The following is a 72,089-nucleotide window of genomic DNA, read 5'->3' as shown; positions in this document are numbered from 1 at the left end:
TGTCAACGGCTAAAACCCCTGCCACCTGAGTTCATAAATCGACCCGAGTGACTGTAGATTGACCGAAACGATGGTAACCGGCCACACAAACTATGGCTTTAACATCTGAGAAGCTACAAAGAAATCTAGAGAGAGAGATGAATTGAACGGTGGAAGTGTATGGTGAATTTGCGTGATAAGCCACCCATCATCTAAGAAGCTACAAAGAAAGTCCAAAAAATTAACACGTATAGGGGATACCTGAAGAAACACCAGCTAACCCAATAGCATATTGTACAACTTCATATGCCACATGTACAAACTATGATTGCACCAACTATACATGCATCTATGGTTAATAAAAATGAGTTTATATCGTATTGAATAGTACGGAGTAATTAATAACCATTGTTTCTTCTACTTAACAAGTGGTTAAAGAAATAACATACATATAGGCCTTTTACGATTTTTATTAATTTTTTGTACTATGTTAGCTAGCCGTGTGTTAAAATAAATAAGTCTATTTAAATAATAACATAATATAAATTACAAAAAACATTCTCACCAAATATAAAGTTATATTATATGGTAGAATAAACTACACAATACATAATATGGAAATAAATAATTGTTACAAAATTCATAAATCTTAATATTTCTTTGTACATAATATTTGTAGTATTATTTGTAATTTTACTTTCTATATCAAAACTTAGTAGTTTCACATTATTTCTGATTTTAACTCTATAGATAATTCAGCATATAACTGACCATAAGCTAAAATAATTTTTTATAAAACAAACCAACTATCTATAATGATTAACTTTAGCTTTTGTTAATCTTCATTGCAAAACAAAAATAAAGTGAAAATTTCATTCTTTGAAATTAATTATTTTAACTAAAGGTGTAGGATTTTTTTCTTAAAAATGAAAGTATGAGTTCCAATAATATATAGTTCTATATATGATTTCGGTTATTATAGCACGATTATCATAATTTATTTCATGTGTAGATTAGTTTCATTGCATAGACAATTTTTTAGTTAATATTTTAATCAACATCACTTCAACAACGGCTTTTAGTTTCATTGCATAAACCTATATTTTTGAAATATTCAATAATAGAAGGATATACAAAGTCAATTTGTCATCTGATTGGCAGTGTGCTAATGTATAACAATTGTACTCTAAAGATAAGAAGTTGTTTTACCCACCTGAAAACCAAAACATGTAGTATAGTGTTTATAATTTTTTAAAAATTTTTAAGATGATAAACTTAACATAAATGATGAGTTGATTAAATAATCAATTAAAAAAAAGTTGTAAATGATTACTATTTAAACCAACCCGTGACCAAACTCATTCTAATCATAAACTATTTTGTCATGAACCATGTTTGATACTTTAACCAGTTAAAGAAACCCGCTCGTTTAATTAACATGAACTTTGAGAACATATCAAAAAGTGAATTTGTCTTTTAATGGTTTGAAAGAAAAAAACTTGTAATTTAATAAACAATCACACACACACACATATATATATATATTGGATCATTTTAGAAGTTTTTTTACAGTGAGAAGTGCGAGAAGTGAATGTGTAACTCCACTAATCTCTAATTTCACTCCCTTTCTTATATGCAGGTGCATATGTATGTGTGTAGGTACGTATGTTTGTATATGTGTAAGTATGTTTGTATGTGTGTAGGTACATAGGTTTGAATGTGGCTCGGTACATTTATATGTTTGTAGGTAGGTTTGAATGTGTAATTAAGACATAAATACAACCAACCTACATATATGTACGTAACATCATATGAAAGGGAGTGAAATTAGGGATTAATGGAGTTACACATTCACTTCTCGCACTTCTCGCTGTAATATCACTTCTCGCAAGATCCATTTAAATTTAAGTTAATCTTGTCTCTTAATCCAATAATAGCATTTCTTGTAAAACCTTAATATTAATTAACTAATATATAATAAATTTAAGACCTTAATTTTTGCAATAAGTATTCAAAATCAACGTGAAAATTGGTTACTTATAAGAACTTAATATTAATAACCAATACAATATATTTATATAAAACAAAATGACATATCTATGCTGGTAGTTAATTTTTAAAATCAAGAAAACAATTATTAAAAAAAGAAAATGAAAGATTAAAAATAAAAAATAAAATACAAACTATTAATAAGAAAGAGAAATGCATTTAATATGAGAGAGATGATGAAAAATTTTTCTAAAAAATATTTTGATGATAACATGTGACATTAGAAAGTTTTATTTATTATATAGTATAGATTTTGTAACGTAACTAACAATCAAAACGACTCACGCTTCTGGTGAATGTAAATTGCTTTTCATCATTACAATTGAAATTGAAAAAAGTGAAAGGAGTTAACTGTTTGAAAAATGAAGTCAATAAAGTGGAAAATTTTAGAACACTTTTAGAATTATAGGACTTTGTCGATCTTTGAGGTATTTTATCTTCATTTATTTATTCTCGAATCGCTATTAATACTCATACTTAGATACTTATGTGAAGTTAAACTCTATATCCTATTGCAAGTTCTAGATCATAAAGCTTAATCGGATACGCATAAACGCTTACGAAAGTTTTGACGAGTGTTCCTGACGCAACACGTATATTGATTGATGAATGACTATGGATTGTTGTTGATCTTCTCACCTTTGATCAGGTAGAGTCGATTGCTAAGCTAACAAGTCATGCCTATTGATATGAGGAATGAGATGATATATCGCCTTCTATTTTAGTGACGTGTGACTATGACAATGATTATGCTTTAATGGCTTAACCTAACTATTGACAAGATAACGCAATGCATATGGTTAGATACTTAGTTTTATGCACGTTTTAGTTTCATAAAAAGTAGGTTATTACTAACATCATATGAAACTATAAAGATACTTCAAACATATAACAATTAGCATACTCATGTAAATTTTTGCGATGGACATAAAAACATATAACGAACTAATTTTGAATTATGTTATAATATTATAGATTTTTTTTTACTTTTATTTTTATTTAGAAAACGGAGACTTGTTTTTTAGGATACCGCACACTATAATATGGAAAGCTCCGTTGCCCCACTCTTACCAGACTATGTTGTCTTAATCAGGCATACGCTGATTTCAGAATTTGGCTTGGATGTTCACCATACCGCCGGCTGCCAATTGATAGTTGTTGTGCCGTCACAATAGCATAATTCTCTTGCGTAACACATGGTGGTACAATAACCCGGTAGACTCAAGATCTGAACTAATAACCTCGCAAAACCTATCTCAATTAATTTGTTATCAATATCCACCTAAAATGATATATCTGTGGATCAAAAAGGGTCTTCACTAAATAACCCAGGTCTAGCTATGCCACATAATTAATTTTTATTGTTCGATACGATTATATCTATGTAAGTAACCGACATTAAAGGTTATAAAGGTTACATTAAACGTTTTCTTTTTACTTTTATATCTTTTTTACCTTTTATAAATAAATGATAAACCAATTACCTTTATATATGACCTTTTTACTTTTTTTATATAAATAAATGTTATATGTCGAAAAAGTTTTGTTAAATGTATTGTTAATACTTTGTTTGAACCGAAATATAAATGAATTCATAACTATAATACCAAAGTTTAAAGCCACAAACATCCAAAATCGACTTCTAATCTAATCCCCCACTTGTAGCCAGTGTTGTAAAAATCGTTAGTCGGTGGTCGGGTGGTGGGGTGGGGACTAGCGATTAATCGGGATTAGTCGAGATTAATCGGGACTAATCGGATCGGACTTTAATGTATGTTTTCAGTTTTATACATACACACACACATTTTTATATGTAATTTTCAGTTTTATACATACACGAACATATTTTGGCCGGAAATTGGCTGGAATCTCGCTGGAAACCACTAGTTTTTGCTGTAATCTCACCAAAAATAGTTGATATGGGTCGGAATCTCGCCGGAAACCACTGATTTTGGTCGGAATCTCGCCGAAAGTCGTCGATTTTGGCTGGATTTGACCGTTAACCGATTAATTGGCCGACTAGCCCAAAATTAATCAGTGAAGTGGGGACTAGCGATTAATCGGTGACTAGTCGGGATTTTTGCAACACTGCTTGTAGCCTAATGGTAGGAGTTTAGATTTTTTAATGAAGACCCAAGTTTGAATCCCACTTGTGTTACTTTTCGGTGGATATTGACAATGAAAAATATAAGCTAGGCCTTGTACAAAGGTTGTCAGTTCAAACCCAGAGCCCACCTGAGTTTTCGTCCCACCTTGTGTTACGCCAAACAGTTATGCTTTTGTGGTGGCACAACGGCTGTCAAGTGACAGTCGGCGGTATAAATTCCCGGGGGAACGCCCAAGCCAAACCTTGAAGCCAACATGGGCCCGGTTAAGACAACTTAGTCTGGCCAGAGTGGGGCATCAGGGTTTCTCAAACTTGAAAAATGTGATAGCATAAATACAAGAAAGTTACCGTTCTGAAAAAAATCTAATTAAACAAACAATTTTTTTTTTCTCTTCTTAACCGTCAATACTTTTAATCTTGTGAATACTACAAACAAAATTCTTTCATTTAAAACTTGAACTCATAATCTTCTCATAAAAAATCTTAATAACCACCTCATCAAAGTAGTGATCGCTGAAAACAATCTTTCCAACAACTTACTAAACCGAGTTGTTTATAATTAAAACTGATCGTTACGATAAACTAAAAGCTGAAACTCGATTAAAACTAACCCATGCTCACCTTTTGTTAATTAATATAATAAATAAAAAAATGAGTTACGTATGATTTTATCTCTTTCAAATTGAACCACGTGTGTATATGACGCTCCCGTCCAACGTTGCCAAAGCCACCGACTTTAATAACCACGTGGTGACTGTTAAGATGAGTCTTCAAGTCCAACATAAATACATTCTACAACTTACAACTCACCATCACCATCACCATTTTGCCTATAATAAAGAGTGTGTAAATAGTTTTTAAAATATGTTTCTATTTTGGTCACTTAATTGATTCCTTAATTTTCACAAAGTAATCTTTAACTATTGTTAATTTTTATTTTGTTAGTGCATATCTATTATGGGTAAAAATAAAACATTTGAATGATCTATTTTATTTTTTATCACTAACACGATACTTTTATAAACAAGATTATGTTAGTGTTAACCATCAATTGCTCTACGCTATACTTCTTTTTTTGTTAACCATTAATTGCTCTACGCTATACTTCTTTTTCCAGATAAATTTTAAATTTATCAACAATGTGATGTTTTCATAAACGAAATCACGTCATTGCTAAGTGCCGACCATCGATTGCTCTATAAATATGCTTTAGAAACCGATAGACCTTTTTCTCGTTCACCCAAAAATGTGTATTATTTATTTAGGACCGACCTGAGCCGCGAACCATTCTCTCTCTCGCTCTTACCTCTCTTGCTCAAACAGTTATACAAACGTCTTACTGATTCACATGTCAAAGCTAAATAATCGATCATAATTAATTTTAAAAAATTTAAATATTACATCTATATACATGGTTGATTGCCCTGCATTGTTTATGGCCTTATATTGTGATATAGAAATTCTTCTGGATCCATCTATTTTATTTTATTATGGTAAAATTAATAAACATATCATTAACTTTTATAAAAAGTGTACCTCCATAACCATTTACTACCCCTCAATGATAAGAATTGCATAGCCCTTTACACATTCCACTCTATCTCTCTCTCTCTCTCAAAAACACAAATGGTGGTCAAGAACCAAAGTATCAAACTCTTGATCTTAATAATACTTGCATCATGTCACTTCTCACTTGCAACTAACTCAAACTCATGGGTTGGTTCTAAGTACCAAATAGAATGCACAATGTGTGCTGCTTGTGACAACCCATGCAACCAACCCACCACCTACTCTCCACCACCACCACCATACATACCAAAACCCTCACCACCCAACAGCCCACCACCGCCCAGATCCAGCCCCACCGGCTACTACTACCCACCACCATCAACCCCACTAAACCCTTACTACACCTACCCACCACCAGCACCCTACAACAACAACTACCCCACCAACACCCCACAACCACCCAACCCCATTATGCCTTACTTCCCTTACTACTACTACAGTCCTCCGCCGCCGCAGCCGTCCGCCGCCGTCTCACTTCCCGGCTTTGCCGCTTTGTTATTATTATTACTAATTAACTTCATTTTCTTGTTTTGAGTTTACAGAAATCGAATAATAAATTACACAAGATTCAAATTGATGAATTCCCAGAAATACCCTTCAAGCGTTTTATTAATTTACAGAAAAATTCAGGAATCTTGATGATGTTAATGGTGAAGATGGAATCTTGATCTGTAAATTCTTGAGAGTTTTATGTCTGTTTTGGTAATTTTCTCATTTATGTGTATTTAGTTTCAATATAGTATTATTGATGGTCAAATAATAGGACTATAGGAGTATTTCTATTTGATTTAGTTTTCATATATTTTATATATAATAAGTTAATAAATTTCAAATTATTTTGCTGACTTCTAGAATAATCTGAGCATCTCCAATGCTGCATATATGTTTTTGTTTTAAACCGTCAATTCAGCATGACAAATCATATTTTAAACCAACCTATCAAAATCTTTATTTCTACTCCAATGATTATTACTGGTTTGTGTTTCAAACCGCCTCATCACCTACTTTTCCCTCCATAGTGAATTATTTCATCTTCAAAAACCGGTTTGTGTTTACAATACATTTCAATTCTTGCACCCACCTCCAATGGTATAATGCACTTGTGTTAGAATTTCAAAACACCTTCACATGGGTTTCAAAACACCCCATTGGATATGCCCTTATTATTAGCTTTGTAGATTAAAATATGCTAAAGTTGTTGCACCATGTGTGCAAGGAGTTGTACATATTGCTTTTGAGATATTGCATATATTGTCAACAAGTGTGCATAATGCATATTGATTTTTAGATATTGCATATGCTGTTTAACAAGTATCACATGGGCCTAAGTGAATCATACACATGAATAAATATTGTGACAGTGATTTAAAGAGGCATGCTTCTTTGAGCTTAATTTTTTTTTTCTTTCTCTCTTTAAATACATATATAAAGTTATTAAAAATTTAAAATGTATTGTAAGGCTGATTCACCTTTTTCTTTTGACTTAAGTTAATATGCATGTTGCTTTTTATAATGATGTCGTATGGGTGGGGTATCTAGGACTCGGCTTTCCAATTCCACATAAGGCTAAAGGGTATTCATCATATCATTCATTTCCATTCATTCGGTCTTTCTGCCTCCATATAAGGCTAAAGGATATGCATCATATCATTCATTTTCCTTCACACGTCTATATCACCTTAGTGTCAACTCAGCTTTACTTCCGTTATTCAACATCATCCCTCAACTTCTAGTATGGGTCAATCTTCATTATTAAGTATAAAAACTCTACTAATTAAAAGCAGAAGTTGGGTCAATCTTCATTATTAAGATTATTATAAAAACTCTACTAATTAAAAGCCTTTAAAAAAAAAAAAAAAAACCTTAACCCCATGCCTCAATAACTACAAAAGCAACCGACATTTCATCAAACATATGGTGTGCACCTAAAAAACACTACCCAAAATGTCTAATTTCAGCGTCTTAAATTTCACCGATATACATTCTAAAAGTCTAAAAGCCTAATTTCACCACCAACTTAAACTTAACTATATCGTTTGTATGTGTTTTTACCAAGAAATGAAAGTATTTCAAGAGTCACAAATGCATAACAACAAATAACATCACCTTGTACGTTATCTGTGTTTTGGATGTGAAGTAATTACAATGCATCATTAATCAAGCATGGCTTTTGAAACCCGATCCGCTTGAAACCGGTCTCTTTAAGAACTGAACTAAAAACTCGGTAGACGACCTTGGTGAAGACGATTGAAACCTGAAGTGAACTAAATTTCTTCTCTCCTCTGTTTATTGGCAGCAAAAAAATAATACTTCAAAAATTGTTCTATACATGTCTGTGTAATGTCAGTAGTAGGTGTACAAGACCGGGTTTTCTTTTAAACTGAACCGGTTTGGGTTTTGCATGTTCAAAACCGGTTTGACCCAAATCGGTTCAGTTTAGAAACCGGTTTAAGCTTAGAACTAGTCAAACTGATCCGGACCGGTTCGGTTTTAAACCAGTTTAAGACAAAAGAACGCTTTTATAACCGGTTTAACTGTGAAATACCCAAACCGCTATACGAACCAACGGTTTGGGAACCGCTTTGGCAGAAACCGGTTACATCGGCCACCAAAACATATCACTACAATAATTTGTTGTGGTTACATACTTACATGGGCCCAGTGTTCCACAAAAAATACCAACACCCCAATTTAATTTGGGTGACGGATGAGGTAATAAAAACATATAGATATTTTTCCCTTTACTTAATTACTTAAAACATAAAAGATAACAATAAAACCCATGTAAGTTAGATCGTGTTGGACTTTTTCATGGGTAGAAAAAAACCCAACACTAAGAACTCCTAACAACATTAATTTATCTGCTTAGGAAGCAAAGAATTACTTAGAAAGTTTTACATGATTTACATCAATCTAGGACAACTTGTACTTGATTACACTCTAAACATCTTTTTAACCATGAAGAAACGCACCTAATCCATTTTTCTACTTTCACCATTGTGAACTGAATGAATTATAAAACTGGGAAAAGGACATTCGAGGTTGTCAATGGATAAATGCTATCAAAATTATAAGTTGAATCGTTTAACAAGAAGATCGCTTCGATCTAAGAAGTTGTTAAAGTAACACATCTATGGTTTTGACTTACTACGATGATTAGCGAGCGTACATGTCAATGCCCATTTGTCAATTGGAACCTCTGCGTAGTCTTTTGTATGAAAGTATATATCAACGTACATTTTCATAAATTAGTGATTTATTAAAGTTTTATGTCTAAAAGAATATAATATAAGTGACACAATACTTTTATTATATAATAGCGAATAGTAATTTTAAAAAACAGTTGATTTATCAGATAAACAATTAATTTGTAAATATGGTGTGCTTCTAGTTATATTGTATTTGATTGTGAAATATGCTACATCAAAAAGAGGTTTGTAAAATAGTATTGTACACGTTCTTAAAATATTATGTTACTAAAAACACTTTTTAATATATCAAAAATATTCAGTCAGACTTATACTCAAGTATTGAATAGTTATATTTAAGGATGCTTAAAATAAATACAATTTTTTCAGTGCCAATATGAAAAGTTACATTCTGTGATAGATTTTGGTGGTCTTTTATTTCATTACATTCCATTGGTGCTGAATCTTCATCACACAACTTAAAGGTTGTTGCAGATTGCAGTTATAACCTATAAATAGAAACCAAAAGATTTGGCAACGTGTTGAATTGTGTGAAATTCGATTGGCAAAAGTCGAGTCGTAGGGAATCTAGTAAATCCGGTTCAATTGGCATTCATGAAAAATCGCCAAATTTTGGATGGCCCCTTAATACTTATAGAGAAGATCAATTGGTTTAATAAAAGTCACAAGAAGGTGTTGGTGTTCAAGGTAGATTTTGTGAAAGCCTAAAATTCTCTTGCTTGGAATTATCTTTTTTCGATCATGGGTCCGACATGGGTAGCGACGATGAAAGCTTGTTTAAGCTCGGCCACGGCTTTGGTGCTTGTCAATGGAAGTCCTACCCATGAATTCTCCATTTGGTGAGGTCGGGAGGATTCAAAGGAGCTATGGTGGGAAATGATAAAATTATATTGTCTCACCTTTTTAATGCGGATGATGTGATAATTCTTTCCCGAGTTCATTTAAGAGAAGAAATGCAAGGAAAAGAAAATTTTCTCTTCTTATCTTTTCTTTTAGTATCTCCTCTTTCTCTTCAACTTATTTTCCTTCCTAATCTTTCTAATTTGGAAATATACAAATTCTTTTATTTTACTCATCATTTTCTCTTCCCTCCCATTCTTTTATTTCTTTAAATGAAACTCGGGAACACCTTTTAAATTTTCCTTCCTTTTACTTTTTTAAATGAAACTCGGGAACACAACATATTTTTTCCATCCCTCCTTTTTTCTTCCCTTTCCTCAGTTAAATGAAACTCGGAACACAGAGGAAATATTGGCAATGTGGTGATGACTCCCCAATTGCTTTTTTTAACTTCAGGTTTAAAGCTAAACACAAAGAAATCTAATATGTTTGGAAATTGGAATTAATGCGGATTTAGTTGAAGTTATTCGTGCGACATCTAAGGTGGGGTGCAAACCGGTTGTGATAAATTCGTGTCTAAATTGGCATCTTGGGAAGAAAATAAACTGTATTGGAGGAAAGGTTACGCTCATCACCTCGGTTCTTGGCTCAATTGCAAAATGTTATTTTTCATTATTCTCGATGCCTAGCATAGTTAACAAACTTCTACAAAGTCTTCGGGCTAACTTCTTCTGGGGAGGGGATGGCTCTAAAAAGAAAATGCATTGGGTTAAATGGGATCTTGTTTTGGCAAGTAAACATAAAGGTGGGTTGGATCTTGAAAGTCTATCAACTATTAATTTGGCGCTAATGTTAAAATGGAAATGGAGATTCCACACTTGTAAGGATGCTCTTTGGGTTCGAATTCTTGAATCCATTTATAAAAGGACGTGTTCGATAAACATAAGGTGGCCAAAGGAAGGGGGTTTGGAATCGAATCGTTAAGAATATTCATGAGTTAAATGACAAACAAATTATACCTTTATCGGCCATGAAGAGACATGCGGGTATATAGGAGATTCTACTAAATTTTGAAAGGATGTTTTGTTGAAGAAGATTCAAGTTGAGAGAGATTTATTCTAGATTATTTGCACTTGAATTGGATAAAGAACGTCTTATAATTATAATTGAAGTAAAAAAGAAGTAATTATTTGCACCTGCTTGACTTAATATTCACTTGGACCAAACTCAGTAGTCAGCTTCAAAAGATGTGTGGAAGTGGGATTATGATGGTCAAAATGAGTTTTTTTTGTCAAATGGGTGAGGAGAACGATTGAAAAGATGAAAAGAAGATTCTTCAAGAGGTCTCACTCCGACGAGGAGGTATAAAAAATTCCTAAAAAGGTTAATATTTTCATGTGGAGACTTTTATACGACAGGTTGTCGAATCGGGTGAATCTTTGCAATAAAGGTTTCGATATTCCTTTTATAATGTGTCCATTATGTGCAAATGAGATGGAAACAATGGAACATGTGTTCGGATCTTGCCAGGTTGCTTCTTGAGCTTAGTGACTGATCAAGTCTTGGCTGAACATTGCGGCCCTATATCTTTGAAACCGAAAGACATGGTAACTTGGATTGATTCGCTAAAGATGACCAAATCTAAAAAACAAGTAGTGGAGGGTATTGTTTACACATACTGGTGAGTAATTTGCAAGACTCGCAATGAAGCGATTTTCAAGGCTAATGATTTATAGCCGGATCTTATCTTAGATTCGATTACTCATTTTTCCCTTTTGTGGTTAGTTAGTAGAGGCAGGAGATTAAAGGCGAATTCTTACGAAGATTATAGGTTGACTTTGAAAACCCATACATGTGTGTAATGCAAGGCAGGAAATATAGTTGGGTTCGACTTCAAGCAACAATGTCAAACGATGGCAATTATGAAATTTCAATGTAAATGCATTTCTAGATGGGAAAGATCATGATTCAAGAGTGTTTTTCAACCACTTTGACAATCCAAGCTTGGCGAAGCTTATCAATATTGTGCCAACCTCATCTCAACTGTTTCAGTACCTGTAAAATCGGATAGTTGATCGTGGCAAGGGTCGTATGGCGCGAGTTCAGATTTCTTTGTGAGCTTTCTAAGATGGGAACTTGATATCTTGGATCATCAAGTTACTTTTCCTTTTTTTCTCAAGTGGATTCCCATTAAAATTAATTGTTTTATTTGGAGATTGTTGTTAGACCTCATGGGGACTAAATGGGTGTTATCAACGAGAGACATAACATTGGGATTTTACAGTGTGTTTGTGGCAACAGTGCTGAAAGTTGACAACATCTATTTGTTCGTTGCAATGTAATTATAGGGATCTGGTCGATAATACACAAATGGGTTAAGTTACCTAGACATGCTAATTTTGATTCGGGAAAGGAGATTCTGACTACACAAGTAAAAATATAAAGTAAAAATCTGCGGATGCGTTAAGCAAGCTTGCATCACTAGCCTTCACCCACTTGGGAAAGGACATCCGCATTGAACTCCTCGAAGCACCATCAGTCCCGCACAAGGAAATTTGTGTCATCCAAACCGGTACAGAAACGTGGATGACACCAATAATAAATTACCTTGCAGCAGGAACACTACCAGAATCAAAAACACAGGCAAGAAAACTACGCTGTAAAGCACTAAATTATCAACTCATCAATGACAACATTTACAGACGTAACTTTCTTGGCCCACTTTTAAGATGCGTGGACAGCCAAGATGCTGACTACCTCTTAAGGGAAGTACACGAGGGCATCTGTGGAGTTCACGCAGGTCCCCGCGCTGTTGTGGCAAAGCTGAACAATGCGGGATACTTTTGGCCGGGGATGCATATGGATGCACTGGCATACACTAGAAAATGCAGGTCTTGCCAGCTTTACGCACCCAACACGCATCGCCCGAAGAACGAACTTGTTCCAGTCACTTCTTCGTGGCCATTTCAGAAGTGGGCCATCGATGTGACAGGCCCATTTCCCACAGCAGCAGGAAATGTTCAGTTCCTAGTGGAAGCCATCGATTACTTCACCAAGTGGATAGAATCAAAACCTTTAGCCCAAACAACCGCAAAACATATCAAAAAATTTATTTGGGAATTTATTATTTGTCGTTTTGGACTTCCACAGAATCTGGTGAGCGATAACGGCACCAACTTTGCTGACAAGAAGCTACAGCAGTGGCTGAAAGAACTTCAAATCACCCACACCTTTACCTCAGTGGCACACCCGCAAGGTAATGGTGAGGTGGAAAGAGCAAACAAGAGCATCGTCGATGGCATAAAGAAAAGACTCTTGAAACACAGATCCGGCTGGGTGGAAGAGCTCCCGCACGTCCTTTGGGCAAACAGAACGCTGAAAAAGGCCAGTACGGGGGAAACCCCGTTCAGTCTCACTTATGGCACTGAAGCCATGGTCCCAGTCGAAATTGGTTTACCCTCACCAAGGGTCTTGATCCAGCCAGAAGACAATGATGCGGAAAGACGGTTAGACCTTATGCTAACCGAGGAACGCAGAGACTTAGCCGCAGTGCATGAAGAAAATTACAAACGACAAATGCAAAAGTACTACAACACGCGGGTAAAACTCTGCAATTTCAATGAAGGAGACTACATACTGCGTAACAACGAGGCTTCAAACCAAGAGCGCCCAGGAAAGCTGGCCCCGGTCTGGGAGGGGCCATACATTATCAAAGAAGTCCTGGGAAAAGGCGCATACCGGCTTGAAAGGCTCGATGGCACTCCTATCCCAAGAACATGGAATGGAGCTCAATTACGCAAATGTTATATGTAGATCAATTCCAAACTTGTAAAGAAAAGGCCTAGAGCCACTTCTAATGGAAATGATTCTCCTTACACAATGTGTTGATAGCCTTACCTTTAACTTATGAACTTCCCATGTGCCGGTATTCACCGCACCAATGCGTGAAGAAGTAAGTAGTTGCGTGTGGAAGGCGGCAAAACCCGCATAAACACAACGCTAAAAATGTAAAAAAGTTCTAAGGAAAACCTGCACGCAGGTCAGTGGTAAGTAAATTTTAGCCATCCTTGTAAGTGCAAGTGACGGTCTTACCCGCACAATCACAAGCAAGGAAGCAAAACTTCAACCTATCATCTACCACGTTCAAAGGTTAACTTATTCTGAACACTTAGAAAATTTCAAGGAAAAGATGAGGAAAACTTCCACGCAGGATAAATGTAAGTTTAGCCATCCTACTAAGTGCAAGTGACGATCCTACCCGCACAATCATGAAAGAGGAAGCAAAAATAAACTTATAATTTACCACGTCAAAAAGTTAACTTATCTAAGTACTAAAGAAATTGCTAAGTGTAAACATGCGTAAAATAAACAAAGGACAAACACATTCTTTATTTCATCAACTTGAATATTACAAACATTGCTGGGTATATACCCGCATACAAAAGAAGTACAAGAGCAAATATCTACGCTAGTGGTGGAAAGGGATCTTTTGGATCATGCTTCAGGACCACTCCCACTTGGACCCGCACCATCGGCAGAGTGTGACGGTTTAAGGAAAGCTCTAAGGACAGCAATCCCATCATCAGCAGCAGCAATTTCATTCACCTTCTCCACCACCGGATGCGGGAAGGCAGCATACTGGTTCACTGCTTGGTCATAAATAGTTTCGGTATCCGCATTATACAAAGGGAAGTTGGAAGGCGGGACGCCTTTCTCAGCAAACCCTAGACCAAGCATGAAGCCGGTCCGTTCCCCATCCTCATGAGAAGCGTTGAGGGCTGCGCTCATAGCATCGTCGTAAGATGTCTCTGAAAAGACCCGATGCACAACCTACAAAAAATGTACAAGTATAATAACTTCTATCCTACAAAGGAAAGCGTGACGACATAAAGCTAAAATACCTGAGGCAACGCTTCTCGAAGAAGCCATTCCTTGGCAACCAGAGCTTGGGTGCAGGCGCGTTCAGCTTCGTTCTTATTAAGGTTGGCGAGAAGCACATCCCTTGCAGCGGCCTCTTCAACGCCCTTAAGCTTCCGCTCGTTGTGCGCAAGCACACCCCTCTGGTCCAGGATCTCTTGAAGTTTCTTCGCATCCTCCATAGCCAAGGCATCATGAGCCTGTTGAAGAGCCTCTAACTTAGCTTTAAGTTCTTCATTCTCCAGGCGGAGAGGCTCAGCAACAGCTTCAGCCTTGGTGGCCCTCTCGGTCGCGTTCCTCGCAGTCTCCTTAGCTTGCCGAAGCTGTTCGTTAACAGCTTGGGCAGCCTTGGAGCGGGCCTCGAGTCGCGCTTGAACCTCAACCTCGAGGGCCTTGAAGGCCTTCTCCTTCTCCGCAGATACTGCGGTCAGTTTTTGGTTCTCCTCCCGGAGAGCACGCGCCTGAGATACTTCTTTAACGCGAGCTGCTTTCAACTTGTCGTTTTCACGACAAAGCAGCTCGACGCGTGGCTGCATCCGGGCCAGGAGAACCCGAAGCTCGTTGGTTAGCCTACCCTCCTGGTAGCTAACCATGGCTTCCCCCAACGCACCATGGGGAGCAGCGTGGCGAGCCCAGTCCACGCACTCCACAGGTGTGCGAAGGGTTGTTTCTCGGCGAATGTTCCATCTTGGAACATACACTTCATTGGAATCCGACACTGCAAAAGAAACAAAGCAGTTAGGAAAAGTTGAAAAAAATTGCATAAAGGACAAAAGAACCCTACGCACCTGTAGGGTCGATCACAGGCCGATAGCCACCGAACCCATCACCTGAACCTAAGGGAAATCCATCCAAAAGGTCAGGCAGATGGGAAGGTAACAAAGATCGGCGAGAAGCCCCGCGCGTACCTGAAGGTCCAGCCGTCGAGGCCGATGGCGGAGGCGGCATGGTTTCCGCCGCAGTCGATGGCAGAGGCATGGTGTCCGCCGCGGACGCCGCCGAGGAATCAGCAGCAACAGTAACCGCCGGCTCGGTGAACGATGCTGTAAAAATTGCACTCACCGCCGGCGGTGACGTCATCTCGGCTGGAACAGTTGGCTCAAAGGATTGAGCAACTGGACCAGCGGAAGCAGGCGAAGGTGCCTGGGTCGACGCCTCAGGTAGGCTGACCGAGCCTACCGTCATTGGCGGAGAGGTACTCCCCTGCGCTCCACCCTGGAATGCGTCAACATCCACGCCTGCAGAAAGAAGACAAGTGTTAATAAATTTATGAAGTATGATTAAATCTACAAAAAGAAGAATGTTTATACTTACGGGTTTTCTTGAGCCTGAACGTTCGGACGGGCGGGGATGAACCCGATGGAGCCGGTCTCTTGATGCCGGTCACCGTCGTCGTCGGTTCTCCGGAGGTAACAGTCGTAGCCTCCGGAGCAGTGGTCTTCTCACCACCGGGGTTCCCCGCCACCTCTTCATTATCTGACTCGGTGTCAGATAGAAGCACCGGATCAGCTGTGGAGGCCACCTTCTCCTTCCCTTTCCCGCCGGCAGCCTTCTTCTTCCGCACTAGCGGAGGACCATCTGCGGATTCCTCAGAAGAAGACAGGATGTAAGGAATTCCAGCAGCGGGTACAGCATTGAGGGGTTGAGGATAGAATATCGCCTTACCTGGCCACCGGTGGCTCAGGATCTCTTGGCCCGGCGGATAGACCTCCACAAACCGATCCGCCATTTGTTCCAGGATGGGCAACTCGTTCTCGTCTAGAGCACGAGTACCCATCCGCGCGGGACCGTCAGCTTCCCGCGGGTACAGGAGCGACTCCAAGTTGTTCCCCTCTGAAAGAAAATAAACAGTTAGAAGATAAACTCGTATAAGCAAAGAGAAACGGAGCATACCGTAAGGGATAGAGTTCGAACCGTATTCGAGGACGATTGGAACCTTTTGCGCGTCAGCCTCTTTCCACACTCGGCTCATCCCCAACATCACCATCCCGGACTCCGGAAACCGGAAAACCGGAGATTGGACCCGGGATATCTTTGCAAACCATTCCGCCTCTTGGTAGTTTGTGGCGTGGTGGCTCGGAATGGCTTGGCCATTTTTAAACTTCATGGCAATGGGGACGGCGCGAGCAGAAATGTAGAAGAACTCCCGCTTCCACGATCGGAGACTGCGCTCTGTCGCGCAAATCTTCAATCCCTTGATTCGGGTTGTCAGGGTGTACCACCCCTGGATGCACCTCCAAGTATAGAAGGTCATCAGGCGGTCCACGTAGGGCTCAACACCCAATATCCGGCACACCCACTCGAAGTGGCGAATCTTCGCGATCGCCATTGGGTGCAGCTCGGTCAGATGAACACCGTGCCTTTCGAGGACACGGTAAACAAACTTTGTCAATGGGAACCTAAGGTTCCCATAAACAAAGAATACAGCATATACCCCGATCTTGCCACTGGGGGCATCGTACACGGTCTGATGGGGTTCAGGAAACTCAGGCTCGAAAGGATCGAGCATGAACTTCCTAACAACATACCGGTACTGATCGCCGGGCAGAGCACACTGGCACTCACCAGCAGTACTCTTGTCATCGGCCGAAGACTCAAGATCACGAGAAGACATTGTTCAGAAAAAAGAAAGCGATTTCGGGAAAATGCTAGCCTGAAAAGGGGAGTATTTGCCGGAAATCGCTAAAGAAGAAGAAGAGAAGGGTGAAAGTGTGGATTGCAAACAGCCCTCTCCCCCTTTATATACTAATCGCAATTAATGCGATGAATTTAATGCGGATGAGAGAGAAATCGAAGGTGCAATGAAACTATGACACGTGGCATAAAGCAGGCTGGCAACAGCTGTTGACAGGACGTGTGCCAGCAATTTCGCGGCCACGCGCCCGAAAAATCGCGCCCACGCGCCTGAAAAAGGGACTGGAATGACCATATAATGTCACGTCACCATAACTTCCTGCACGTCCTGACACAGTCAGAAGAAACCGTCGCACGACGTTTCAGACGTTTGGACTGTTCCTATCTTTCTACCAACTCTTCGAATTTTGAAATTCAAAATTCAAAAAAGATTTAAAAGTAAGCGGGAAAACACCCCTTACCTTGGCAAACAAGTAACAATAAGACGGATGCGGGTACAGTGTTAAGGCAAAACCCTTCACATACCTAGCACCCGCAGGGAATTGAAGCCAAGAATACTTTGGCAACCAAGTAACTATAAGACAGGTGCGGGTACAGTGTTAAGGCAAAACCCTTCACATACCTAGCACCCGCAGGGAATTGAAGCCAAGAATACCTTGGCAACCAAGTAACTATAAGACAGGTGCGGGTACAGTGTTAAGGCAAAACCCTTCACATACCTAGCACCCGCAGAGAATTGAAACCAAGAAGGATCTTCTAGGCAATGCTTGCGGATAGAGGAATAACATCCCCGCATAACGGGAACGTCGAGAATTATATTGTTTGAAACTCCGTAATGGAATTGGTGGTCTTAGCATAATTGATCACTATGTTGAAAACCACCAGAACCTCATGGAGACTATATATAAGTGAGACTCAACGCTCCTGCCTTGCGAGAAGGTTACATACCTACCCGCATCATACCCAAAGATCAAGCAAAAAAATCGGGAATTTTTGCAAGTGACACTAGGAAACCCGCGGGAAGAATCCCCACGTAGAACCTTAAAACTAAAAAGCCTTTTCAAAACCCCTTGCTCAATGTCCAAAAGTTCACCTCACTTTATTAAACATTCATGAGAAGAACATTGGACTGGGGGGACTTGAAGAGGTAGGTCCCAGCAGAGCCCAGTTGGTCCCGCAAGACTCACCTTGAACAGGGACGTCTGCGCAAAGGCCATCTGCTTCCGCAGGACCCACCATGCTCAGAGAACCTTACGCGCAGTACGCAAGCTGTACACGCATGGAAAGCCTCCCAATGGTGAAGTACCCCGCCTGTTCCCGCAGTTGCGGATACAAGCCATCAGGGAAGGCTACCCGCAGACAGCAGGGCTACACGCACAAGACAATAGATACTTCAGTAGTCACATGAAGGAATGAGCAAGACGGGAACAATCCCGCCAATATGAGCCAGTCCGTATGATTCTGAAAGATCTTCTGTACTATACCTACCAAGGTATGGATAGGACAGACAATCTGACCAGAACAGCCCATGAGCCAATCACAGGGTGACAGCTCACCGACAACAGTACGAGGAGGAGCACCCTCTAGTACTGTTTGTTTTACAGTTAAGTGATCCTCTCCTCTTCCGGCTTCTGATCCCACAAGCATTGCACAGAGACTGCATAATTATCCATCAAATACAAACGTTAAACCATAAATATAATAATTAAAATTAATTTCACACACATTTTACCAACAGTGTAAACAAATACAATCAAGTTAACTAAACTACTGAGTTTAAAAAATCATTTTTAATTTGCATAAAGATGTATAATTACATAACATTTATTAGATATATATTTATAATATAAATCACTTGAATACAATAAAATATAATAATTAAAATATGATGTTTATTCATATAATTCAGTACTTGTGTATATGCAAATAATGTGTACATTATTATACAAAAAATGATTGAAATGCAATATGTGTTGATCAGTCATATAATTCAAAAACTAAAAACAATATTTTAAATTTATAAAACCAATACAAACGCATATAATATATAAGTAATATTTCAAAAAAAATAATAAAAATAATATTCAGACATCTAGAATTTACCAAAAAAATAATATTAAAAAAAGAATACCTTAGGGCCAGCTGGACCACCTCTCCAGAGAGGTGTTTTGGAGGTCCCACAATCAGCACATGTCTTGATCAAATTACCACCGTCGGATGAAGATGATCTTTCTGGGCTACTTTTGCAGTTCATCACATTCATATCATCAGACTCAGAACCCTAAAACCCCAAAAATATTTAAAAAAATAAAAATCAACTAATAATGATAATAATAATAAGACTCACCTTATCACTTAAATCCCCCATTTCCCGATCAATCAATCAATCGATCAAATCAAACCCTAATTGTTATGACGATCAATTTGATCCAAAATCAGACGCAATAAGTGAAAAACTGAGTGAGATTCAACTGGATACTGTAATCAATATGATTTAATAACTGATCAAGTCAAAATGATAGTGAATATGATCAGCAATTGGTGAATAATAATAATAATTTTGAGAGAGAAGGAGCCGAAGAAGTTGTAGCGGCAAAATAAAAATGAAAACAATTTAAGGTCGGGAAAACCCTAGAAGGCGGTAATGAGGAAATGACGGATTTGCCCTTAGGACTGACTGACGTTATGGATTACCCCGCCAAAAATAAAATTAAATAGCGCCACTGGATTTATTGTTTTTTTATTAATATAATAAAAGCGGTACTTTTGAAATTTTTATTGAAATTTGGAGGTGGGATTGGATGTGTGCGGCTGCATGTATTGGAAACTAGGGTTTTGTTTTTTGTGCTTTTGGGTTGAGAGGATCTTACCGTTAAAAGATAATGCTTTTGATCTAACGGTTTTGATGATTATCAGTGAAGTTAATTTTTTATATTCCGTATTTGTTTAAAATGCTACGCTTCGGTTTTCTATGTGACCATCGATATTTTTCTTTGCTCAAAACCATTTTTAAATTTTTTTCACTTGTATATAAAATAACATTTTGTCAGTTCAAAAATTATGTGGCTAGATAAAAATATCAAAAGGACTAACTAATTATGGTATTATGATATTTGATTTACGTGCATATGTATAAAAAACAATCAAAAATAACGTATACTTTTATGAAAAACTCTTTCATACGTATTCAAGTACTTATCATATGTGTGATGAAATTTGTTTATGTTAATTGACACATTAAAGAGCTGCAATAATATTAAACTTTTTTCATCATGTCTCAAAATATTTAGAAATTTTTAGAGCTTCTTTACATATCGGCTAATTAGCCCTGCTTGCGGTGCGCACATATGATGTATATATGTGTGAACCCTCGGGTGGGCAAAAGTGAAATTGCACTAATTTTGACGTTATTTTACTAATCTACTGAAAATAACGTTAAAAGTGACGGACGGTTAATCAGGCATCATGTAGTGGCGTTGATAGCCGAAAGACAAGGGTACATGCACCGATCAGCCGGTGTCCCGATGATTGAGTGCTATGTGCCTTATGTCCAAGGCTTGATGCAAAACTACTATCGAGCCGGGGGTCTCACCGGAAGCAGCCTCTCTATCCTTATGGGGTAGAGGTAAGGCTGTCTACATCTTACCCTCCTCAGACCCTACCATAGCTTTGCTATTGGTGGGATATACTGAGTACGATGATGATGATGATTTACATATCGGCTAACTATCTGTAAGAGTAACTCTACTCGTATAGTTGCATCCGAAATCTTCTTTTGAACCCCTTATTGCCATTTATTTGATAATGAGCGAAGTAATATTGCAAGGGATGATTTTTTGTAGCTTCGTGATCTCTTTATTACTATATGAAGTTGATGTAATTTGAGGGAGAAACATGCTAGAGGATTGATTGAATTTTAAGGGACAATATTTTTTAGTAGTGTGAACAATGCTAAGATTTGATTTATTCGTAATGGATATTTTTAGCACATTATACAAATATTATAATTAGTCCAACGGTTATAATTTAATGCTAACGACAATATTGTCCTTACCCAGGATCCACCAACAAACTAGTTATTGTGTGGCACGTGGAGATTTTCATTACGCCTAAGTTTTAAACTCTTCATCTAATAAACACCACGTGTTACGAAATAAGACATGACTGTTAAACAAATGAAAACTTAAATACAAAGGGTGCTTGAAAAACGCTAAAAAAGTTCAATTTCCCTTGTCTTTTTCGTTAAAAAAAAAGAGACACAATTACAAAAAAAAAAAAACATAATAATTATTAGAAAACAAAATATATTGAAAAATATAATATAATACCGAGCAAAATGTAAAACAATGCTGAGTAATATAACACAATATCAAGAAAAAAAAAACTGAATATAAAAAAAATATACAATCAATAATGAAAATGAACAACAAAAAAAACAATGATTTTTTTCCTTAACATTGTGATTTTTTTAACAAGGAAAACGAGAAAATATTTTAGTTTTTTTTGTATTTATGTGTTTTGAGTTATTATTATTTTAAAGTCTAGACTCTTCGAACTTTGATGAGGTCTCTAAATTTTGGTAATGGTAAAAGTTAGGGGGCGTTTAGAATTGTTTAGTTTCACCAACTTATAACTTATTAACTTTTTAAAAATGAATAAAATGTTTGAGATTATTATTTTAAATATGTAAGAAAAAAAGTTAATAAGTTAATAATTTTTAAATTTCGTTAAAGAGTTCCCAAACACCCCTTCAACAGAAAAATTTTCACAAATGGTGTGTTATGTAAAAGTTGTTTCAAAAATGGTATGGTTTTGAGGGTTGTTATAAAATGGTGTAACCGTGGTTTGAAACCACGGTTTGACTATTTTCTCTATGTAAGTGTTAGATGTGTATTTTATAAAATAATACTTTTGATTAAAATAAGGCAAGTCGTGGTTTGAAATCACGGATTGCATCAAAAAGTTGAACCTTTTATCACTTCCAATTGTGTGGTGGTTTTACTGGTCAAGCCGTGGTTTGAAACCACGGTTTGACCATTTTCTTTTATTTTTTAAATGTCGATAAGTATATATATATATATATTTTATACATGTGAATATTTTTTTGTGTCTAATCAACATGTGGTTTTGATCCTTTTCTTTAATTTTTCATATGCCGATAAGTATATATGTTCACATTTGATTATTTTTTTGTTTTTAATCAACCATTGTTTACAAATTAAGGTTTTTTTTTTCTTTTTTCTCCAATTTAATTTAGCGTGTTCATATGTGATACTTTTTGTTTGCTTTTTTGTTCTTTGAGATTAAATTTCACTATTGCATATGGATACTTGTCGCATTAAAAAATAAAAGAAAAAGGCCAAACCGTGGTTTAAAACCACGGCTTGACTAGCAAAACCACCATACAATTAGAAGTGGTATTAAGTTTAACTTTTTCATGCAATCCATGGTTTCAAACCACGGGTTGACTTTTTGATGCAATCTATTCTATCACAAGCGATTTGTTTAACGTAGAATTGCTGGAAAACTTTATTTGGTTGTTCCACATCAATATTTTCAATGGCCAGTTTTTTTCAAACTATACTGCGGCACCATATATTTTTTTTAACTTACAAATTCAAGAAAAACAACAACTTTCAAACGGACATCTCATACTTGAACTCTTGTTTGACAACGAGTGCCATGCATGCATATGTCGGTACATAAGCCGTTTAATATCTTGATAAAACAAGTTTTAGTTAAGCATTTGATAATTGTTTCTTGGTGATTTTTCTAGATGCCTTGGTTTTGTTGGTGAAAATTTTGATTTCTCACTTAAATATGCATTAGGGATCATGGCTTTGTTGTGCATTGCCAGGCGATTCGGTTCTTAATTTCACGTTTGAGTTTTGTGTTGACTGGCACGGAAACAGTCTTCGGAAATTGCTAATACTGATTTAGTCAAGGACGATTTAGTAAAGCAGTACTGTGCCCTAACCTTTGGAAATTGTTGATGCTGTAGTAGATTAGATAACTGTTTCTGTGATGTCCTACATGAAAAATCACAAGCAATCTATTTGAACGTAGATTTGTTGGAAAACTATTTTCCACATCGATGTTTAATGGCCCAGTTTTGTGAAGTTAAAACTGGCTCAGAAGCGAATCTATTTTATCTTTCTTTGGAAAGGAGTGATTTGTAACATACGTGGTATTCGTAATTGATTCTTAGATAGTTTTACAATATTGTTTTAATTGTCTAAAATTGGATGTGTATTAATAAGTAATTTTTGTCATCACTTTACTGATTCAGGAAGTGATTTCTAGCGTGTGCCCTGTTCGCCAGACAATGGAGACCCTAGAAGAACAGTCCTTGGCCAAGAAGGCAAACATTCCATTCCCGAGTGAAATCATTGAAGAGATCGTCCTCAGACTCCCCGTCAAATCCATACTCCGTTTCAGATCGGTCTCCAAACCATGGCTCTCCCGCATCTCCAATCAATCATTCTCCAAGCTCCACTTCACCTCGTGCCACCGCTGCCCACCGCACCGCCTTATTCATTGCTGCTTACAGTGTTTCAGGACGGAAACTCCACCTTATTTTCTGCCGCTCATGACGGTGGACCCGTCACTCATCTCATGACAATCGACGACTCTTTTCCTAGTGGTACTATCACAGAAGCCCAACATTTGAACGGGTTAATATGCTTTGCTTTCTTGAAAGTGCGTGGTTGCCGTCTCATCACTGACGTTTTCATTGTTAACCCTACCACTCGTAACATGTATTAACTCCCTGATTCAGATTCTTACGCTGTTGAAAAGACACATGTTAGTATTCACTTATTTGGGTTTGACGAGTCTAAAAACGAACATAAGATTTTGATGATCAGGAAGCTTTTTGAACCAGATACAGTGGAGTTTATGATTTTCTGTTTGTCAAGTTATTCATGGAGAAAGATTGATGCAGAGCCTCCTACTGGTTTTAGTTGGGATGGTTTCTTCGGCCTCGCTCTCAACTACGGCGTCTGTCTCAATAGTGTAGTTCATCGAATGTTTACACGCTCGTTTGCCATTTTGGCGTTTGACTTGAGAACCGAAAAGTTTTCAATAATTAACACTCCCAAAGAAGTTGGGCCTGATAATACTGTAGATCCTTAGCTTATAAAAGTGAACGGGTGTGTAGGAGTTGTTTATCATGCTGGTGTGGTGGAAAGCAATGAAATGAATTTATGGATATTGAAAGACTATGAAAACCGTGTTTGGGTCAGAGAAGTCATTAAATTCCCCAAGTCTTTCATCAAATTAGACCACCCTTACCCTACAGATTCTGTTGATATGGACGAGATCATCTGTTCCTCGAGCAAGGTGCCCGGGAATGTGTTCAGTGTACTTGTCTATAACATGAAGAGTAAATGCTTTAAGTCATTAGAGTTCACTTCTGATCATCCAATCTCGCACATCTCTAACATCAAGTGCTATGTTGAAAGCATTGTGCCCGTGCGCAGGAACTAGCAAGACATGAGGTTTGTGGTTTGTTTGATGGTTGTTCATATAAAGTTTCTACTGTTAACTGGTGTTTTGAATCGTGTGTTCCTTGTAAAGTTTTAGATTGTGTTATGTTTTGGAAGTATAAAAAGAGTCTGAAATATGAGAATCGTGTTTTGCTTCTTAAGAGAACATATGATATGCTTGATTTAGGCAGGGATGATCTAGTAGTAATTGTTGATGTTGCAATTGCTTTAATATAACATGTAAGCGGACAGATTAACCAACCAAAAAAGTTGTTTCTTATTCATAAGGAAGCTCTTTTTTTACCTTGAATTGTTGGGAACCTTATTTAATGCATATACCTGTTTTCAACAGCCAGGAAGTCGGTTTTTGTCAAGTTGTTTTCACAGTTATCTGCTACTGATAATAAAACACAGGGGAAGAGGTGTATTAATTTTTATTTTTATGCATCTATAGAGTAAGTGGTTTGTAAAATGTCAAGTGGGTAGGTCTCTAAAAAGTGTCTTTTTCACTTAAAATGTTTTGTCATTGAAATAATTTTGGTGGTGTTTTGTCAAAATATTAAACTGTTGTAATCTTATTTGAATCAATCAACACATACTAACATTTGAAGGTTACACATATAAGAACAATTGTCATATGATTTCGTGATTTACACATGTACATTATAACGATTAATGAATACACAAACCTAACTATCAACTAGATGTAAATAAGTATATATAGAAATAATCAAACCAAAGCGTGTATCAACGTGTTCTTTAAGGTAATGTTGTCATCAACTAGGCTATTTTATGCTTATCGCCCCACCTTTGAAAGATACGTGAAATCATAGCAAAGAAATAAGCAAGTGAACACATGATTCGTGACAAAAAATCGGCAATCCAATCTTTATATTTCCTTTTTGGAGGATGAGTTCGATCTGACTGTAATAAAATCCGATATATGGCTTCGGTTAATGCAAAGGATGTGATTGGATCAGATTCCTCGGCTAATATACCTTGCTCTGTTAGACATACTATATCGTATGCACCTGTTGTTACTAGTATCCCCAGATAATTACATATTTTGATTCGGCAATTTAACCTTTCCATTGGTTGTAACATATCACCATGTGTTAGGATCAAAATCGGGTCAACATCTGAAATTACATGAAATTCAAAAAAGTAATTAGATATAAATCATATAATATACTTGCAGCTAAAATACTAAGTTACCTTATTCTTTTCTTGTTTTTTATATCTTTTGACGTTAGAACACACCCTAAAATCTACTTTTAAAATCCAGTATGGTTGATTCGAGAAATATAACATAAGTACAAAAAAAAAGTGTATGCATTTTATTAAAAATACAAAATTACATACTTCTATTTGGAGTTCAAATACTTAGGCTGGTTCGATTAGAAATTCATAATTTCGATATTAATTCATAACCGGTTCAGATATTGACATGATTCCAATTATTCGAAACATGAAATTTTATTTGAACCAAATTTTGAATTTTTTAAGCTTGATTCGAATAATAAAACACCCTTAAAACCGACTTAGAATATTTGAATACTAATTGCATAGTTCTGTTTTTATAATTACAAGCTTTTAATAACTTAAAAATCGTACTTATTTATATTTTCTTTAAGATTCTATAATATATTGTTACATTCAGTTTAATCATATAAACTGGCTTTGACTCTTTGTAGAGGTGCCAAAAAAAGCGGTTTCTGACCCAACTAGGTACAAACCAAGTTTTGGGTTTCTTTCTGGAATTATCCTAGAATCGACCCGACCCGACTCGACCCTACCCGAAACCTGATTAAAAAAACTAATAATAATTGATATTACTTGATGTTCTTATAGAAGCACAATGAAACAATGATTTAATGGCTTCTACTTTCTTAAAATCACCACCACCAAAAAATGCCTTGTACACATCGGTCAAATCAGCCACCACGACCACACAGTTAACCCTCCGCCTCACAAACCCATCGGGACTACAGTTTAACCTCATATTAACACCATCTTCACCACCAAACCGACACCGCTGATTATGACGGACACCGTCATTCATCCACCGTGCCACCTCCTTTAAACACTCCCCCATCCGGTTATCATCCAACCCCCTTGAATCATATACACAAAACCCGTTACGTGTTGATCGTAACACGTTATGTTCTTCAAGAATCATAGTTGAATAATTCGATGATTCATCTGCAATCAATATTTCAAACACGACCATCACTTCTCGAGCTTGAACTAGCTTGCTAGTCTGTTATTTATATAACTTTTTAACGCAATATATATATATATATATATATATATATATATATATATATATATATATATAGATCAGGATACCCTTTTTTAAATTGAATACTATGAGAACCATTTTGAACCACAAAAAATCCAAAAATAAAAAAAATCATAAAATTAAAAAAACACAAAAAGTAAAAAAACTAAAATTCTTATTTTATTATTCCGGTTTCATAAAAAAAACTCGGTTTAACTAAATTATATACACATATGTATAATATATACATATATGTACATTTACATGTTTTTTTGTACACATGTATATAATTTAAGATAAAAATGATACTGTACATATGTGTATATTACGTAACTAAATATTAAATAAAATTATACATATGTGTATAATACGACGTTTTTTTAATTTTTTTAATGAAACCGGAATGAAATATAAGAGTTTTGGTTTTTTTACCTTTTTAAAATTTTTATTATTTTTTGTTTTATGATTTTTTTAAAGGTGTTTTAGTGGTTTAAAATGGTTCTCAAAGTTCTCAATTTGTAAAGGGTTCTCTTAGAAGGCAAATTAAGACACTTTTTTAAGGGATTTACAATTTATAAGGCATAAAGTACAAGTGTAATAAAGGATAAAGTGGTCTTTTAAACACAATCAACACACGTTCATTTGATTTCAACAAATATATTACAAGTTTGGTACCTCAACTTTAGTCAAATTTTGTTAATTTAAGAAAATAATTACAACTTTCATCTCTCATGGTTAACCAATTTTACTCTAAATTTATTCTTTTTGGTTTTCTTGTTATATCTTTTACAAAAATATGATTAAAACTAAATCTTAACATACCCATTTAACGAGCTTATTTTTATTTACGTGTCAATATAATTTTTTTTAAAACATAAACGGTTTAAATTGTACAAGTCATTAATGCATGGATATATGCATGAATGTACAAGTTAGTTTTACAAGTAAAATTAATTACAAGTATAGTACCTCAACTTACTCAAAATTTATTATTTTAAGCAATACTTACAACTTTGCCCCCCTCGTGTTTATATAAATATTATTATCTTTTGATATGTTTTTCAAAAATATGATTATAAGTACTCAGATCATATAAATATCAAAATAATCAAGGCGAACTCGAGTTTAAGATTTTATCTTAAATTTCAAGCAGAGCTGAGTCGGCTCGGTATGATGTTCGAATCGAGCTAGGCTTGGCTTGCTAACAACCTTTTAAGTGTTGTTTCCTGCTACATCGTGCTGGCATCTAACTAGTATATATATATATATATATATATATATATATATATATATAATATTTATAACAATGTATAAAATGATGACAAAAATAACTAAATGGTATATATAAGAAGTAGATTTTTCATAAGAAATGTAGAAAGTGTGTTTTCATCATTAGATCTGATAAAACACACCGCACAGTAAACGCACCGCATAATAAACACACTTTCCATATCCACCATCAGATCAACATATATAACGCACCAGATTACTTCTTACACTTTTTAGACACAATTCACTTCTTATTTTAACCTCACCCTATATATATATATATATAGGATCAGGATCATGACAGAACTTTTTTGAAATTTAGAACTATGAGAACCATCTTGAAACACAAAAACCCAAAAAAAATCATAAAATAAAAAAAAAACAAGAAAATCAAAAAAGTAAAAAAACCGAAATTCTTATTTTATCATCCCGGTTTCATTAAAAAAAACTCGGTTTAGCTTAAATTATATACACATATGTATAATATATACATATATGTACATGTACATGTTTTTTTTGTACACATGAGTATAATTTAAAATAAATGATATTGTACATATGTGTATATTACGTAACTAAAGATTATATAAAATTATACATACGTGTATAATACGACGTTTTTTTAAAAAAAAATATTATTATTATTATTTTTAATGAAACCGGAATGAAATATAAGAATTTTGGTTTTTTAACCTTTTTAAAAGTTTTATTTTTGTTTTATGATTTTTTTAAATATTTTTTAGAGGTGTTTTAGTGGTCCAAAATATATATATATATATATATATGATCAGGATCATGAGAGAACTTTTTTGAAATTGAGAACTATGAGAATTATTTTAGACCAAAAAAAACCCAAAAATAAAAAAAAATCATAAAATAAAAAAAACACAAAAATCAAAAAAGTAAAAAAACCAAAATTCTTATTTTATCATCCCGGTTTCATATATAAAAAAAACTCGGTTTAGCTAAATTATATACACATATGTATAATATATACATATATGTACATTTACATGTTTTTTTGTACACATGTGTATAATTTAAGATAAATGATACCGTACATATGTGTATATTACGTAACTAATAAATAAAATAAAATTTCAAAAATAAAAAATAAATAAAATTAATAGTTGTTAACAAACAAAAGAAGAAAAAAACACATAAATAGATATTTAATTTCACAAATGGCAAGTTCATTTTAAGTTTGTGATTTAAAAACCAACCTACCTACACTGACATACACAAAGTGTTGGCACCAACACCTACATATTTACCTACACTCACCTACAAATGCTAAAGTTTTTCATAAAACTTACATCCTTATGCTACATTTACCAAACTTATTTTTCCCATGTAGATCTCCATATAGCAAAAAGTTGGTATCATACACCAATACCTACACATTTACCTTCACTTACCTACGATCACTAAAATTTTCCCAACATTTAGATATTCATACAACGAATATACTTCATTTAACTTATTATAGTTAGTTATTTACTAATAATATCCTACACATCATCTAAATAATAATTTTTTAAACAATGAATAGATATATCGATTATTACATCATTTAAATTATTATTTCCACATCCCATTTGTGGATATCATTCTTGATTTGTTTTCATTATTTGTTTTCGTTTCCCAGAGAAGTTATTTTTGGAAATTGAGAGGATAGAAAAAGGGGGTTAAGTTGACAAAAACTTAGTTTCTTTATTTAACATACTAAAAAAATTACCTCATTGTCCTTTCTAAATAATAGTCATTAATATCTGTTACAAATAATTACAAAACTGTCATAACAAATGTAGGCCATAGATCAACACAATCAACGGTTATAATTAATTTCCCACACTTCTCACACTAATATGATTTCTTCACTGAACCATCCCCTATATATATATATATATGTGGTTAAGGATTCTAAGAGAATCCTTTACAAATTGAGAACTTTGAGAATCATTTTAGACCACTAAAAACACCTTTAAAAATATATTTAAAAATAATAATAAAACAAAAATAATAAAAAAATTTAAAAAAGTAAAAAAACCAAAATTTTTATATTTCATTCCAGTTTCATTAAAAAAACATTGTATTATACACATATGTATAATTTTATTTAATCTTTAGTTATAACGTAATATACACATATGTACAGTATCATTTATCTTAAATTATACATATGTGTATAAAAAAATGTACATATATGTATATATTATACATATGTGTATATAATTTAGCTAAACCGAGTTTTTTTATTTTATTTTTATTTTTTTATGAAACCGGGATGATAAAATAAGAATTTTGATTTTTTTACTTTTTTCGTTTTTGTGCTTTGTTATTTTATATTTTTTGGTTTTTTGTGGTCTAAAATGGTTCTCATAGTTATCAATTTTAAAAAAATTCTTTTATGATCCTGATCCTATATATATATATATAGTTATGACTAAGAAATATAGAAAAATAATTATGTTATTATATAAATAATAAAAATTTTATCAATTGTAGCATACCAGCCGAGACCAAACTAAGTTCGAGCTTGAAAAAACGATGGGACTTGAGCTTGAGTTTTATTAAGAGCTCGAAACAAGCTAAGCTTGAGCTCTTATAAGTCAAAACAAGTGGAGCTCAACCTTAATCAAGTTCAGACTCGACTCGTTTGTACCCCTATTTGGCTATTCGTCATAATTAAACTAATATTTATTTTTGTCACAAAAACTCCTAACAATTTTTTAGACATAAAAATATCTCTACATGTAAAATTTAAACAAAACTGTAAAAAATAAAAATTTAAAACAACTTGAAACCGATACATCCAGTTATTTTTGATTACGTGTTTTTTTTTCTTAATTTTTTTCTCTCAATTTTGGATGTATTGAGTTCCAAGTTGTTTTTAACTATTAAACAAAATTTCGTAGTGTTACATATCTTTTTATCTTAAAGAATGTTTGTGAAAGAAAACAGAAATAAAAACATACTTGAGGTTTGAGAGAATGGAATGAGACCAGATCTGCCAAGAACACTATACATGAGATTAATAATGGAGCTTTTACCAGCACCAGACAACCCAACCAGTAAAACAGTAATTACCGGAGGTATATACATATCTTCCTTCTTTATCCCACCAACTGGAATCCAAAAGTCACCAGATTTATAGACCATGAGCTTGTGTTTAAGATCATCAACTCCATGTTCACTTATTAAACACAGGCGTTCCATTTCTCTAAGCACCTTAGTTATGCAAGATGATGATGATGATTTAATTTCAGGGAGTGATCTCCACCATTGAAAAGGTGATGGTGATGATGATGATGAGTCTTCATGTTCATGTGGTTCAGCCATTGATGCTGCTACAATAATTCTATTTTGGTTTCTTTTTGAAGTGATGGAGTTGAGTGGATAACACTTTTGGTCAATAATTCAATATGCAACATGTGGGACATGTTGCTATATCAAGCAAGTGGTGTAGTTAATGTTGGTGCTTATTGGTCAAAACATAGCTGCATTATTAGGTTTTCTACCATTTGCCTTTGATACATTTGGTTTTCTGGCTCTAGAGGCTGTGAAATTTTTGAGTAGGGTTCAGCGCGTCGTACACGGAACCTCTTCAGCTTCTAGGTCCCAAAGCTTCGTTTTTAGCAGGATTGGCTTTGCTGTTCAAAAGGGGGTTGCGGCGCAGCTTGTTGCCCGTTTGCCTGCCACTTTATTGTAATCGTTTTATAGTAAATTATATCTTTTTATTGATAAAAAAAAAAAAAATTATTAGGTTAGGGGTGTTATCATCTATGTGGTAGTTAGTTGTGAGTTTATGAACTTGTGTTGATTTAAGTTATTATTGAGTTCTCATACGAAACTAATACCTAATGCGTTTTTAACACGATAGTTTTGAGTTTTGTCTATAAAACTGTATGTTTGTATTAGGTTGATCTATTTAACTTGTATATTTTATAATTTTTTTTACTAAAGCTGTTTGTTTATATCTGAATGGAATCATTCAGATGTAAATATCTGATTCATTAAGACTTCAGACTGTTTGGTTCCAAACAGAAAAACATCTGAATGGTTAAAATTATGTCTGAATCATTCAGACTTATTGTTGCTGAATGGGACAGATGTTCATTCAGACTTGTTGTTGGGTCTTAACTAAAATTGATTAGGTATTTATGACAAATTTTAAAGATGTAATACAAACGAGTATCAAATTATATGATTTAAACACAATTATTTATATAAATCAGTTTTTTTTCTTGTAAGTTTATAAATTTAATTAAGAATTTAGAGCTTTAACAACATTTATAGGTTTGTGTATGTGTTAACCGGATAAAACTCGCATTGTGTCTGCGCTCATGTGTTTGACAAGATTTCTACATTCATGTCAACTTTTTTTTTGGGGTTGCATTGAAACTTTCGGTTAGGGTTCAGTCATGTTTAAGTGAATCATTACCTCACCCGTCACAAGTAATCCAGGTTGGTGGTTAGGGCACTCTTTATTAGGAAGTGTTATAGCATGCGAGTGTCCTATGAATATTTATTAACTTACAATTTTAAAAACTGTATTTATATGTTTCATACAATCATGCAGTATCATATGGGTGTGGTTTGTCAACTTGAAATATGTGATTGGCACTTTGTCTCTATTCTATTAAAGATATAGCGTGTGTCATCCATATGATTATGACTCATGTGGTTACAATTTGTTAATTTGGAATAGATGCTTGGTCCTTTTGGTTAACATTACATGTAGTCAAATAACAAAATATTTCACGTGAGTGTATAGTTACGATAGGAGAAAATATATTATATGGAAATACCACCATGGTTTAAATTTACTCCATTTCCGATTTAAAATTTTGTCTGCTTTAAGGTACAGTCATCAAAATTAGTTTTGATTGTTATATCATACAACAAATAATATAATCTTATTTCCAGTATTCAATTTATTAATTTTTTATATGAAAGAATTGGGATTTGGTTGAATAAAACAACTAGTGCATAAACTAACAAGAAGACTAAGAAGAATGTTTTTATTGAACCCGTTCCTGCTACAGAAGACCCAAATGTTGTTACGGTAGTCAACCATAACCGCAACCAAGACATATGGAAGAATTGGGATTTGGTTGTGAATGACGAAGGTTATCAAAAGGCTCGTTGCAAACTATGTGGAGCACAATTAAAGCACGATTCCAACTCCACTTTGAGAAAGCACATCGAGAAGCCATATTGCAAGGCGATGAAAGGGATTGGCGCGACCGATCAAATTGATTTGGGTAAAGATGGTACACTATTTCGTTACAACACGAGTCAAGTTCAAGATAGAATGGCAAAGTTCGTTATTCAACGAGGTTTGCCGTTTAACCACTTTGATGACCCGGATTTGACGTCGTTGATTCGAGAAACTCTCCAACCGCGATACACACATATAAGTCGTACTACCTTAAGACGGCATTGTATCAAGTTGTGGGAGTGTGCTAAAAAAGAGTTAATCGAGTTTTTTCATTCTTTACAAGTGATGGTTAGTTTAACTACCGATGTTTGGTCGGCACCACACGGGTTGCCCGAATCATACATATGTGTCACCGCTAATTGGGTTGATCCGGTGACATGACAATTGATGAAACGCACCATCGCTTTTGAAAACTTCCCGTTCCCACATACCGCCGAAAAAATGTTTGAACTACTTGATGAAGTTATAACGACTTTCAACTTGAGAAATAAAATATTTTCGATTTCGTTTGACAACGCTTCAAACAATACTAAGGCGGCCGAAAAATTTATCATTAAATATTCACCACCTTGTTTCGGGGATTTTTTTCATGTTCGTTGTGTTGCACATATCATCAACTTGGTTGTTCAAAAAGGTCTCGACAATGAAAACATTTGTGAGGATTTAAAATTATTTAGACTTATGTTACAAGATGTCTTCAAAAGTGGTAAAAGAAGACATCTTGAATATAAGAACTATTGCAAGTCGGTTGAAAGAAAGTATTTGGGGCCAAATTGGGACGTTCCAACCCGTTGGAACTCAACTTGTCATATGCTAAAGTGTGCTTTTGCCCAACGCCAAACTTTACAATCTTTTCATACCAATCTTGTTGATGAACGCGAGGCCGATATGCTTCCAGAAAGTGTTTGGGTGAATGTCGGTTTTTTGTTGGGGTATCTTGACGTGTTCAAAAACTCAACAACAAAGTTATCGGGAGTCTATTATCCTACTAGTTGTTGGGTTTTGCAAGAATTGTACTACATGTCTTGCATTTTTAAAAACTTTGCGGAGAAAAACAAAATCTTTAAGAATATTGTTGCGGTGATGAAAGAAAAGTTCTTAAAATATTTTGAAAACATACCGCCGGTCTTTACTTGTGCCGCCGCATTAAACCCCTATTGGAATGTTCATGGGGTTGAGACAACGATTGAAGAAATATTCGACAACTTGGGTATGCACGAGATCGACCCGAAGTTGTCGACGGAAGCGAAGGAAAAGTTCAACAAAAACCTTCAAGACCTTTATGACCATTATTTTCAAATGTATGGTCCAAGCACGAGATCGTATTTTGTGAAAAAACAACTAGTAGGCCGTGCAATGACCTACTTATAAACTTGATGAATGCAGTTTGTGAATCGGCATCTAAGAGGCAAAGAGGAAACACACCAACTAGCGAACTTGGTCGATATAGTGGAGCAAACTATGTTGAGGGCGCAACGGTCGACGAAATTCGCTCTATTGATTTGTTGGCTTGGTGGAAAGGAAAACAAAACGAATTTCCCATTCTATCCGCCATGGCTCGTGATTTGCTTGCCGTACAAGCCTCAACGGTTGCTTCCGAATCGGTTTTTTCTCTTAGTGGGAGGGTGTTATCTATGCGAAGAACAAAATTAACTCCCGAGTCTCTAGAGGTTTGCATTTGCCTAAATGACCATTTGGATGCGGTGGATCGTGTACAACAAAAGGCAAACTTTGAAGACGAAATACCAATAGAGCGTCCTATTCATGATGAGGAGGCGGAGGACAGGGTTTCTTCCGATAACGATGACGAGAGTGAAGACGAGAATGAAGACGAAGAAGAGTTGTAATTTGTGTTTTTTATTTGTTTTAGTAAAATTATTTGTAACAAGTTCAACTAATATTTAGTCTTGATTTGTTTAATTATAACTACTTTTATTAGTCATGATTAATTTTTTGTTACTTTTTTATAACGACGAACATTTTATTTATTTAAACAATAACTATTACAAACATTATTAAAACATAAACGATACTAAACATAACAACTAAAACTAAAAAAACAAAGTCCGTCGTTTTAATCCGGCGTTCTACAACGATTAAGCGTTGTCACCGGTGGTAGATGCTTGGGTTGTAGAGCCGGACGACTCTCCCACTTCCGCTTTTTTAGCATCCAAACTTCTTTTCTCTCGACAATACTTATTCGTATGTTTTCGTAATGTCGAGTTGGACCCTGCTTTAAGAAACTTCGAGCAATATTTGCAACGAGCCATCTCCTGTGAGTCGGTCATGAGACACAAATCGTAATGAACCCAAACATCGGGGCATCTTGTTGTTTCGATCACCATAACAACGTCGTCATTAGTTGCCATTTGTTGTCGGTTTAAGCTTAATTGTGTTTTGGAGTGTGTTTTATAGTTTTGGAAGTGGTTTAACAAGTACACATCCATACCTTGCTATTTATAGAATGAAAATAAGCTAAATATAGTAAAAAAAACCGGTTCCAACGGTCAAAAACGGCTATATAGCCGTTGGAACCGGTTTCTAACACCTAGAATATTTGAATTTCAAAAAAAACCGGTGGAACCGGTTTTTACGTAATAACCGGTCCCGGTTCCTAAAAGTTAGCATTTCTGGGCATCGGTTCGGGTCGGGAACCGAACCGGTTCCTGACTGGAACCGGTGCCATTTCCTACCCGGTGTGAAAAAAACCGGTTCCGAACCAGTTCGGGTTTTCCAAGTGAACCCGATTTGTGCACGTCTAGATAGAAGATAGGTTCAATACATAATGTATCTGTATAGTTTGATTTAACTATATGTGTTATCACTTTCACAACTATCTTTAATTATTTATAACTATCAACTAATGCATTATAATTATACAGTTCTAAACCAAGTCGGGGCAAACTCAAGCTCGAATTTAAACAGAGAGCTGTATTGAAGAACTCAAGCTCAGCTCGGTTTATGCTCCTGTTTGACTTGGTTGGATTGCTTGAACTTAAAAAAAGGTCTTCAACTGAAGTTGACCCAAAAATAATGAGGAGTTGCACTTAAAATACTTGAATTTCTTTTATGCACGCTATACAATATTAAAAGTTTGGGTTAATTTAAGCAAGCCTAACAAGTTAGCTAATAAACAAACCAGCCATTCAAGCTCGGCTCATTTACAAAGCTAGTCTACTCAGCTCGGATTGTTTACAAACTGAGACAAATTTAAGCAAGCTACTTTGACAATTCTAATCTGTAAACTCAAGTTCATACAGTTAAAGACACCTAATCACAATTATATTTGAAACAAAGCCTCTACAAAATCAAATTGAACACAGAATTTAAGAACCCCCATTTAAATCTCCTAACTATTAATAACCTAAAATAAACCCCAAAACTTCATACACACATTTTCTTAACCCAACAACATGACATTCTAAATATATTCCGATAAATGCATTACCACGTAAGTCTAAAACCAAGCCAGTACATAAACAAAACAATAACATCATCCCTTTGCAAATGAGAAAAACCATAAAATTCGACATTACAAATATGAAATATAGACTCTTTTAACATCATATAAATATACACGCACCTCCTTAACACCAAAACAAAATACATATCCGCCTCGAACATTGTTCCAAAACATTCAACGATTCGAGGTAAACAAAACCAAACAGCCCCACCGCTCCAAACTCGGCCCTTTATTGTACCTGGACCGCCCTTAATATAACCTTGACCCAACTACACCTGACCTTGACCTGACCCGACCCGACCAGACTTCACTTTGACCCAACCCAACATACCTTCAGCCATTAAAATTGAACCCGCCAGGTGGCACTTGAACACTTGGATTGCCAAAGTTGAATCCAGGCTGTGAACCATCAACTACGGGTTCCTCTTCTTCTTCCAACCAATATGTCTCAAGAATCTTAACCGCTTTCTCGTAGATTTCATTATTATCATGAGACTGTAAATTCTCAATCTTTTCTAACCCTTCTGCATCGTCTATCAACTGAGCATAATAATTAACCTCTCCAGTGTTACCCAAGTTTTTCTCAGCTTCACCGACCTTTAATATGTTCTCGAGCCCTTCTAAACTCACCGTCACAATTCTCGGATCCGGGCACACGAGTAAATCACACAGTGGTTTGATGCAACCCTGGTTCACCAAATACCTACAAATCAGAGATAACCATTGTTAATGATTAATGGTAAGTCATAAACAGTAATTATTATTTATAGAATGTTTAGAATAAAATACTTGATCTGTTCATTAGTGCCACCGGAAGTGGCGTTTGATATCGCCCATGCGGCTTCTTTCTTTATATCAAATTCAGCATTTTGGAGGAGGTTAACCAAGGGACCCATTAACCCAGCTTCGATTACCGACTGAAAAAAAAACGTTGAATCGTTAAAAATGATTTTACTTGTGATAAATATGGTCAAATGCATGAAAAGACTCATATGGCTACCTGGATTTGCTCTTTGTTTCCAGCTGTGATGTTTGAGATTGTCCAGCAGGCTTCTTTCTTGATACTCTTTTTGTGGTTATTGGTCAACAAGCTCAGCAGACATGGGAGTGCACCATGCTCAATTATACACTGCATAAAACACCATCAGTATCCACATATATGTATGTGTATTGTGTAATTTGTAAATGTTTATAATGCAAGTTAATACCTGAGTTTGGAGATCATCACCAGTCACAATATTACCAACAGTTCGAAGTGCAGGAATGAGTACTGAAGGAGACGGGTGCCTGACAGATTATATAAACAGTTAAAGCTTTTAAATTTTAATAATCAAGATTGCAAGTATTTAGCAACAATAATAAACATGAAAAACAACTCACATAAGGAGTTCAACAAGACGTCTGCAGACACCAGCCTCAATAACAGCTTGAATTTTGTCATTAGTACCATCAGACAGATAGGAAAGAGCCCAACATGCATCAGTCAACACCTCTTCATCATTTGAATGTACAAGTCGCTCAAGTGCAGGTAGTGCTGGTCTTGTCTGCAAATCAAAAGATTCATATTATTATATCAGTTAATACAATAACTATAGTGGTGGCTATTTCGACCTGTTTATTTGCAAATGCATCTGACTTTGAGGTCTAGTTAAAAATTTGCTAAAAAAATAACAGCTCAACCTAGTTGAAAGTTTCATGTGAAACGTGCTTGTAGCGCATACAACCTCCTAGATCGTTTTATTTAAAAATTCAAATGTATTATTAATGCAATAATATTTTTATAATCATATTTAATGTGTTAAGTATTAATTTAAAATCTGAAAAGTAGACAAGACACACTCAAAAGTCAATCTAATCCAACACTTCTTTAACCTAAACATATTTGACCCAATATCCAGCCCTAGGCTTTTAAACAAACCAAACAGTTGGAAAGTTCGTTTATTAATGAACGAACGGACATGGACAAACTTTTTGTTCATTTAGTTATATAAACGAAATGAACACGTCTCGTTCATTCATTATGTTTGTGAACATTCTTTACGCTTGTTCCTTAAAACGTGTTTATGTTGATTAGTTTACGGCTTTACGCTTGTTTAAGTTTGTTCATTTATATACTCACTCAAATTTATTAGATCATTGCAGTTTAGTCTAGTTTTATAAACTTGGAATGTCACTCGTTACAGTTTAGTCTAGTTTTATTAATTTTTTAGGCCCAACAGATTGATGTACAAGTTTACTTATAATTGGCGTTCGCCCGGTGATGTTCGTTTATATTTGTTCATCCATGTTCAGTTATGTTCATTTGTTAAGTTTTAATGTTCGTGAACCATTCATTTATACTGTTAACAAACAAACATAAACATGAACACATTCATTATCTTAAGAAACGGGCACAAATAAGAAAACCACGTTCGTTCAGTTGTTTGTGTTCAGTTTTTGTTCAGTTCAAGTTGAACAAACACGAACATGTCGAGTTCGTTTTCATCCGTTTGGTCGTTTACAACCCTACCCAGCCCCGTCCATTTAGCCAGTAGCTACCTCTAGATTACTATATCAAATATAAGAAAACAACTAGTAAACAACCTCTTCAAAAGGAGGTTGTGGTTTCCCGCGACAGAAATTTGAAAGTGTCCAGGTGGCGTTTCTCAGCATGGAAAGTTTAGCATGCTCGTTTAACTGAGCCAGCAATGGAAGCAAAGCACCTTGACCAAGAACAAGATCCCGACACCTTGGTGAGTCACCAGCCACATTTCCCAATGCCCAAACAGCCTGCAACAACCAAACATGGTTACACACACACACATATAAACAAAACTTTCAATCTTGTAAAGCAATATCATATTATCATCCATGTATTACCTGCTCACGAACATCATCACTTGGAGAAGCAAGAAGCTTGACAAAGATTGGAACCGCCCCGTGATCGATTACAACCTTTGTGTTCTCAGAGGTTCCAGAAGCAATGTTTGTGAGTGCCCACGCAGCTTCAAACTGTCGATTTAACAATTAACATTATATAAAGCGAACAAATACAAATAACAATACTAGGGCTGTAAACAAAGGAACCAGGCATTGTTCATGTTCGTTTGTTAAGCTTTTATCAGACAAATCACAAATGAACAGTTAGCAAACACAAAACCGAACGAAATTTTGTATTTTTGTGCGTTCGTCGCGGAAATGATTTTGTTTGTGTTCGTTTATGTCCGTTCGTTAAGTTCATAAACACACACAAACAAACAAACATAAACAACCACAAACTAACATAATGTAATTTGAAAACTAAAAATCAACATTCTTAATCACATGCATTCGACATAATCACCCAAAATAAATATAAAGCTGAGTACTTGACATAATTATTTGAAAAACTTCAACACACTAACTTCTTGTTCATGTTCATTTATTTATTAAAACAAATGAATGTATATGAACTTCACGTCGAACAATTCAGGAACAATTCACTGAATGGTTGGTACGTTTACAACCCTAAACAGTACACATGTAGCATTGAAGCCAGTGGGGTTCAGTATAATGCTGACCTGGAGCTGTGGGAAATCCTCTCTCATCAAGAACTCAACGAAGCGGGGTACCACACCAGATTGTATAACTTCCTCAATTGGTGGGCTCCGTTCTGCGAAATAGCGTTTAGTAGGTTGTATATGTAAGGTCACCAGGTAGTACAGTAGTACAGTACTTGCAACCGAATATGATTCAAATATACACACACACAATTATACATACCTATTGAGAGCAATTTACGAAATTGAGTAGTTGCTTCAAGCTGCATATTATTATCATTCGAGTAGACTCCAGCAACCATAGAAGGAAGAGACTCTAACTGCAATTTATCATCATTTCAAGTTTTTAACAAGTTCAAATGATAACAAGACTAAGAAAGTGTATCTATAAAACCATTAGATTTAACAGTGAACAAATCCTCATTTTTAACACCTTTAACGTCATATAAAAACTTCACATACGCACAAGTACAGTGTAAACTAGCTAAAGAACTTTTTAACAATGTTGAAGGTTTAGAACGAACAAACATCATCACAAAAAGTTTCAACATTAAAACCTAGTAGATAAACTTACAAGATTTTAAAACAAAAGCATAACAAATAAACAACCATATGTGTGCATCAAAACTTAAGACGAATGTAAGGGTTCATAAAAACTCTAACCTCAATATCATTGGCTATTCAATCATCTCAAACTAATAACACACACATACATATCAAGAACTTACATAACTATAGCCAAGCAATCTTAATATTGTCATACAATGATGACGTTACAAAACAGCAAGCGCATATGTAATCCATCAAACTAATAGAAACTTAATATGTATCATCATCTGTTTATACATATTTGCAAAAAAACTTTCAAATCCTTAACCTAATTGATGCATACACAACTCACAAACTTGTAACCTAGCAAACACTCACTCAGTCAATCTCATCACACTGATTCATTTGCAATCTAAATCTCGAACTAAGTCAATCAATTACCAATACAAGGTATATATAACTATATAAGTCTAATTACACGCATCCGATCCAACTGTTACGAAATCGAACCGGATAGTAAGTATACCTTCTTCTCGATGGTGGAGGATGTGACCGGAGCACCAGTAACCAGCGGCTGAGCAGCCGGAAGCACTTGACGCTTCTTAAGCAAGTTCTCCTCTCTCTTATTCTTACGGATCTCCACCATATTATCTTCTCGCCGCCGCCGTCCTTCGTCCGCATCCACCGCCACCTTGTAACGGTTACGCCGGACCTCCGTCCTCGCGTTCGGCCTCAACGACATGATGATCTGATCTGATTAATTGATACAATTCAAAATGAAACCCTAGATAAATAGATTCGTATGCAAAAAGGAATTAATACTAATACAGAACTCAAGTGTGTGTATGTGTGTGTATACTGTATACATACTCTATAATAGATACATACCTTGGGAGAGAATTTAGAGAGAGAGAGAGAGAGAGAGAGAGATCGGTTTGGTTTAATTAATGAGAGATTTGGATTACTCGGTGTAAAGTTTCACGGTAGTTGTGGTTTAAACTTCAAAGTTCAAACTTTAAACTTGTGTCTTTGTAATTTATACCTAGAGTCTTGTATGTACACGATTTTAATATACAGCTTCGTGATGAGTCCATTAAAACAAACCCTTTGTTATTTCAAGGCATACGCTAGGGGTAGTTTGCACCAACGTGTTGCCAAACCGTATCAGTAATTAACAAGTGCTTGCTAGTTACCACTCTCATGTCAACGTCCCTTTTTTATAACTAGTATGTTCTTCACGCGCGGAGAATATGGCAAGAGACACAAATATCAAAACGCGGATATATACACGTCGTAACAATTTATCATTTTGACACAACAAAAAAACAATTCGGGTATCAGCACCGTACCGACACTCAACGAAACTTATATATTTCATTGCGAATGCAACTCTATTTTAACGACGTGACGTAGATAAAAAAAAAGTAAACACGCAATACGGCGAACTCAAAAGTGCCGTTACTCAAAATTTTAAAAACAACATAGTTTAAACTTTATAAATGATTTATAACTTAAATGTATAAAAAATAATAACAAAAGGCTACGTGGTCAAAAAAAAAGTAAAGAAAAAATACAACAATTATTAAGGCATAAATTAAAACCATTAAATCTTTATAAGGTTAGATATAAAAAAAAGCTAAAGGTATAACCTGACAATCACCAAATTGCACCGTAGCAATTAGTTTTCCAATTATATAGTATATAATGTGGTACGTGTGGAGATTAAGCCGAGTTGGGTTTTTTCATCCGAATTAGGGATGTGAAAACAGTTTAGTATCGGTATTTTTTGAATTTTGTCTATGGTGACGGTATCAAATTGAACATTTTTGGTATTGGTACCGAGCTCATATCTAATTTGAACACGTTCACCTTCCTTGAGACCCAATTTATCCACTCATGATTCTAATTGTTGCAGACTGGTTTTCAAGCAGTTTCCTTGTAGATTTACCGTGAATAGACCACTCGGATCAGTAGTCCACATCCAAAAAACAACTGAATTTGTAATATTAACAAAGCTAAGGGTTGTTTGGTAACCTCTTAATGATTCCGTTAAAATGCTACCTCTAAATATGTCATAGGTGATGTGTTTGGTTACACCTTTTAATGGCTCATGTAGCATCTTAATAGTTAAGTTTTAAAGACATTCTAAATAATTCAGATATTATCTCCTAATCAGTTCGACATTTCGTTGATTCATCAATTAATTGCCAAACATCCCCTAACTAGTGTTTGATAGGCTTGCAGTTCGTTTTCCTCAAAATTGTGAGTAAGCCTTGGCTCAAGACGAGTCTCAAATAATACCACCCCGATGCTTCTAAAACAATCGACCACCTTACAATCCTTGTATATACCAAAGGAAATAAGAACGGGAACATATCTTTTTTAAACATAGAATCCAACCACACATCGACCTAGAATCTAGTTTTCTGTTTGTTCCCTATAACCCCTTTGATAAAGCGTTGCAGGTCAAGATTATATTTAGTGAAGTCTGTTTTTGCAATTGCGGTCCAGGTGTCTGAAAACCCGTTCTTTTCTTAAAACCGGTCCACAAGATCTAGGAATCCAATGGATTGCATTTAAAACTTTACACCATTGTATATAAATGATTAGTATATGTTAAATAAACAATACTTAAGAAATCAAGGGATTTGATCTGGTGAGCCGATTTAGACCCGGTTAATCAAATGGCACGTAATTATGTGTCTCCTTTTTTAAGGAGGCCAAATGCCAACCCGTTTGGCCCAACAAGGTAACGCGGTCAAGCATCTGCTTTATGCCTAAAAAAATATAGAGTCTCGTGTTTAATAAAATGTGAACTTTTTAGCTTGGCCCAATTTATTGGTGGGAGGTGATGAAATGTGAAGTTAGTATGAAAGTTCTTGTCTAGTTGGGCGTTTCTCACACCCAAAGCGTCCGGGAACACCGCCATCGGCCCTCAGGATGCTTTGGGCGTTTTGGAGAGAGGGGGGTGGCACTTCTCACAAAGCGCTGGTAAGGGAAAGAAAGTGGTAGGTGATTGGTGAGGGCCTTTAATTGTTTTATTTTTAATAAACAAAATAAAAAAATATTAATGAGATAACGATTGTCAATTGGAAGGGGCTCCATCCACTACACAAGTCTCAAAAAAGAAGCTGAGTATAAGTGGGTATTGTTATCCCTTTTCTTACTAGTACATATTTTATTTTTGATTTATGTTCGTCCATATCCATTATCCGATATTGTTATTGTACAATGTGGATTTGGGCATTTACTTTGTTGCGTATACAATAGAAATTAATCGCATTGTATGATAATTACTTGTCCTTTGTGATTTGTTTTGCATGATCAACACATGCGATTGATTTGTTAAGACGTTTACTAGACGTGGAGTGTCTTTATATTTGTCTACCTATAACATCACTTAACGTATGATTTGCTTGTGATATCCAAACATAAACATTGTGCATGTGTGACCAAACTAAGATGTTTCCCATGTTACTGCGTGCTCGGTATAGCATTTACTAGAAGGATGGTTCCAAATTTTTTTTTGCTAAAAGGATGGTTCGGTCCATAGAAGTTATTTGTTTTGTTCCAATGGATGTTCGTGTGTGTATACACCAGATTACATATTTTAGGTACATCATGACCTACGAAACCTACGTGTATATATTATCGTCGCGAGTTGTATTTACCGTTACTCTGGATATTTTGGTAAGCTTGGAGCCGCAAAACTCTCACTGGATCACATGGCGGTACTATATTGGGTTACACTAATTTCGTTTCTTGTTTTAGTTTCGGTTCCATAACGAACGTAATGGAAAATGACTCATTTCGAGTAGATTCACCGTCTCAACTCCCAGGGACTAACGACGCTTGGGTTTTACCAACTCTTTTTGTGTTATAGTTGTATCATAACAAATGTAGCAAAATCTGACTGAATTCGCGTAGAACGACCACTTCAACACCCAGGACCGACAACACTCGGGTTTTCCTAACCGATGCCACCACGTTGGTCCACCTCCATTTTTGGGTTTCCCTTTCGTTTGCTATAGCAAGGGATGCCCTTTTGACCATATGATTGATACCTTGCTACGCGTCGACGCCTTTATTTTTATCAACGCTCAATTATATTTTTTTATAAACGGACTAGGCTAGGTAATGCACAACTCATTGAAGCATACATGTATACTATCTTCAAGTTCCTTATTATTTATTTATTTTAATATATTTAATTACATTTCAGTATAGGTGTTTTTTTATCGAATTAGGTACTGGTGTATAGGCTATCCAAACGGAGCCTTACAAAATTTAATATTGTTTGCTATAGCGATTAGCAACCTCCGCAACGCATGGGTTTCCTACCATGAAGTGGGGACCAAATCTCTTATTTTATATTAGAGCTTTTAAGGTATAAGAGCTTTTAAATGATTAAATATAAACATGTTAGGACTAGCTAAATGCTAAAGTATAAGTATAAACATAGGTTTCCTTCATTCGGTAACTACTTTGTATCCGTTCCTATCAGTCATCAGGAATTTTACTAAGTCTTTAATACTATACATGTCGTATTTGTGAACCATATCGATCTACTTGCCATCAAACCAATATCACACCGAGTGAAAACTAATATCACCTGTAAACATGTTACCCAACATTTTCAAGTCAATATATCAATGATCTAACATAACAACACATGTGAATCTTCATCCACATATTGATCATGTTACGAAGAGTGACATTAACACTACTTACACTAGACTAGTATATTCATGGCTTGATCAACTTTAGAAGTACTGGAAGCCAAAATCTTTTAGCACAACATCTACACTAGCCACGACCAAAACCTGCATTGCACATAAATGTGGATTTTTTTCATTGTGTCAGGGGAAAACAAGTGATTAGAATAAAGATCAAGTTAGCTACTTTGTATGTTAAAAGTCGGAGTTCCAGTGTCTTCTGAATATTGTATTGGTATATGTAAATGTTAATTTCGTTTTGTAATTTTATCACCGATTTAAAGTGTTTTTTTGGGTTTTGAAAATTTGAACACTCTTAGGCCCTATTGCCCTAAGTAGAGGTGTGAAGAGGTAGGTCCCAGCAGAGCCCAGTTGGTCCCGCAAGACTCACCTTGAACAGGGACGTCTGCGCAAAGGCCATCTGCTTCCGCAGGACCCACCATGCTCAGAGAACCTTACGCGCAGTACGCAAGCTGTACACGCAGGGAAAGCCTCCCAATGGTGAAGTACCCCGCCTGTTCCCGCAGTTGCGGATACAAGCCATCAGGGAAGGCTACCCGCAGACAGCAGGGCTACACGCACAAGACAATAGATACTTCAGTAGTCACATGAAGGAATGAGCAAGACGGGAACAATCCCGCCAAAATGAGCCAGTCCGTATGATTCTGAAAGATCTTCTGTACTATACCTACCAAGGTATGGATAGGACAGACAATCTGACCAGAACAGCCCATGAGCCAATCACAGGGTGACAGCTCACCGACAACAGTACGAGGAGGAGCACCCTCTAGTACTGTTTGTCACTATTAGCCGCTGCCTACTCACCAACCCTTACTGCAGGGCATGCGCAGCCTACAGTTGGTGAAATAGTGTTACTGTTGGCCGTAACCTATTCACCAACCAGCATGGCCTGCGTATAATCCACAGTAGGTAGGACGTGCATAATCTACAGTTGGAGGAATAGTGCAGCCGACATAGTTACTGTTGGCCGTAACCTATCCACCAACCAGTATGGCCTGTGCATAGTCCACTGTTGGTAGAACAGGAATACTATTCAGCCGGCTATACCTTCTAACCTACCTTCGGCTATAAATACTCCAACATCTTGGAATGGTAAGATCATCTGCTACCCAGTTATCTAGCAATCTCTTAATATACACTTATATTCAGAGCAATCTAGTCTGATTCTCACGCCGGAGGGTGGTCACAAGGAGGAACCCCCCCTTCTCAGTGACGAGCTTACGGTGTTTGTTTTGCAGGTCTCCTGAAGAACAGCCTTCTCAGTTAGATCTCATCCGTGGGAAACATTACTTAACCCCCAGATTATCCATAATCTGTCCAGATTATCTATAATCTGTCCAGGGTTCACTTAGTGTTTCTTCATTGGCGCCATCCGTGCATAAAAGCTAGAACTATTTTAGTTTTTTCACAATTTCTGAAGAAATGGTTAACGTTACTCCGGTCCAAAGGCCAGCAACCGACCAAGAAACCCCGGTAACAACCCCAGCAACTGGGGGGAACACCGGCAGTTATACAATCCTTACGAACACTACTCCGACCACCAAGGCCGGAGCAAGTGCAGTAAATATTCCACTGGGGTTCACCGACACCCAGTTGGAAAAACGAACAAGGGCCCCTCGCCAAACACTAGATCAAGTGAAGGCGTGGGCCGAAGCACGGCAAAGAGAATTACAAGCCGAATTGGATGAACGCTTGCGTTCAGCTCAACAGGCTGACGAATTCGGCAGTACTCACCAACACCTCAATATGAGCAGTGACTGCGAGTACTCAGACGAGTTGGAGTCCGATACCGACGCGAACCCTCGCCATAAGGCGAAAGGGAAGCGTAAGGAAACGGACGTCCAACCAAAAAGGAATTTTGGGGAAGCTTTTCAACCAATCGCGGAGAGAAACCCGCGTGACTTCTCCAAAACCTTTAGACCAACTGCTACAAATGCAGGAAAATCAAAATTCGCAAGGGACATTGCGGAAGCAATCGCCCCGAGAAGTGCCAAACAGATGTCCAACATTGGCACTTATGATGGTCTATCCGACCCAGACGACCATTTGAACAGGTTCATTGCGGGGGCTACCGTCAGCAACTGGACGGAACCCACGTGGTGCTACATGTTCCAGATGACTCTGGTCGGAGCGGCCAGGGCATGGTTCGATCGTTTACCGATCCACCACATATATGACTGGGCGGACTTTCAGAACAAGTTCAGCCAGCACTTTAGCCAACAGAGGAAGTACACTGAAGAGCAGTGGACGATCCTCAACTGCGTGAGAGAGGAGGATGAATCTTTACTAGACTTCATCACCCGCTTCAACTCCAAGAAACTGAGTCTGGGCAACGTAAGTGAAGATCTCGTTCGCGCCGCTTTCATCCAGGGCGCCGAGTACCCAGAGCTTATCCGCACATTAACGGGTAAGGACGGCATGCCATCCACATGGGATGCCATCATGACGGCAGCCAAGCGCTTTGCCGAGACAGAGAAGCAGCTGGGAAGAGATCTTCCCCAGAGTACTCACCTCTACACGCAGAGGACAAGGGAGAACAACGTTAGGATCGCCCGGCAGAACAAAAAGAGGCGGCTAGGTATTTGGCAGTCAAGGGTAAACTTTGACACCTCATCCAGCTCTCGCCCTCTTGTTGGCGGAAGGGACAACACACACCCTTCAAACCGAAAACACCGGTGGACGCCACTCACCAAGAGCGTCACGGAGATATTTGCCACGGAAAAATTGCCATGGCCAAAAGCCCCATTGATCCGGCAGAAACCTAATGCAGATCAAAGCAAATCCTGTGATTTCCACGGGACAAAGGGTCATGGTACTGAAGAGTGCACATCCCTGAAGGATATTGTTGAGACATTTGTGAAGGATGGAAGACTTGCACATCTCGTGGCATCAATCAGGAAGGGAGGAAGAAATGACAACCGGTACAGAGGTAACGGACGAAAGCCCGTCGACATCAGCATCAACATGGTCCATGGCAAAGTCGCAGGAAGAAAAAGACGAGCGACAGAACCATGCGCGTGGAAGGAAGCTGAGGTGCGCTTCCCGCGAGTGCCAGGAGGCCCCAGCAAAGAAGGCCCCATCGTCATCAAAAGCCAGCTGGGGCATTACATCACTTCCCGCACTCTTGTTGACAACGGCGCTTCGTCAACAGTGATGTACAGGCAGTTCTTTGACAAGCTGGATGATGAAGACAAAGAACGCCTGGAAACGGTCTACGCTTCAATGGAAGGGTTTGACGGCAGTACAGAAATCCCCCTGGGTATCCTATCTTTCCCCGTCACTCTTACAGATGGAAAACACTCCCGCACAGAGGATGTGGACTTCGTCGTGATGAGGAAGCCATATCACACATACGACATCCTCTTCGGGAGAGACGGGATGGCAAGATTCAACGCCGTGGTATCTTCAGTCCACGGCATGATGGGATGGCCAACAGCTGAGGGTGTGGCGATGATCACTGGCATTCCCCAGGTATGCATCGCATCTGTCTCATCTAAACCCAAACCAAAGATGGCTAAACCAACCATCACCGAACCGGAAAAATGGGCCTTCAATGGCAAATACCCCGACCAGGCCGTTACCATTGGACCAACAATCGTTGATCCCACCCGCACCTTACTCAAACGCCTACTGCAGAAAAACGCTGACATCTTTGCGTGGACACCAGCTGATATGACTGGTGTACCCCGAAGTAAGGCGGAGCATAAGCTCAAGTGCGATCAGGCTGTTACGCCAGTCGTACAAAAGCGCAGAGTAATGGGGCCTGAACAAACTAACGCGTGTAGAACCCAAGTCAAGGAACTCCTTGACGCAGGCATCATACGCGTTAGTAGATATCAAACATGGGTTGCAAATCCCGTAATGGTACCGAAGAATGACAAACAATGGCGCATGTGCATAGATTTCAAAGATTTGAACAAAGCATGCCCCAAAGATTGTTATCCGTTACCAGAAATTGATCTTAAGGTGGATTCGTTGGCACCATTTCGCCTTAAATGCTTCTTGGATGCGTATAAGGGGTACCATCAAATCCACATGGCCGTAGATGACCAGGACAAAACCGCGTTTCGGACGCCCGATGGTACATTTTGTTATAAAATGATGCCCTTCGGACTTAAGAATGCAGGGTCCACGTACCAACGCCTGATGGACAAAGAGTTTCATGCCCAAATCGGGAGAAAATTGGAAGTCTATATGGATGATTTGGTCATCAAAAGCCCCGAGCCAGAAGCGATGTTGAAAGACATTGAAGAAACCTTCAACACGCTCAGAAAGATAAACATGAAGCTCAACCCGAGCAAGTGTTCATTTGGGATGGAAGAAGGGAAGTTCTTGGGAGTCATTGTTACTAAAGATGGCTTCAGAGCGAACCCTGAAAAGGTCGAAGCCATTGTTAAAATGGAATCACCTACCACCATCAAACAGGCTCAGACACTGAATGGACGACTAGTCGCACTTAATCGCTTTTTGGCAAACCATGCAGATAAGTCGTTTCCTTTCGTGTCAACATTAAGAAACTGCTTAAAGAAAACGCACTTCCGCTGGACACCAGAAGCGGAAGCAGCTTTTCAGGAGATTCGGTCACGCCTGATCGAACTCCCAACACTTACAGCACCACAAGCGGGAGAGGAGTTAATCCTATACCTTTCCGCAACAGATAGAGCAACCGGGGCAGTACTGCTAACAGAACGAAAAGGCATCCAGATGCCAATCTATTATGTTAGCCGTGTACTAACAGACGTAGAAACCCGGTACTCTACCCTCGAAAAATTAGTCTTGGCACTTATACACGCTTCACGCAGGTTAAGACGATATTTCCAGGGCCACCCAATCACCATTCTCACCAACTTCAAACTCTCAAACGTTCTAGGCAAACCCGAATTATCGGGACGTCTAGCCAAATGGGCAATTGAATTGGGAGAATATGCAATTAAGTACAAGCCAAGACCAGCCATAAAAGGCCAGGTCCTGGCCGATTTTATTGCAGAAGTCCCCGCTACGCGGGAGAAAGAGTGCCAGGAGGAGGCTCAACCCTCCCCAGCACAGGACATCAACGATATCTGGCGACTCTATACTGATGGAGCAGCCAACAACGAGGGTTCAGGCGCAGGGTTAAAATTAACCAACCCAGCGGGCCAAGAATATACTTACGCTATTCGGTTGGATTTCCCAAGTACGAATAACGAAGCCGAATACGAAGCATTCTTGGCCGGATTGAGAATTGCGCGTAAAATGGGAGTGAAAAACTTGGAAGCCCACGTGGATTCCATGCTGGTGGCCAACCAAATAAATGGGACGTACACGGCTGTGAACGACATAATGGCCCTGTACCTCGCCCAGGCAAAAACCCTTATGCGTGATTTTAATGATTGTAAAGTCATACACGTTAAGCGCAGCGAAAACAAATCTGCGGATGCGTTAAGCAAGCTTGCATCACTGGCCTTCACCCACTTGGGAAAGGACATCCGCATTGAACTCCTCGAAGCACCATCAGTCCCGCACAAGGAAATTTGTGTCATCCAAACCGGTACAGAAACGTGGATGACACCAATAATAAATTACCCTGCAGCAGGAACACTACCAGAATCAAAAACACAGGCAAGAAAACTACACTGTAAAGCACTAAATTATCAACTCATCAATGACAACCTTTACAGACGTAACTTTCTTGGCCCACTTTTAAGATGCGTGGACAACCAAGATGCTGACTACCTCTTAAGGGAAGTACACGAGGGCATCTGTGGAGTTCACGCAGGTCCCCGCGCTGTTGTGGCTAAGCTGAACAATGCGGGATACTTTTGGCCGGGGATGCATATGGATGCACTGGCATACACTAGAAAATGCAGGTCTTGCCAGCTTTACGCACCCAACACGCATCGCCCGAAGAACGAACTTGTTCCAGTCACTTCTTCGTGGCCATTTCAGAAGTGGGCCATCGATGTGACAGGCCCATTTCCCACAGCAGCAGGAAATGTTCAATTCCTAGTGGTAGCCATCGATTACTTCACCAAGTGGATAGAAGCAAAACCTTTAGCCCAAACAACCGCAAAACATATTAAAAAATTTATTTGGGAATTTATTATCTGTCGTTTTGGACTTCCGCAGAATCTGGTGAGCGATAACGGCACCAACTTTGCTGACAAGAGGCTACAGCAGTGGCTGAAAGAGCTTCAAATCACCCACACCTTTACCTCAGTGGCACACCCGCAAGGTAATGGTGAGGTGGAAAGAGCAAACAAGAGCATCGTCGATGGCATAAAGAAAAGACTCTTGAAACACAGATCCGGCTGGGTGGACGAGCTCCCGCACGTCCTTTGGGCAAACAGAACGCTGAAAAAGGCCAGTACGGGGGAAACTCCGTTCAGTCTCACTTATGGCACTGAAGCCATGATCCCATTCGAAATTGGTTTACCCTCACCAAGGGTCTTGATCCAGCCAGAAGACAATGATGCGGAAAGACGGTTAGACCTTATGCTAACCGAGGAACGCAGAGACTTAGCCGCAGTGCGTGAAGAAAATTACAAACGACAAATGCAAAAGTACTACAACACGTGGGTAAAACTCTGCAACTTCAATGAAGGAGACTACATACTGCGTAACAACGAGGCTTCAAACCAAGAGCGCCCAGGAAAGCTGGCCCCGGTCTGGGAAGGGCCATACATTATCAAAGAAGTCCTGGGAAAAGGCGCATACCGGCTTGAAAGGCTCGATGGCACTCCTATCCCAAGAACATGGAATGGAGCTCAATTACGCAAATGTTATATGTAGATCAATTCCAAACTTGTAAAGAAAAGGCCTAGAGCCACTTCTAATGGAAATGATTCTCCTTACACAATGTGTTGATAGCCTTACCTTTTAACTTATGAACTTCCCATGTGCCGGTATTCACCGCACCAATGCGTGAAGAAGTAAGTAGTTGCGTGTGGAAGGCGGCAAAACCCGCATAAACACAACGCTAAAAATGTAAAAAAGTTCTAAGGAAAACCTACACGCAGGTCAGTGGTAAGTAAAGTTTAGCCATCCTTGTAAGTGCAAGTGACGGTCTTACCCGCACAATCACAAGCAAGGAAGCAAAACTTCAACCTATCATCTACCACGTTCAAAGGTTAACTTATTCTGAACACTTAGAAAATTTCAAGGAAAAGATAAGGAAAACCTACACGCAGGTCAGTGGTAAGTAAAGTTTAGCCATCCTTGTAAATGCAAGTGACGGTCTTACCCGCACAATCACAAGCAAGGAAGCAAAACTTCAACCTATCATCTACCACGTTCAAAGGTTAACTTATTCTGAACACTTAGAAAATTTCAAGGAAAAGATAAGGAAAACTTCCACGCAGGATAAATGTAAGTTTAGCCGTCCTACTAAGTGCAAGTGACTGTCCTACCCGCACAATCATGAAAGAGGAAGCAAAAATAAACTTATAATTTACCACGTCAAAAAGTTTAACTTATCTAAATACTAAAGAAATTGCTAAGTGTAAACATGCGTAAAATAAACAAAGGACAAACACATTCTTTATTTCATCAACTTGAATATTACAAACATTGCTGGGTATATACCCGCATACAAAAGAAGTACAAGAGCAAATATCTACGCTAGTGGTGGAAAGGGATCTTTTGGATCATGCTTCAGGACCACTCCCACTTGGACCCGCACCATCGGCAGAGGGTGACGGTTCAAGGAAAGCTCTAAGGACAGCAAGCCCATCATCAGCAGCAGCAATTTCATTCACCTTCTCCACCACCGGATGCGGGAAGGCACCATACTGGTTCACTGCTTGGTCATAAATAGTTTCGGTATCCGCATTATACAAAGGGAAGTTGGAAGGCGGGACGCCTTTCTCAGCAAACCCTAGACCAAGCAGGAAGCCGGTCCGTTCCCCATCCTCATGAGAAGAGTTGAGGGCTGCGCTCATAGCATCGTCATAAGATGTCTCTGAAAAGACCCGATGCACAACCTACAAAAAATGTACAAGTATAAGAACTTCTATCCTACAAAGGAAAGCGTGACGACATAAAGCTAAAATACCTGAGGCAACGCTTCTCGAAGAAGCCATTCCTGGACAACCAGAGCTTGGGTGCAGGCGCGTTCAGCTTCGTTCTTATTAAGATTAGCGAGAAGCACATCCTTTGCAGCGGCCTCTTCAACGCCCTTAAGCTTTCGCTCGGTGTGCGCAAGCACACCCCTCTGGTCCAGGATTTCTTGAAGCTTCTTCACATCCTCCATGGCCAAGGCATCATGAGCCTGTTGAAGAGCCTCTAACTTAGCTTTAAGTTCTTCATTCTCCAGGCGGAGAGGCTTAGCAACAGCTTCAGCCTTGGTGGCCCTCTCGGTCGCGTTCCTCGCAGTCTCCTTAGCTAGCCGAAGCTGTTCGTTAACAGCTTGGGCAGCCTTGGAGCGGGCCTCGAGTCGCGCTTGAACCTCAACCTCGAGGGCCTTGAAGGCCTTCTCCTTCTCCGCAGATGCTGCGGTTAGTTTTTGGTTCTCCTCCCGGAGAGCACGCGCCTGAGATACTTCTTTAACGCGAGCTGCTTTCAACTTGTCGTTTTCACGACAAAGCAGCTCGACGCGTGGCTGCATCCGGGCCAGGAGAACCCGAAGCTCGTTGGTTAGCCTACCCTCCTGGTAGCTAACCATGGCTTCCCCCAACGCACCATGGGGAGCAGCGTGGCGAGCCCAGTCCACGCACTCCACAGGTGTGCGAAGGGTTGTTCCTCGGCGTATGTTCCATCTTGGAACATACACTTCATTGGAATCCGACACTGCAAAAGAAACAAAGCAGTTAGGAAAAGATGATAAAAATTACATAAAGGACAAAAGAACCCTACGCACCTGTAGGGTCGATCACAGGCCGATAGCCACCGAACCCATCACCTGAACCTAAGGGAAATCCATCCAAAAGGTCAGGCAGATGGGAAGGTAACAAAGATCGGCGAGAAGCCCCGCGCGTACCTGAAGGTCCAGCCGTCGAGGCCGATGGCGGAGGCGGCATGGTTTCCGCCGCAGTCGATGGCGGAGGCATGGTGTCCGCCGCGGACGCCGCCGAGGAATCAGCAGCAACAGTAACCGCCGGCTCGGTGAACGATGCTGTAAAAATTGCACTCACCGCCGGCGGTGACGTCATCTTGGCTGGAACAGTTGGCTCAAAAGATTGAGCAACTGGACCAGCGGAAGCAGGCGAAGGTGCCTGGGTCGACGCCTCAGGTAGGCTGACCGAGCCTACCGTCATTGGCGGAGAGGTACTCCCCTGCGCTCCACCCTGGAATGCGTCAACATCCACGCCTGCAGAAAGAAGACAAGTGTTAATAAATTTATGAAGTATGATAAATCTACAAAAAGAATGTTTATACTTACGGGTTTTCTTGAGCCTGAACGTACGGACGGGCGGGGATGAACCCGATGGAGCCGGTCTCTTGATGCCGGTCACCGTCGTCGTCGGTTCTCCGGAGGTAACAGTCGTAGCCTCCGGAGCAGTGGTCTTCTCACCACCGGGGTTCCCCGCCACCTCTTCATTATCTGACTCGGTGTCAGATAGAAGCACCGGATCAGCTGTGGAGGCCACCTTCTCCTTCCCTTTCCCGCCGGCAGCCTTCCTCTTCCGCACTAGCGGAGGACCATCTGCGGATTCCTCAGAAGAAGACAGGATGTAAGGAATTCCAGCAGCGGGTACAGCATTGAGGGGTTGAGGATAGAATATCGCCTTACCTGGCCGCCGGTGGCTCAGGATCTCTTGGCCCGGCGGATAGACCTCCACAAACCGGTCCGCCATTTGTTCCAGGATGGGCAACTCGTTCTCGTCTAGAGCACGAGTACCCATCCGCGCGGGACCGTCAGCTTCCCGCGGGTACAGGAGCGACTCCAAGTTGTTCCCCTCTGAAAGAAAATAAACAGTTAGAAGATAAACTCGTATAAGCAAAGAGAAACGGAGCATACCGTAAGGGATAGAGTTCGAACCGTATTCGAGGACGATTGGAACCTTTTGCGCGTCAGCCTCTTTCCACACTCGGCTCATCCCCAACATCACCATCCCGGACTCCGGAAACCGGAAAACCGGAGATTGGACCAGGGATATCTTTGCAAACCATTCCGCCTCCTGGTAGTTTGTGGCGTGGTGGCTCGGAATGGCTTGGCCATTTTTAAACTTCATGGCAATGGGGACGGCGCGAGCAGAAATGTAGAAGAACTCCCGCTTCCACGATCGGAGATTGCGCTCTGTCGCGCAAATCTTCAAACCCTTGATTCGGGTTGTCAGGGTGTACCACCCCTGGATGCACCTCCAAGTATAGAAGGTCATCAGGCGGTCCACGTAGGGCTCAACACCCAATATCCGGCACACCCACTCGAAGTGGCGAATCTTCGCGATCGCCATTGGGTGCAGCTCGGTCAGATGAACACCGTGCCTTTCGAGGACACGGTAAACAAACTTTGTCAATGGGAACCTAAGGTTCCCATAAACAAAGAATGCAGCATATACCCCGATCTTGCCACTGGGGGCATCGTACACGGTCTGATGGGGTTCAGGAAACTCAGGCTCGAGAGGATCGAGCATGAACTTCCTAACAACATACCGGTACTGATCGCCGGGCAGAGCACACTGGCACTCACCAGCAGTACTCTTGTCATCGGCCGAAGACTCAAGATCACGAGAAGACATTGTGCAGAAAAAAGAAAGCGATTTCGGGAAAATGCTAGCCTGAAAAGGGGAGTATTTGCCGGAAATCGCTAAAGAAGAAGAAGAGAAGGGTGAAAGTGTGGATTGCAAACAGCCCTCTCCCCCTTTATATACTAATCGCAATTAATGCGATGAATTTAATGCGGAGGAGAGAGAAATCGAAGGTGCAATGAAACTATGACACGTGGCATAAAGCAGGCTGGCAACAGCTGTTGACAGGACGTGTGCCAGCAATTTCGCGGCCACGCGCCCGAAAAATCGCTAAAAAAGGGACTGGAATGACCATATAATGTCACGTCACCATAACTTCCTGCACGTCCTGACACAGTCAGAAGAAACCGTCGCACGACGTTTCAGACGTTTGGACTGTTCCTATCTTTCTACCAACTCTTCGAATTTTGAAATTCAAAATTCAAAAAAGATTCAAAAGTAAGCGGGAAAACACCCCTTACCTTGGCAAACAAGTAACCATAAGACGGATGCGGGTACAGTGTTAAGGCAAAACCCTTCACATACCTAGCACCTGCAGGGAATTGAAGCCAAGAATACCTTGGCAACCAAGTAACTATAAGACAGGTGCGGGTACAGTGTTAAGGCAAAACCCTTCACATACCTAGCACCCGCAGGGAATTGAAGCCAAGAATACCTTGGCAACCAAGTAACTATAAGACAGGTGCGGGTACAGTGTTAAGGCAAAACCCTTCACATACCTAGCACCCGCAGAGAATTGAAACCAAGAAGGATCTAGCAATGCTTGCGGATAGAGGAATAACATCCCCGCATAACGGGAACGTCGAGAATTATATTGTTTGAAACTCCGTAATGGAATTGGTGGTTTTAGCATAATTGATCACTATGTTGAAAACCACCAGAACCTCATGGAGACTCTATACAAGTAAGACTCAACGCTCCTGCCTTGCGAGAAGGTTACATACCTACCCGCATCATACCCAAAGATCAAGCAAAAAAAAAAATCGGGAATTTTTGCAAGTGACACTAGGAAACCCGCGGGAAGAATCCCCACGGAGAACCTTAAAACTAAAAAGCCTTTTCAAAACCCCTTGCTCAAAGTCCAAAAGTTCACCTCACTTTATTAAACATTCATGAGAAGAACATTGGACTGGGGGGACTTGAAGAGGTAGGTCTCAGCAGAGCCCAGTTGGTCCCGCAAGACTCACCTTGAACAGGGACGTCTGCGCAAAGGCCATCTGCTTCCGCAGGACCCACCATGCTCAGAGAACCTTACGCGCAGTACGCAAGCTGTACACGCAGGGAAAGCCTCCCAATGGTGAAGTACCCCGCCTGTTCCCGCAGTTGCGGATACAAGCCATCAGGGAAGGCTACCCGCAGACAGCAGGGCTACACGCACAAGACAATAGATACTTCAGTAGTCACATGAAGGAATGAGCAAGACGGGAACAATCCCGCCAAAATGAGCCAGTCCGTATGATTCTGAAAGATCTTCTGTACTATACCTACCAAGGTATGGATAGGACAGACAATCTGACCAGAACAGCCCATGAGCCAATCACAGGGTGACAGCTCACCGACAACAGTACGAGGAGGAGCACCCTCTAGTACTGTTTGTCACTATTAGCCGCTGCCTACTCACCAACCCTTACTGCAGGGCATGCGCAGCCTACAGTTGGTGAAATAGTGTTACTGTTGGCCGTAACCTATTCACCAACCAGCATGGCCTGCGTATAATCCACAGTAGGTAGGACGTGCATAATCTACAGTTGGAGGAATAGTGCAGCCGACATAGTTACTGTTGGCCGTAACCTATCCACCAACCAGTATGGCCTGTGCATAGTCCACTGTTGGTAGAACAGGAATACTATTCAGCCGGCTATACCTTCTAACCTACCTTCGGCTATAAATACTCCAACATCTTGGAATGGTAAGATCATCTGCTACCCAGTTATCTAGCAATCTCTTAATATACACTTATATTCAGAGCAATCTAGTCTGATTCTCACGCCGGAGGGTGGTCACAAGGAGGAACCCCCCCTTCTCAGTAACGAGCTTACGGTGTTTGTTTTGCAGGTCTCCTGAAGAACAGCATTCTCAGTTAGATCTCATCCGTGGGAAACATTACTTAACCCCCAGATTATCCATAATCTGTCCAGATTATCTATAATCTGTCCAGGGTTCACTTAGTGTTTCTTCAAGGTGAAAAAAAAAACCGAACCCGAAACCGAACCCCAAAAAGAAACCCGGACCCAATTTGTACTCGGTAATACCCAAAAACCCGAACCGGTTCCATACCAGAAACCGGGTTTTTCCAATACCCGACCCTGGGTTTTTCTAATTTCCCGACCTATACCCGAAAATTGAAGAATACCCGAAAAATATCCCTAAAAAGTGCAACCCCTAAAAAATTTCAATATATACCTGGAAAATACCCTGAAAAAAACCCAAGAAAACCCGAAAATATGGTTTTTCAATACCGGGAAAAAGGGTATTCAAATACCCGGTTCTATACCTGACCCGATACACAGTGTATGGTTTTTAGAGGCAATACCCGGACCCGAACCCGACCCAGGTATTGCTAATACTCAATTTTCCAATACCTGATCATACCAGAACCCGGTTCCATACCTGAACCCGAGTTTTTCTAATACCCGATTTATGCACCTCTAGCCCTAAGTCCTCTTGTTGGATCTGGATTTATTTGCTGGATGGGCCTAACTTTAGGCCCTTTAAATTAGTAGGGATCAAGAGATATTACTTGAATATTCATGTATAATTGTTAAAGCAAAATGGATGAATAAATGAGGTAAGCAAGACAAGTATTTATATATAGACCAAATCATAAAACAAGAAAAAGCAATCCGTCTGCCCGACGATCGCTTCCATCAATCGACAATCGTGGCCGGCTAGCTCACGATTTCTTGTGTTTTGAACGTTATGTAATGCCTTGTCACCTTTTGTATCTTCATTTCTAGAGATTTAGGCCATGCTTACAAGTTATGTTTGGTTGAACTTTACACCTCGAACAAGAGTTTTCACCAAAATGGATATTTATTATCTTTTGTTTTTACAAAATTGGACGATGTTTTCCTATTTAGCTTTGGCTTAAACCCACATAAAAAAATTGATTTCTATGAAAAATCATTCGGAAGACATACTTCTTATGGTAGGTTTCAATATAAATATCAAATAGTTAATGAAAACTCATGGTAGCATCTTGAGACATGAGTAAATAAAATCCTTAAGTTTAAAAATACTATAAACGTATTTATAAGCTATAAAAAAGTGGGTTAAATAGGTCATCCTATGAACATGTCTAGTTGACAGAAGTCACAGAACCCAACCAATAATTTAATTAAATAAATTAACTAGTTCGACTCTAACCCGATACAATTGCAAACTACATTAAAGATTAAAATTACCATATACCCCCCTTTACTTCAACTGAAAATAATAACTAATCTAACATTTTTGCATGGAAATTCTAAATTTTAATCTGAATTATTTCAGTATTTGATATCGGAGCACTAGTGGTTATATGCATAAATGAAAGTTACCATTGTTAGTACAAGGACGTTGATGTCAGTTTCATTGAAGTTTGTGTTTTCTTAATCAGTCAGTGTTCATCAACTTATTTGTCTTCAGCACTCAATATTTGCATCTGATGTTGACTGCTTTATATGGTTAATTGTTTACGGCTCAAGCAAATAAAGTTATATATCGAGAGAACAGATAGGATACAATAATTGTTTTATGTATATTAGATAGAAAAATACTTATATTCATGAAATTGATCTATGAAATCACATCAAAAGATCTTAAAATCGTCAATGCATATCCAATTAATCATTGGTTCACCGAAATAAGCAGTTTTGGATTGTTAATCGGTCATTTTTTTACCTTTCTTCACGAAAACCGTTTTGAACGTTTTAGTATTTTTGGCTGAGCTACTGAGCGTTTTAGTATTTTGGTTGAGCGTTTTAAAATTTTTTCCTTTGAGCGTTTTGTTTTTGCCTTTGAGCGTAATTTGCGTACGTTAAGGATTATTGTACGTTATCCTGACCCATAAAATATATATCAACACATAAAAGTTTTTGTTCTGTATTGTATAACTATTAAGTGATTATAAAATCCATATACAGTATTTAAAGCATTGCATCTAAATTGTACAATTACAACGATGCTCAACTATACTTCTAAACAAAGTTACAACGTTCCGACTAACGTACAATGGGGTTTCCATACTGCAAAGAGTTTTGATCTAACGCATGAATAACCTATGTTATTACAACGGTGATTCTGAATTATAACAATGGTACATCTAAAACACTTGTAATTATCACATCATGTCACGTCCAAAATATTTCAGATGTTTGGTACCAAAAAATCAATTTGTTTAGGAACCAACCTTATATATTAACATGGTTACATTACATGAATAGAAGAGTGAATATAAAGTCCTTTTATATATATATTTTTCCTTAATAATTTTATATATCCATGTTTCTTCAAGGAGTTTATATTTAAATGATCATGCGTTCTTCTTAGTCCTTGTTTAGATAATCATTGAGTACTCTGCATCTAGATTCGATACAATTTATTTTAAGTTCATAAAATTATAAAAAGTGACAGTTTTACATATATACTAAATACATTGTCACGTAAAGGATGTAACCTAGCTAATTAACTAATTTGTATTAAACTAATTTATATGTATGAGAAATACGTGATACTCACCTACTCCACTCACCACTTTTTTTCTACAATCATAAATTTCATATAATAGTAGTTTACTATGAGACTTTAGTAATGTATAAGTGAATTGTCTGATAAATTTTAGTAAGTGGTTGATGCGTAAAATATTTAGGAACTATTGTTAAACAAGATCTGAATCGATTTGAAAGTGGTTATCCATAGTAAATCCTGGTGAGTGACCGATGTTTAAAATCTTAGTAGTACTTGCATATTAAACAAGACTTGATTGATTTACAAGTGGTTCGAGTCAAGTTACTAGCTGGTAAAATTTGAACTAGTCGATGTTTAAAATTTTTATAGTTGACTATTAAACATGACTTTAGTTTTTATAGAAGTGGTCGGAGTCAAATTATCTGTTGCCATGGTGAGTGGTTGCTGATTAAAATATTTAGTAGTTGACGACTAATTGATGAAACTTTAGTTGGTTTAAAAGTGGTTCTAAGTATAGTTTCCGTCCGGTAAACCTTTGTGAGTGGTCGATGTTTAAAGTCTTTAGTAGCTGACTGTTAAACGAGACTTTAGTTGATTTAAAGTAGTTCACTTCAAGTTAATGAACGGTAAATCATGGTGAGTGGTCAATACCGAGCCTTTCACTATTCTTAGGTCCAAAAACGTGCAAACAACATCGTACCTTGTGGACTTGTATGAATGAGCAATCTAATCAAGAAACATTGAAGTAAATGTACATAGTTTGGTTTTATCCACACTAAATTTGTTGAAGGACATGTGGACATTTAATCAAATAGATAGTGGGGCATGTGACTGCAGTAGACATCTAAACCGTGTGTCATATAATTTCAAAATAATAATAAAATCCAAAATACCATTGATTCCCCTCCTCTTTAACCATTTTCATTTACTGTTCATATTTTTGTAATTACTCAACTTTTTGGTATTTGGTTTGTACCCGTTATGCTAGCATAAAGCTTCCTTTTACAATCTTGGTATGCAATAATAATAAATATTTAACGCTACAAAATATATGTCCTTTTCTTTTTTCGGGTAACCAGGGCCGGCCTATATCCAATCCTAGGCCCGGCGACCATTTAGAGCACGGTTTCGATAAAGGACATAAAATTTTTAAAATTATACATTTGTATATCAGTTTTTTTAAATATTGACAAATGAAATTAAGCTTATGATTTGTGCAATAGTGAGTAAAGGAGAAGGAAAAAAAATATAACGAAGAAAAATGAATGTTGCTGTAAATTTTTCCAACAGATATGGAGTTGCAGGTTTAGAGGAGATAATGAAATTTCATTGATATTAACAAGTACACACGTTCAATAAACAAAACAAATATATCATACTTTTGTATTTTGAATAAATATTTTAAGATAAAACTAATATCTTCAATCTTGAACAATATCAATTGATTATACTTGTAACATGTATAAAAATAGAGTTTGTCAACATGAATGTTAGTGACAATGCATAAGTTTTAGATATAAATATATATATAGGTAAATCACAATTCATATGGGTGAGCATTACAAATCTTATGATAATGTAAACACCTAAATAGATGTACTTGGATGAGAATACATAAGTTTTAGTTATATATATCTATATAAGTAAATCACAATTCATACTAGATGAGAATAGATGAGGATGAGATATCAACCATCAAATATGAAATAAACATTTAAGCAAATAGAGCATAATCATAGAACATATAAACATATATTGAATTGTGTTTTGAATAGATGTGAAAATAAACCATAAATAAATTGAATAAGGTATACATGCTACCCCCAAAATATAAAATATGGAAAAAAAGGGGTATATAAATTCACATTAAATTTGGTGGGTTGAAAGATTAAGATATTGGTTAAGCGTGTGAATGTCCTAACATGTAAGCCCTAAATAAAAGTAATAAGACTAGTTTTAGTTTGTGTTTGATGAATAATTAACTAAGAATTATAATGGTATGATAATATGATAACTTGTACTTGAAAAGGGAAAAGAAAGATAAAAACCAGAATTCAGACAGATTGTTGTCACATCATAGATAAATTATTAAAAAATAAAAAATATGAAATAATTCCCAAAAATTATAAAAAAAAACTCCATTCCACTAAAACAATGTGTTGGGAACAACTTTCATTTAGAAAGTTTGATCAGATTCGGACCCGATATTAGCTTAAACAACCATTATTTTAAAAGGGTACAGATCTGCGCACTAATTTTAATTTGACCACTATAAAGTCATAAAAATGAATTAAAATGAAAATAAGACGTTATTAGAACCACAACTCAATGAATTTAGTCATAGGCTTCGATTTTGCATCATTTCAATTTGTTATGACAAAGTTAGGGCTCAACCTTTGTTGGCCAAGAATTATGTCAATTCTGAATCCATACAATTAGTAATGTCCTTTACATTTTGAAATGGTTTTTGATGGAAATAAATTATAAGAAATTGATGGGGTGATAAATAAATCATATAAATAATATGTATCATCAAACCCTTATGGTTATTGTATCAAAGAAAATTGATGACCGTCGTTTGAGTCAAACAAAAACCTAATTATTCTAAATAGTTAGAGCAAGTAGGGTATCGTATCACAAGGAGTATGCGGTCAATGCAATTCGTGTAACAGATTTAATATTATGAAGTAACAAGTTTTAGTGCTGATCACACAAGCAATAGTTTGAATTAAAAGAACTAAGCAGCGAACAAGTAAACGAGTATTAAGCAGTTAACAAAGCAAACCACACCCGAGAATTCAAGTAAGCAACCAAACAGTATCTCATGCAACCTAACAGATTTATTATTAACGATTAACTAAAAACTGATCAACCAGACAAAACCTTAGACGTCAACAATTACTTTACACACGGCACTGGTTATCAAACAGTCCTTGCCAGTGTGACTCAGTTAAGGGTAATTGTAAGTTTTATCGTATTCAGTCTAACCAAACAGTTATATGACCAATTATCTAGCAACTGGTAACAGATCGTTCAGACCAACGTAAACCTAAACCGACCAAACACACATAAATACTAAACATCAATAATCATATATCAATCATCAATAACAATACACAAGTGTTCTTAATCACATGAGAAAAACTGTAAAAGGTTACAAACTATACATCCCGGGTGCGATTCTAGGAGATTAGCGAGCCTAGACATCATCGAATCTTCGATACGGATGATAGAAATCATATGTAGGGTCTTGACACGATCTATGATAGTGGAAATCGCCTTCTTGGATTGCTGGAATCGCCTCTTGGTCGTCAAAAACGAAGTTAGGGTTCTTCAGAATGAAAAATAACATATAAACCTAAAACTCCCGTCTGCACCCCGTCGCGGTACGCGATGGCCATATGACCATCCCATCGCGTACCGCGACCTAAGAAAACCTCATTTTCATATTCCTCTCGTCGAGAAACCCAAAATTCATATATTACGGCTCTCGTAACTCATTTTCTAGCTCAGGATATGTTCGTTTTACTTCAAGGTCGCATTTCGTCAACCCATCTTGTTTAGTTTTAGCATCGGCTTATGATCACTCATCTATACTCTTCCTGAATCCTTGAAACACTTCCCAAGACATCAAATAATTCTTCGGTCTTCCCGAGATATCATTCCATGCTCGTACAGGTCTCCCATTTAGCATCTTTAACGATCAATTACCTGAAATACAAAAGCATGTATGAAGTACCAAAGTTCTAACAATATACTCAATAAAACTACATAATTAATACACTAAAATACATACAAAATACCCGACCATCAAAAATCAAATTAAAACATAAAATTACAAGGAATGTAAGAACTTTGTTAAGGTATGGCCATGGAAGATCATCTTCCAACCTTTACGCCTTGTTCTTGAGTTTTTTAACCAAAAAAAGAAAAGGAAATGAGAGGGAAGGATAAGAAAGGGAAGGAAAAGGAATAATTTTTTTTAATTAGGTGTGTTCTTGAGTTGGAAGGAAATTAGAGGAAAGGAAAGGATAACTATGTTAAAAAATAGTTATTCTTAGTAATCATTCCATTTTTGGGAGGATAACTTATTGAGAAAAAACATCAATTTAGTCCCTCCTAACTCCTCCTACTCCTTTTCTTTCCATCCTAAAATAACTCAAGAACACCCATTTTTTAACTATCCTTAGTTTTCTTTTCATTTCCATCATTTAAAAAAACTCAAGAACAGGGCGTTAGTCTTTGTCTCATCACAACACATACCATGGTGTAGATTATGTGGGATCCTTGATGTTAATATAGGATGGATTTGCAACCATGTAAATAAAGACGATGAACAAGAATAAAAGAAACCATAAAGATAGCACAACTATTGTTACACAACAATTTGATTTCCTTATTTTTTTTTAACAAAATAGTAACAATAAAAAAAATGAAGAAGATAGAGATGATAGAGGGAGAGAGGAGAAGATAAATTCTTCTTTGAATTTCAAAGAACAATAATAATGGTATAAAAGAAAAAGAATGGATGATAGTCTTATATAAATAACAAGATTTAGAGTGACTAACTTATGAAAGTTAGTTATTGTAAAAAGTTGTAAAACTTGGAGAAAGGGAAATGGGTGGGGGTGGGTGGGTGGGGTGAACGGTTTTGGGGGTGTTTTGGGTTGCATTATATTGTATTTTTAAGATATTGAAAGAAACATTTACTACAATAATTAATTAGATATAGTACTTATGCTAGTTACATGCATAAAAGTTCATTTAACAATTTTGTTCCCATTTCCTAGTATTATGTCTTATATTGCATGTCCTTACCAATCTACCTATACTATTAAATCAAAATCACCAATTTATCTATACTATTAAACCAAAACCATTTTTTTACGTGTCATTCAACTAGACCCTCTACATAGATTGAAAAGTGTATAAGTTTTCATTTTTACCATTTCTCCTTCATGAATGATGAAATGAAAAATACGTTGTTGGTGGGAATCGAACTCACTTCATTGTAGGGGTGTTCATCGAATCGAATAACGAATTTTCAAGTTAATCAAATCGAATAATTTATTTTTTTGATGGTATTCGTATTCGATTCGTATTCGTTTAAAAGTTAGATTATTCGATTCGTATTCGTATTCGTATTACATACGATATTCGAAATTCAATTCTATTCGTATTTGAAACTCGAATCGGAAACGAATTCGAATAAATTTGAATTGATTCAAGTTCACATATGTCAATAACTTCAAAAATCATAATCATCAATGTAAAACACATAAATATAAGTTTAAAGTAGCTACAATACCACATGAAAATATGTTCAAAATTAGGTATTGGCAAAATTAAGAAATATCAGTATGGGTTATTGAGATTTATTATTATGTTTTGGCATTTATTATTCAAGGATTTGACCCAAATTAATAAATTAAATATATATTAATATATTATATAATTTGAATTCGAATTTCGAATCGAATAGAATAGAAAATCATGAATTCCAAAAGTGGAACAAACTCATTTGGCTTCGTTAATCTCATTTGGGGTGCAAGACCAATTGGATTATCTTATAAACTAATAATACTAAGTTCCAAAAGTGGAACAAACTATTTTGGCTTCGTTAATCTCAAGTAATGATGTCGGGAAGACAGACCAGAATTTGACTCACATCAGCTTTGACACATATTTTTGTAAAATCATAAAAACTATTCAAACTTGTCCAAAAATTACAAAATTTACCTTTCTAGAAACTAAACTCAGACTACTATATCCTAGAAACTAGACTCAGACTACTATATAATTATTACAGTTCGAACTAAAGTTGCGTACTTTGAAGTTCACAAAGAAAGCTAAATCTTTCAATGTATTTAATGAAAGTAAAATTAAAAAAAATGTAAAATATCTTTAAAGTACAGAAACAATTACCTAGAGTACAAGGTAATTTATGGTGGACCATCTACCTTGATTCTGCAATCCTGTGATGTTACCATTACCACTTCTAGTTGTTGTGCATGTATGTGAACAGAAAACCATTCCTCCTATATCATCTAATGTAAAGACAATTACATCATTAATTTTGTCTATCCAGTTTATTTTTTATACATAACTAGTACAGAACAAAACAATTTCTTTGGCACATGAATTATTAAAAGTAGAAATGTATTTACTTTATACATAGATAAATATTCCCTTATTTCTAGGGTTGTTTAACAGCTGAGACACGGTCAATCTTAAAATGAGTCAACTCAATACAAGAAATTTTAAGCTTGAACTCAGAAAATTGAACTAACTTGGCTAGCTTGATTTCAAGAAACTTAGATCTACATCAGGAGTAATAAAAGGAAACATATATCTTATCTCTCAAAACTTTTATCATATCGTATATTTAAAAAATAGTTATTACAAAACCATAGTAATATCGCATTTTGAGCTTTATACACATATTTTTATAAACGGATATTTACATATTTTCCTTTTTAAGACCAACTTATAGTTACGGTAGAAAATTCTTGGATTCTTACTTTTATCAAAATAACCAACCAATGCTTATACAACCATAAACTTTTTTTTTCCTCCAAACACTATTTTATTCTTAAGTTTTAGTTTCAAGTTAAAAACTAAAACGTTCAGGCTTAAACATGATACTTTCAACTTTCAAGGTTAAAACTCATTACTCAAACTAAAAAAATGATCAATTGAAGCTTCAAATTGATGGATAATTGAATTGATTTCAAAGATTAACAGATCAGGATTGAGATCGTGTGAGAACCATTTGAAAATTGAGAAATTTGATAACTATTTTTAACCACAAAAAACCCTTCAAGAAAAAATAAAAAAATGTATAAAACCAAAATAAATGCGAAAATAAAATAAGTAAAAAAAAAACAAAACGTTTATCTAGCATCCCGGTTTCATAAAAAAAATTCTCAGTTTTTGCTAAATTATACATATATGTATAATACTTATAAAGATGTATATACATATATGTATATATACGTGTTATTTTTTATAAACGTATATACAATTAAGATACATAATAATGTACATATGTGTATATTATGTAACTGGAGATTAAATGATAATTTTTACTATATATAATACACTAAACAAATGTAAATTAAGACACCTTTTTAAGAGCATTACAATTTGTAATGCATAAAGTACAAATGTAATAAAGGACAAATTGGTCTTTTAAACACAATCAAAACACGTTTATTTGAATTCAACAAATATATTACAAGTTTTGATACCTCAACTTTAATCAAATTTTGTTAATTTAAGAAAATAATTACAACTTTCATCCCTCATGGTTAACCAATTTTTACTCTAACTTTATTCTTTTTGGTTTTCTTGTTATATCTTTTACAAAAATATGATTAAAACTAAATCTTAACAATGTGTTTAAATCGTAACCACTAACTCATTTTCAGATGTTAGTGGTTACGAAGGTGTTGATACTTAGAGAAATGATTTTGGCGGGAATATGATTAAAGTCTTTTATATTATGTAAAAAAATGTATTACAAATAGTCGTTTTATGTCATCAAATATATTTGAATTTTAATTTGAAAATGAGTTATTCTACCATCGGTATATAATAATGAAGCTAAAATCTTTCATAAAAATGCTATACCATCGGTAAATCTTGAACCTCTGTAAGTGACCAATCCAACAACACTAGAAAGAAAGCTAATCTTTTTAAAACAAAAATAAATTTCTTAGGCTTAGAAATTGACCAAGGGACTCATTGTCCTCAAAAACACATTTTAGAAAATTTGCATAAATTTCCTAATATCTTAGAAGACAAGAAACATCTTCAAAGATTTTTGGGTGTTTTAACTTATGCAGAAAGTTATATCCCAAGGCTTGCAGAGCTTAGAAAACCGTTACAGGTAAAATTAAAAAAAAGATTATGTATGGGAATGGAAACAATCCGATACTGATTACATAAAAAAGATAAAGAAAAAATTAACAGATTTTCCAAAACTTTATCTCCCAAAAGAAAAAGATTTTCTTATTATAGAAACGGATGCCTCAAATGATTTTTGGGGAGGAGTTCTAAAGGCTAAAACAGCCGAAAAAGAAGAGATATGCAGATACACTTCGGGAAGCTTTAAACCAGCCGAACGAAATTATCACAGTAATGAAAAAGAATTACTGGCGGTAAAAAATACTATCTCAAAATTTTCCATTTATCTCACTCCTGTAAAATTCCTAGTCAGGACAGATAACAAAAATTTTACTTATTTCCTTAAAACAAAAATTTCTGGAGATAATAAACAAGGACGCCTCGTCAGATGGCAGATGTGGTTCTCAAGATATGCTTTTGATATTGAGCACCTTGAGGGGCCAAAAAATGTCTTGGCTGATTGCCTTACACGTGATTTTCAAAATAATTGAAATCACTATTCACCCGGCTATAAATAAGAACCACACAGGTTTATATTTATCATCTCAAAATTCAATATTTCTTTTGATAAATTTTAAGTAAAGAGGGTTCTGGTTTAGAAAATAGACTTTTCAAGAAAAGTTTTTTTTTTATCCTCTCATGGATGAATTAAAGGCATTACGCCTTAAAGAAAAATTCCTGATTATTGAGCTGAAGGCCATTCAAGAAAAAATAGCTTTATATGACGAAAGTCTAAAAGCAACAACTGTCAATTCAGAACAGGAATCCGAAAGGATACAATCTGAATCTATTCCCTTACAAACGGCTAAGGGTAAAGAACACTCAAGTCCGTTAACTCCTGTTGCTTTGGAAAAAAGCAAAAATAAGGTAAATGAAGAACCACAATCTTCATCTAGTCCAGCAGCAAACGGCTCTGGTAAAGACACAACAAATCCGTTGATGGCTGACAGTTTGCCAAAAACTGAAAAGGTCTCTCTTAGACCAAGTTATTCAGAAATGGCTAACAAACCAGAAAAAGATACTTCTAGATTTTATGTCATTTTTGACGGTGATCACAGAGGCATTTATGAAGACTGGTCTCTAGTCTCCAAATACACCTCGGGAAATCCACACCCGTTTAAAAAATACAAAACTCTGTATCAAGCTCAACAAGAAGCTACACGTTTTTCTGCAGAGTTCGGCAAAAAAGAAATACCGTTAAAGTTTATTGACAGAAGGAATGAAGAAAGCAATTAAAAACTTTCGAAAGAAAATCGCAGCAGCAAAGGATGCAAATATCTTTGTCAAATGCACATCCACTCTCCCTGATTGGTATCAAGGAAGTACTTTTCCCGCCTACCATCACCTAGAAATTGGCCTAGCCAAAACAAGAACTGTCAATCCTTCAAAAATTATGAATGATGATGAAGACATTGAAAACTGGAGTTTAATCAGAACAGAAAGATTCATTAGGATCTTTCATAATCTTGATAAAATCAAGAGAGGAAGCTTTAATAAAGTAAATTATTGCAGCAGTAATTGCATTATTACAAGCTATAGCGCAACGCCTCTTCCACAAATCGAACGGACAGCTATCAATAATTTCACACAACAAATTATTGAGAACAAAGTGGAGGTCAGCCCCACCACTAAAGAAAAACTTTGCCAAAAGTTAAAAGAAATTATTGAAGACCACCAATGCACATGGTGCAAAGCAAAAAGCAGCTCTTCCACTGAAGAAGGAATCTACTTTTCAGAAGAAGACACCAGAGAACTGGACCCAACACATGGGTATATAGACTAAAAACGTCATCAATGACGATAGAAGAAGGCCATTTTGGTCATTTGTAAAAATCTGCTTCTCCTATATAAAGAAGTATGATTTAGGTTTAAGGACATCGACACTCGCCCTTTTTCTTTTACTTGTAATTTTCTTAAAAGCATGTGTGAGTAAAATCTCCTTAGAGGAGAAACGATGTAGATATCAAGAAGTTTTCCTTCGGGAAAAACAGTTATGAAATAAAAATATCCTTTTAATCTTACTCCTTTATCTTCTTCATAATAAATTTGCACTCTGTAAAACCTGGAATCCTATGTAGCCGCCAAGAAGAAGTACCGTTTAGCCAGGAGGGCGTTAGGGAAATCATGGTGTTGTTGGATTGGTCACTTACAGAGGTTCAAGATTTACAAGAACAAGATAGATGGATTACAGATTGAAAGGTATAAATTTATTTCTGCTGTTATTATACTTCAAATGATTCTATATATGTTTCTCCTTACATTAATCAAAAAATAAATCCTTCTTTAAACAAAGTATTTTCTGATAACATTCCGCAATAATGGCCATATTTTTCAATTGTTTTTAGAACTGAAAAAACATGAAAATAATGCTTTTCTTCTGAGTTTGAGAAAACTATTATATCGTCAACGTAGACGGTGCAATATTCTTCTAATCCTCTTAAAGCGTTTTGCATATGTCTTTGAAATATGCTGGGAGCTTGTTTTAAACCAAAAGGAACTACCTTCCATTGATAATGTCCGTCTGGGCATGTGAATGCAGTTAATAACTGAGATTCTTCATCTAATAGTACCTGCCAGAAACCACTTTTGCAATCGAAACTTGAAAAAATGGTTTTGCCTCTTAAGAGGGTTAGTAACTCCTGCATACACGGGAGGTTATGGCTATCACCTTTAGTAGCTGCATTGATTGCTTTATAATTTACAACCATTCGCTTTTTTCCTCTTCTTTTTTCTGCCTCATTTTCAACTAAGAAAGCAGGAGACATGTGAGGAGATTTACTTGGGACTATTAATTTAAGATCTAATAGTTCTTTGATTTGTTTTTTAAACTCTTCCCTATCCTGGGGACTATATTTCATAGGTCTTACCCTGATTATAGTTTTTGGGTCAATTAACTCTATTGACGCTTTCATCCAATTTTTGGATTTTTCTGGATCTTTAGGATTTTCCGAGCATACTTTCTCAAGTATTTCTTCAATTTTTTGATACTTACTTATTTCTAGAAAATATTTTTCTTCA

The 72,089-nt window shown here is 37.0% G+C and overlaps 3 protein-coding genes and 1 pseudogene across 3 annotated transcripts; 1 reads left to right on the top strand and 3 right to left on the bottom strand.

Moving 5' to 3' along the window:
• Nucleotides 1–18,856: 18,856 nt before the first annotated feature.
• LOC143614789 (GATA transcription factor 17-like) lies at nucleotides 18,857–19,857 on the bottom strand. Its single transcript, XM_077088118.1, has 3 exons — nucleotides 19,652–19,857; nucleotides 19,436–19,585; nucleotides 18,857–18,961 (listed from the first exon to the last, which is right to left on the bottom strand). The coding sequence occupies exons 1-3, from the start codon at nucleotides 19,670–19,672 to the stop codon at nucleotides 18,857–18,859; spliced, it is 276 nt and encodes a 91-aa protein (XP_076944233.1). The 5' UTR covers nucleotides 19,673–19,857.
• A 3,399-nt stretch (nucleotides 19,858–23,256) lies between these two features.
• Nucleotides 23,257–25,032, top strand: LOC143614792 (putative F-box protein At1g32420; annotated as a pseudogene).
• A 373-nt stretch (nucleotides 25,033–25,405) lies between these two features.
• On the bottom strand, nucleotides 25,406–31,749 carry LOC143614791 (uncharacterized). Its single transcript, XM_077088122.1, has 3 exons — nucleotides 31,320–31,749; nucleotides 26,628–26,993; nucleotides 25,406–25,930 (listed from the first exon to the last, which is right to left on the bottom strand). Exons 1-3 carry the CDS (start codon nucleotides 31,681–31,683, stop codon nucleotides 25,572–25,574), a joined length of 1,089 nt encoding a protein of 362 aa, XP_076944237.1. The 5' UTR covers nucleotides 31,684–31,749; the 3' UTR covers nucleotides 25,406–25,571.
• Nucleotides 31,750–37,060: 5,311 nt separating this feature from the next.
• LOC143614794 (importin subunit alpha-2-like) lies at nucleotides 37,061–41,936 on the bottom strand. Its single transcript, XM_077088124.1, has 10 exons — nucleotides 41,622–41,936; nucleotides 40,770–40,866; nucleotides 40,568–40,659; nucleotides 39,888–40,019; nucleotides 39,612–39,797; nucleotides 38,409–38,572; nucleotides 38,237–38,315; nucleotides 38,029–38,157; nucleotides 37,818–37,945; nucleotides 37,061–37,731 (listed from the first exon to the last, which is right to left on the bottom strand). The coding sequence occupies exons 1-10, from the start codon at nucleotides 41,835–41,837 to the stop codon at nucleotides 37,362–37,364; spliced, it is 1,593 nt and encodes a 530-aa protein (XP_076944239.1). The 5' UTR covers nucleotides 41,838–41,936; the 3' UTR covers nucleotides 37,061–37,361.
• Between the last annotated feature and the right edge of the window lie 30,153 nt (nucleotides 41,937–72,089).

This window comes from Bidens hawaiensis, unplaced genomic scaffold, assembly GCF_021521415.1.
Source record: "Bidens hawaiensis isolate Kalapana, Puna unplaced genomic scaffold, B.hawaiensis_p1.1 tig00041110_1, whole genome shotgun sequence".
In the NCBI taxonomy this organism is placed as follows: domain Eukaryota; kingdom Viridiplantae; phylum Streptophyta; class Magnoliopsida; order Asterales; family Asteraceae; genus Bidens; species Bidens hawaiensis.
This window is presented reverse-complemented; position numbering and strand designations above follow the sequence as displayed.

Excerpts from the sequence above, each read along its gene's own strand:
- LOC143614794 (XM_077088124.1), bottom strand. The coding sequence starts at position 41,837 with ATGTCGTTGAGGCCGAACGCGAGGACGGAGGTCCGGCGTAACCGTTAC. Across the intron at positions 40,867-41,621 it reads CCTCCACCATCGAGAAGAAG|TTAGAGTCTCTTCCTTCTAT; the intron begins GTATACTTACTA and ends GATAAATTGCAG. Across the intron at positions 40,020-40,567 it reads AGGATTTCCCACAGCTCCAG|TTTGAAGCTGCGTGGGCACT; the intron begins GTCAGCATTATA and ends TTAAATCGACAG.
- LOC143614789 (XM_077088118.1), bottom strand. The coding sequence starts at position 19,672 with ATGGGGGATTTAAGTGATAAG. Across the intron at positions 19,586-19,651 it reads TGGGGGATTTAAGTGATAAG|GGTTCTGAGTCTGATGATAT; the intron begins GTGAGTCTTATT and ends TTGGGGTTTTAG. Across the intron at positions 18,962-19,435 it reads GTGGTCCAGCTGGCCCTAAG|TCTCTGTGCAATGCTTGTGG; the intron begins GTATTCTTTTTT and ends ATAATTATGCAG.
- LOC143614791 (XM_077088122.1), bottom strand. The coding sequence starts at position 31,683 with ATGGCTGAACCACATGAACATGAAGACTCATCATCATCATCACCATCA. Across the intron at positions 26,994-31,319 it reads TCCATTCTCTCAAACCTCAA|ATGAATCATCGAATTATTCA; the intron begins GTATGTTTTTAT and ends TATTGATTGCAG. Across the intron at positions 25,931-26,627 it reads TGCTTCTATAAGAACATCAA|ATGTTGACCCGATTTTGATC; the intron begins GTAATATCAATT and ends ATGTAATTTCAG.